Genomic DNA, 72,089 nt, shown 5'->3' on the forward strand with positions numbered 1-72,089 from the left:
CAACATTCTAGAACTCCAAGAATTTTCTGCCCACTACAAAAGTGATATCGTGTTAGTTAATTGAGACCCATCTGCGGCCTTGTGATAATCCCAAGCTAAGAAATTACTCTTCAGTTAGAAATGATAGACCTAATACCAGAGGTGGAGGTACTGCAATCTTTATCAAGAAAAACATACGTTACAATGACATAAAAAAGATTCCTACAACTAATCTGGAAAAAACTGGCATAGAAAATTACGCCATTGATGCAAGCATCTTAAAAATATATTCCGTTTATAACCCTCCAGGCAGAACTCTGCTATCTTCTGATCTTTCTCAGCTGCTTGACACTACGGAAGCAACAATAGTAGCAGGTGATCTAAACTCAAAACATCCCTTATGTAATAGCAGGTGTGCCAATTACAACGAAAAAATCTACACAATTTTGCTAAGCTGAGAAATATTATCATCGCAGGCCCGATGTATTAGATATAGCCATATTCAAAAACACATCTCATCAATTCCAGCTGCAAGTAGTTAACGACCTTAGTTCTGACCACAACCCAGTACTTCTAAAACTGGGAGAGGATCCAGAACTTATTCCCAGTCAGTCATTTACTAATTTAACAAAATTCAAGGCTACAATCAACACTATCATGGATTCAGTGCCGAATATCTCCACCTGTGAAGAAATTGACGCAGCAGTCAACAACCTGGACGGAAAAATTCAAACCAGCTTAACTGCAGCCTCTTCTATTTCCACTCCAGCTCAAATAAACCTAATTCCAGAAGAAATCCTTGCTCTAATCAGAAACAAAAATAAAATCAGACGTCGCTTTCATAACACGCTATCTCCTCAAGATCGTCAAGAGCTGAACAGAGCATCAAACTTACTTCGCTATGCACTAAAAGATCACAGAAATCAACAATGGGAAAGAAAACTTTGTTCCCTGAAAACTGAAGATAACTCCTTGTGGAAGTTGGCAAAGTCTATCCGTACGGACCGTTCCAGTATCCACTCCATTCACGGAGAAAGAGGTATAGTTTATAGGGACGATGAGAAGGCAGAAGCCCTCGCTGAAGCACTTCAGCTTTAGTGCAGTCCTAATTATGCGCATGCGGATTTTGTCTTCATAGAGAAAATTCACCGTCGAGTCCGTAATGCGCTCCAACAGCCTAACAACCGTGAAAATATCTGTCCCACATCGCCTAAAGAGGTCTACTCAATCATTAGGAAGCTTAACAACAAAAACGCCCCTAGCCCAGATGAAATTAACAACAAAACAATCAAGGCCCTTCTGCACAAAGCTTTCATGCATTTGGTAGCAATCATAAATGCAATACTCAGACCAAACTATTTTCCAACCCGATGAAAACAAGCAGATATAATCCTCATTCATAAGCCGGGTAAAGCGCCTCAGTTACCGCAAAGTTACAGACCCATCAGTCTCCTTTCATGCTTGGGAAAAATTGCAGAAAAAATCATCCTCAATCGACTTCAAGATGTGGTGATACAATACCGAAAGAGCAGTTTGGGTTTCGAACCGGGCACAGTACTACACAACAAGTTCACAGACTGGTCGAATTCATCACTACTGGATTCAATTGGCAACAACGTACAGGAGCTGTTTTTCTGGATGTAGCAAAAGTCTTCGATAAGGTTTGGCACAAAGGCCTCATCTATAAATTATTTATGGCCAATGTTCTGCTCTACCTTATCAAACTTATCGACTCCTTTCTAAAAAAACGGAAATTTCAAGTCAAGTTGAGAGGGCGGACTCAAATCCTCTTTGAAAAGAATCACTGCAGGTGTTCGTCAAGGCTCGTTGCTCTCTCTGCTGCTTTTTAACATGTTCGTTGCTGACGCCCCTAACACGACATCAACCACCACAGCTTGCTATGCGGATGACATGGCAATTTTGAGTAGATGTCTCAGGCCGAACTTAGCTACACAGCGTTTACAAACCGCAGCAACAAACCTAGAAAAATGGCTCAGGAAATGAAGAATAGCTGTGAATGCCGACAAAAGTACTGCCGTTCTCTTCACAAGACGGAAGGCTACGGAGAAGTCAAACTTTTCAACACATCTGTTCCATGGAAATCCAGCACCAAATATTTAGGTATTCAACTGGACAACCGCCTCAACTTTAACTCTCACATCGACTATGCCTGCAGCAAGGCAAACTCCGCAATTATGCAACTTTACTCTCTTCTCAACCGAAGAAGCCGTGTCAGCACCGAAAACAAACTACGGATCTACAGAACAATCATTAGACCCACATTAACTTATGGATCACCGGCTTGGGATCACACCTCTCCTGGCAACATCAAAAAAGCTACAGGTCATCCAGAACAAATGTCTCCGTATGATATTCAATATTCCGTGGTTTGTCAGGAATGCTCTCCTCCACCGAGATGCTGACATTCCTGATATTCAAATGTTTCTCCATGATACTGCCACTACGTATTTCACCAAAGCAGCTAGTCATCCCAATCAACTCATTCGAGAATCACCTAGCTACGATGAAAACGATAGATGAAATCTCCACACAAGCGTCCGAAAGCGACTCTGCTCATCGGTTCAGACGCTCCCACACTGCCCTAAAATGGGCGAGCCAGGTGCTCGATAAATTCTCATTAATTTAAGCCATTTTTCATTGAGATGAAGGGATTATAATCCAAGGGATTGAGGTCCATCCAGCCACAAATGTTAAGTGTTAAGAATATATGGTTTCGATCAGAGCAAACTACACAACCTAGTAAGATCTGTTGTTCGGTATTTTAACCAAACATAGATTTAGGTGCCGAAATGCTAAAATCATTGAAATCATGTAGCGGAAATTAAAAGCAGAGTATTAAACTTTCTTGTATAATGAACCTAAAAATTCCTTAGCCCAAGAATTTCCATCAGGTATTGCTGACTTATTGAAATTTCCGATCACATTTGGTTACTTCAAGTAGAAGAGGAATAAACTAAACAGAGCAGTTGAAGAAACTGCGATCAACCCACCACTATCACCCAACTTAGCTAACTTTTTCATAGAACTCCTGAAATAAATAATCTTTCTATCTCTCTCCACTCCAAACTTTCCATTTGGCTACACTAACCAGATAGCGTTTTTGCAACTTTGAATTACAAGCAGAGCAAGAACACCATTCGTTTGTACAAATAATTAAGTTTACATCCTACAATCTAATGTATACTGGAGAAAGAATCGCCAAGAGGAATTTCTTTTCCAGACGTACATATCCATCGGAAACCTGATGAATCACTTTATACTTCAGTCAATTGAAAACCAACTTTTACAGGATGGTAAGACTGAGGACTATCAGAATGAAGTGGGTTCCTTGCAGGAATCTCTTTGTGGAAGATGGCGATGGGCTGGTTTTCCTGAATTCATGGAGCTTGGCGGATAGCGAAGCAGTCAAGATTACTGCAAGGTTGGGGCTTCTTTGGTCATTAGGTGCTGGACTCTTTGATTGCACTGCTTCCGTGTAGGTTTTGATTGGAGATTGGATTCTTTTCAGCGTTATCGGGATTGGATTTCTTTGTTTTGGGAGTTGATTACCCTGGTTACTTCGATTGGCATTGTAGGGAGGGGCTAGTAGTTCTTACCACTCACGTTTTTCGGATGGAGGCTGCAACATTTATAATTGGCGGGATGAGGACCGCCGCAGTTGGCACATCTGGCTAATGTGGTTCTTGGCTAGCGGCAGATGGTTTGATGGTTTTCACCGCATTTTAGGCACCTATGTTCTGCCTTGCATAGCTTTTGGGCATGACCAAATTTTTAGCCTGTATGGCATTGCTCTACTGAAGCTCTTTTTCTGGGTGGTTCTGTGGTGATTCTGAGATCGCAGACTGTGGTTAGCTCGCAAATGTTTTGGGGTGTTGTTAATTTCAATCAGCACTAGTGGCATTGGTTTTTTGTCTGTTCTGTAGATCCTGTTTACCTTGATTGGGATCAGGTCCTGATTGATGAGGTCTGCAGTGATCTCGTTAGATGTGATGCCTCTGCAACTCCTCGGAGCACCACCTTCAGGTTTCTTTCGCTACTTAGAGAGAGAAGATGTGATATTGTAGTATAGAATTATCCATCATTTTGACTATCTGTCTGTAATCAGCAACAGTAACAGTGAGGTGGATTTTTACCCCTGATCTGTATTTTTGAATCAGGAGTAGGCAATATTTTGTTCGTTGAGGATCAGTGAGACCGAGGTCCACTTTTCTTTGTCTCATAGAATTACTGGAGGACCCTTTCCTTGTTGCTTGGAACGTCTCGTACATGTGCTTATATAATATTAGCAAAATTATTTTAATTAAGGAAAATAATTAAAAAAATTAAACTATTCTTTGACTGAATATGTTCTCTCATTCATTAGATATCGCTAATAAGCAGGCTGCTAGTAGACCAACGTCATAATTTTCCTTAAATGTTTCGCCACAAATAGCAAGTACTATTTTTTTTTTTTTTTCATTCAGAAATGAAATTCAACTTAACTGTAATTTTGCGAACAAATCCATTGAATATGAAATCAGAATTTAATGAACATGTAATTTATTGTAGTGGACTTCACTTTAAACTTATTGACCATAATTTCTGTTCATTATTATTATCACGTGACACCTCCAAGAAGTCCAAGAACTCATCACATTTCAGTTTATTTTAATTAAAAATCGGGGGGGGGGAATATTTTGTTTAAAAATAGAAAACAAAATCAAATAAACATGAAAATAAAAAAACTTTCAGTATTTTTTTCATGTTTATTTGATTTAACTATCTTTTTTTTTTCAGTTTCTGTCTCTCCTTTTTTAGCTTGTTTTCAACAGTCTCTTCCGCCCGTTGTAATCTACATCCTCTCTCCCACCTTTGTCGTATAATTGCAACTGTTCAAACAAGACTGCGTAAAACTACGTACGCCCTCGCATTCAGTACTGCGATGTTGATACGGTAACTTTACAAGGTCATCAATGGTAAGTCGTTTTTGTTCCCCATTGTAAAGATGGACTTAAGCCAAGGGTCAATGACTTTAAAAGATTAGTTCACCCTTTGCTGCGTATTAGTGAGGGGAAGTGAAGTAGATTAAATGTTAATTATGAACTTAAAAAAAAAAAAAAAAACAGGCATTGCTAAATAACGTTCTCCACGGCATTTGCCATAGACCAGGGGTGTTCAACCCCTCGATCGCGATCGACCAGTCGATCGCGGAGTGATTTTTGGTCGATCGCTTGTGTATTCCTCCTTACTTAATTATTTTCCTTAAAAAAAAAATTAAAAAAAAAACATTTTCCTTAAAAACTGAAAACATAATATTTCATTTATCATTATTTTGTATTATTTTTAATTCGCTTTAAGTGTATTGCTATTGTTTATTTATTTTTCGTTAAAATTGTCAAATCAGTAATTTTCTTATAAGTCCGAGTAAATGAATTAATTTCGATCAGTGGAAGTCAAACAGCGAGACGAGTGAATACGATTATAAGCAAAGTGGAAAAACTCGACTGTAGCTTAAATATTAAATATTCCAAAGCACATTACATCGATTTTTTACTTAGGTTAAGTCCCATGTGATTATTGTAAAAAAATAAACTTTGTTTGTCTCGGTATAGTTTGTATTAGATGTTTTTGTAAATAACTCTTTTGAAGCTAACTGTATGTATACTGGTTTAATAAGAATATGTTAGAGTGTTAAAAACAAAGGCAATGTTTTTGTCGCCGAAACTGTACATTGCGGCATTAGGAAGATTGTTATTGAAACTTGTATGTATGAGAAAGGCTTGCAGGCTCTAAGTATAAACATCTCCGAAGTCAGTCAGAAAGAGTTCAAACAACTTTCCGATGGCTGGCGACTTACAATCAAAAAAAAGCGGAGGAGAGCAAAAGGCGTGCCGAACTTGAAATTTAAGATGAAAAACTCATACCGATTCTTTGGGGGTTGCCAAACTTCATGCGAGGTCTCAGAGGAGGCCTAATAAAAAGGGACTGAAGCAAGCAGAAGGGATCCTGGTTCCAGAATTGCTGTCAGAGAGGAGGCCGCCCGGTCCAGAGCCTCCGTCAGAGAGACTGCCCGGATCCACGTTGCTTGAGAGAGGAGTTTCCCGCTTCCAGAAAGGAGCTTCTAGGTTCGAGACGTTCGCTAGAGAGAGACTACTTCTAGGCTGCAGACAAGGTTTCAAATTGCCAGGAAGAGTTCCAATTGCTGGAGAAATGTTTCCAGGCCAGGTTAATGTCAAACATTCACCAGTGTGTTGCGTTTTCATTACAATTTGATGAATCAAACGACTTCACTGATATTGCTCAGTTAATGGTATTTATTCGCATGGTATTTCAAGATTATTCAAGTAAAGAAGAACTTTTGAAAATTATACCATTATTGGGAAGGACTAGGGGAGAAGACATCTTTTCGATATTTGATGAATTTGTGAAACAACACAAACTTCCGCTTTTTAAACTTGTGTCTATTACTACTGATGGTGCTCCTGCAATGATAGGTAATAAATCAGGCTTCATTTCATTATGTAAAAACAATGACAAATATCCAGATTTTTTAACGTACCATTGTATTATTCACCAACAAGTACTGTGTAGTAAAAGATTAAACACAAAAGAGGTTTTGGATATTACATTTCAAATTGTAAATTCTGTTCGAGGAAAAGCCCTGCAACGTCGGTTATTTAAATTACAGGCAGATGATGATGATAGGGAACTTCTGTTGTACAATAATGTTCGCTGGCTCAGCAGAAATCAATTTTTAGAAAGATTTCTTGTATTAATTAACGATATTAAAATTGTGGATAAATATCTCCTTTTTTCTTGATGAAAAAGGAGATATTTATCCACAATTGAGTGGTAAAAGATGGTTGTTACACTTATCATTTTTAGTAGATTTCTGTACGAAATTAAGCAATTTAAATTTAGAGTTACAAGATAGAGAAAAATTCAATTGACATGTTAAGTTCAATAAAAACTTTCCAACAATACTTACTTTTATTAAAGAAAAATCTAAATGACCGAGAATTTAGACATCTCCCATATTTATGAAAATGTTTTGAACAAAATCAAGAAATGCTTCGCTATGATTTAAAAGAATTTATTCGTGAAATAGAATTAGTTGAGGAAGAAATGAATTCAAGATTTAAATATTTTAATAAAACTGAAATGATTGTATCTTTTATGAATAATCCATTTCAAGAAAACTTAAACATCACAGAAATTTCAAATAAAATTAGTGGGCTGTTTGATATAAACCAAGCTGAAGTAGAACTTGAGATAATAAACATTCAGAATAGTTTACATTTAAAATCAATAAAAAAAAGTCATTTGGAAGTATGCACATGAAAAATTTTCAGTATTAACTGATATTGCGCAAAAAATTCTGTCGTGTTTCGGATCGACATACTTGTCAGAATCCGCTTTTTCAAATATGACCGTCATAAAAAATCAATTACGAAACGAAATTAGAAATGATCATTTGGATGATTGTCTGCGATTGGCCACTTCTTCATATCAACTAGACTTATTTTTAATCAACCAGCATTTCCTGTAACTTGTGAGTTTGTAATCAATCTGTTGTTTTTTCTAACTTTGGTTTTCCAAAATAGAGAAATAAATATTTTATTCCAATATATATATATATATATATATTTTTGTTGTATTAAATTATTTGTTGTATTAAAATAATTAAAAGTGATAGATAAATTTTTAAATACACAAATGAAGTTTTTAGTTGTGTATTTTTTTCTAGTTGTTTATTTTTATTTTTTTTTTTTTTGTGCGTAATCAAATATCAGACTGGGGGAACGTGATCTATATAAGAGAGTAGATCGCCGAATAACTTTTATATAAGAGAGTAGATCGCCGAATAACTTTTTATAGAAAAGTAGCTCGCGTAATAAAAAAAGGTTGAACACCACTGTCAGACAAACACGGCCATCCGAATTTGAAGAGCTGGTATTGTCAATTACCATTCCACACCGCAACTTTATAAATGTCTACTGCTATATATCATGGTGAGCTCTGCATCATACAAATCGAACCCAAGGATTGTATAAAATGCTATATGGCGTGTGCTAAACCTTTGACTAATCATAGCGCCTATAACACCTCACTAAAAGTCAGTTAACTCTAAATCATTAGTTATATACCTATAATGTATGGAATAAGATATTTTTTGTGTTCATTTATATTTATTTTATATTTATCATATCGCCAGTAACTTTTCGAGTTATGAGTTTTGCAATTTCTAATTTCTCTAACCATTTATTTGCTTTATATCCTACAAGTTTGAAGTTTATATTAATATACAATAATTTAGGATTTCTAAAGCATAAGGTTTGTATCGCTCTTTCTTATAATTGAGGGAAGAAAAAAAAAAGGGGGCGTGACGATGCCTCCTTGATATATACAGCTATCTCAATGACTATTAAATGTTAAAACTTAACTTAGTAAAAAAAAAATAAGTTTTAAAAAATACACAGGGTTTTCTTACAAGAAAAAACAAAAAGATCTAAAGTGACATCATCATGCAGTTCCAACGAAATTGCCAAATGTTCAAGAGCGGCTCAAGCATAGGCACTGCGGAACTGCAGCACCCCCAATTTTTCTCGATATACAAATATATTTATTAATTTCTTTATATTTGCTTGTAATATTTAAGTTTATCATCAACAATCCAATACAATTCTCCTAGTTTGTATAAAAAATAATAAAAATCCATCTTGTAGCACTTAGGAGGACGAAGGATGCTAGCAGCATTGTGTTTACAGTGTCATATTGCTACACGCGCAAACATATGCACGTCATAGTGAGATGCGAGCTATTAGCGTAATGCGGCACTGTCCGTCGCGCAGTTCCACTGTTGTTTATATGCAGTTTGCGCCAGTAGTAGAGTGTTCGTAGTACTTATCGTGTTTACTACGTCTCTTTAAATATTTGGACATTATAATTAAAGGATTTAATTGTAATGTCCAAAAATTGTAAATCCATTCCTTTAATTACAATTAAAGGAATGGATTTTATTTTTAAGTAATTTTGAATTATACTAAACTCTATAATTTTATCGATAATAAACAATATTTTTTCATGTTTAATTTTTTTTGTTAATTTTTATCATATTTTTTGTATTTTATCCGAACACGTATACACTGTATTTACAGTGTGTATGTATATTTCCCAAGTTGAAGCACCCCACGATTTCAAGCCACGAGCCGCCACTGCAAACGTTGCTCCATTTTCGAGACAGCGATGAAAATACAGACACGCAGAAGCTGTATTTGCAGCTAAGCGAGGTAACCAATCAACCTGAAACTCATCACCTGACTGAAAGACGAATATGAGATCACGTGATTCTTCTCAGCTTCGCTCTGTCTTCCACAGTTCGATCGTCGTGGCTACATTCATCGTCATTTTTGATCACTCCTTATATTTTAATTTTGAAAAGATGTATTACTATGAAGACATTTCCGAAAGCATCCCCAAAAACTAAAAAGAAAATAGTTTTGTAAAACTTCAAAATAGGAACACTTTTTTAGACTTGAGTCTGTTGACACATTCACCTGAGAAATCGAAGTTGATTAGAGTTTCTCGTTGTTGTTTTTTTTTTTATTATTAAACCGACTGCAACTGGTTCACTTAGTAACACATTTCCAAGCTAATTGACTTGGTTTCCGATAATCGTTCGCTTGATGCTTACAGGACACGTCAAAACAAATGTTAGAAGCAAGAATTGCAGAGAGAAGTTAGTATGGGTGAATGCAAGTAGATCATTAAAGTTTAAAAAAAAAAAAATTATTAAATGAGACATCTCCGAGGGTGGTCTGAAACGTTCTCGGCCTAACAATGAAAAAACAAATTTATAATTTCAAAATTCTTTTTATTTTTCAACGTGATCTCCCTTAAGACTTACACATTTATTCCAGCGATGCTCCAGCGCCATTATCCCGTTCCTGTAGTGGTTCTCACTAAGATCTTCAAAATACCCCTCTACAGCTGCAATTACCACTTGATTCGAAGAAAAACGCTGACCAGAGAGGAAGAGTTTTAGTTTTGGACAAGAGACAGAAGTCAGAAGGAGCCAAATCTGGGGGATAGGGTGGATATTCCAATAATTCATAGTGCAGATCCCTTAATTTTCCCATTGCCAAAACACCTTTGTGTGCAGGTCCATTGTCCTGATGAAAGATGATTTTTTCTTCTGCAAACCGAGTCGTTTCTCACGACTGTTTTCGTCTAGTCTGATTAAAAGATCAGAATAATATTCATCCCGGTTATTGTTTTACCCTTTTCAAGATAATTAATAAACAAAATGCCTTTAGCATCCCAAAACACCGATGCCATGACATTTCCTGTTGAATGGAACCGACTTTGTTTTCTTTGGCGCTGAACAACCTGCTTCAGTCCACTGTTTTGACTGCTGTTTGGATTCTGGTGTGTAATGGTGAATCCAAGTCTCATCCATAGTAATAAATCGACCTCACAAAATCAGTTTTATTCTTGTTAAAACGCTCCAAGCACTGTTCAGAGATTTTCATACGAGTGCGTTTTTGATCAGCTGTGAGTAAGCGCGACACCCATCTTGCGCAAAGCTTTTTCATTTGCAATTTTTCATGCAAAATATACCCTACACGTTCTTTGAAATGCCTACGGTCTCAGCAATTTCACACACTTTGACTCGCCTGTCATCCAATACCACATCGTGCACTTGATCAATTATTTCTAGTGTTGTTACACTTTTTGGACGTCCTTCACGTGGATCATCATCAATGCTGGTACAGCTACGTTTATACTCGGCAGCCCATTTCTTAATTGTCGGAAACGAAAACAAGAGTGCCCATAAACATTTATGAACATCGAATGAATTTATTTTGGTGTTAAACCTTCTTTTACAAAGAATTTTATAACCGCACGATACTCAATTTTATCTACTTCTTCAGACAGCTCTTTAAAACAAAATATTTGATAAAATGACTTGCTTGCAATTTCACATGGATGCTTATGACAGATGTCCGAACTCGGTAAAAAAAAATCTTACCGATAGTGTTGCCATATATGGTCAAGGCCGAGATCTTTTCAGACCACCCTCGTAATATCAATGTGAGTCTTAATCGCCTTATTGAGTTTATTTGAAGTCATTATAGGACTCCTTCACCACTTTTACGGGCTCATTATCATCTTTGATGTGACAGTTGATTTCAAGACCATCGATGCATAAAAAGCTTTCTGGGGAGAGAGAAAAACTGTAGATAAGTGCTGCCATCTCATGGCCAGAAGTCCTAATGGGTATATATTATGTTTAAAATACTGTATTTTCCATTCACTTTGTTTTCAGTAACACGGTTGTAAACCCAAGTTTCCTGGAGGAGAAACTCTACTTGTCTTACGAAAGATCGACTAACTCAGTTATCGGATTAAAACAATGTCCAGAAAACATTCTATTCGATGACTATAATCGAATCTGTAACTGACTTTCTTCAGGACAATAGCTGGGGATCAAACACAGGAATTACACAAGCACTTTGTTAAAAATAAACCAGTCATTAAAATAATAAATAATAAAATAAACATTAACTAATAACAAACTCAACATTCTGTATTTGAGAAGATGCAGTATTTGATAATCGTTGGATTTATTTTCTGTCACTTTAGATTTAGGAGTCGCTTCTCTATGAATCGCGTGCAAACAGACAGAAGAGCAGACAACTGTCGCATTCAAGCAAATACAGGGATAACGAGAGATTACCGTTTCTCTAATTTCAGATGTGAAGAATATCAGGACAAATCAAATGGAAACACAAAGTCAGTAGACAAAAATGGCCCAACAAAACCTCGTGCCTCCACATGCGAGTCGATAGACAATCAGGTTAAGTATTTGTATTTAGGTAACAGTTGGAATGGAATTTGATATATTCTATAGCATATTCTAGTGTAGAGTATTCACCTGTGCTGCGTTCCGGGACTCCACAGAGACATAACGTAATAACAAAAAAAAAAAAAGGTTAAAGAAGTAGGCGAGGCCATTTTAGCCCTATCTAACTTTGAGACTGAGTGGGCAGTTTAATCTCCACTGGAAACCAATCAGAGAAAGCTTGCCCAAGGCTATCACTAATTAATCAGCCCGCAGTGAAGATACGGCACAAGTGCTGCCATCTCGTGGTCCCTAACCCTAACACAATATATATATATATATATATATATAATGTCTGAAATAGTGTGTGTTTTACGGTCGATTTTCTTGAGTTTACGGGACGAAATACCCGAGTTTCCAAGAGCAAAAACTCGTTTGCCAGAGATTAACTAACTCGGGAACCGGTCGAAAAATGGCTTAGTAAAAGTTCCTCTAATTGGAAGACCAGACGAACTCGAAGTCTATCTTCGGCGGTTAAACGCTGAGGGGTGCAAACACCACTTCCGCTGAGTATATTTTATTAAACCAATAACAAATAAATACATCATAAATAGATACATCATATATTTACATGCGCTTTAAACCTCCTTGAGGGTATTACTATTTGTTACAAGTAATTCATTTTGTGAATTTACTTCTCATAGTCATTAATAGCGAATAATTATGACATTAATTACATTATTCCTTACATTCAGGTTTTAGCTATTAATACCTTTGTTTACTGTTATTAATTAACTATCTAATTGTTAGCTATTTTAACACACCGTTATTTGATTACACATTTTGATTTCTTAAAGTTCACTTAGCATTCCAGTTAATTGATGGTCACTCTCTCTCTCTCTCTCTCTCTCTCTCTCTCTCACACATACACACAAATTATATATAAAGGTGTTCTTTCTGTTCAGCTATCTGAAAAGCAGCGTTGATTAATTCGATGCTAAGTGAATTCTTCAGGCCTGCCATTCCCCATCCTTTTCGAAAGGGTAGAGCTCCTCATGACATCTTGAAAGTATCGATGGAACTTTGTTTGGATATTTTCACCGCCTGTTCTGTCATACATATGGTGACACCTGTATGTCCAAATGGTAAACCTTGTTATAATAATTATGATTGTTTGTACTCTGCTTAACGTTTTCTCGTTTAGCTAAAATATTAGATTTTCATTTATTATTTGATTCTGTGGCATCCATCGTTTCACAAAACTCCAGATTCCTTCTGCTTTTTTCAATAAATCATCCTGTGGTAAAGTGTTTCTGGCTGTTTACAGAATTCAAAGGTTGCAAGACCATCCAACTGTATTCCTTTTGCCACAACCCACATTTTGGTTGGCAAACATACATGATGAACTTTGAAGAAAAATCTTTTATAGAACGGACTTACTGGAAGACAAAAAACGCTGTTTAAAACTAAGCTTATTTTGATTTTTCCTCTTTTTTTGTTCTGCATTGCTGAGGTATTGGGAAAATGGTTTAAGTTAGCGTTTCATATATTGCTTTTGATTTGGTATGTAGTAACTTCTGAATGCCGTAGTTTTCTTCTATAATCCTTCAGCCATTTCAGTGAACATTCCTGTTCACTGAAATGGTAGTCTTTTTTTTCATCGAAAGAAGAGAGTTGATGACTGTCAAGAAAACACTTTTGTCGAAAAGCATTGCGTATCCGTGGTATGATTTATTATGTGCTTTTCCTACGGTTATGGCTCTGATTATTAATGTTTTTATGTGTATATTAACTACACCGAGACCTCCAGCTTCTGTTTCGTGGAAGAGTGTTGTAGACGCATTGGTTCGTATTGTGAACCCCACATGTATGTCGCAAAGAGCCTATGAATTTTATCTGTCCATTGTCCGTGGTATGGAATGTTATGTATTTTGTACCACAATCGAGATGCTAAGTACATATTGCAAATCCTAGCTTTGTCTCTCATAAAAAGATGTCTATTTCGCATATTCTTTTTTTTTTTTTTTAATATGGCTTCATGCAACTCTTTCCATTGAATCTGCACATGTGTCTGGGCTTCCCATTTTTATTCCTAATGCTGACAAACGGTTTTTTTTTTCAACATTCCTGCCGGTATTTTAGGTTCCTTTTTCCAGTCGCCGACCACCAATCAGCAAGACTTTGCCACGTTCACCCTTAGAGCTAAGGCCATTGCAAAGGAGCCCAATATTCCTGTTGTTTTCTCCGTGGATTTTTCATTTCCTAGAGTGAGTGTTATGTCATCGGCATAAGCTAACAATTTTACTTCGCTTTCTCGAAAAATATTTGTTCCTTGAATTTGTTTATTTGTGTTTATTGTTCTAAATAGTGGTTCAAGTGCTTATACAAAGAGGGTCATGGAGAGAGACAGAGAGAAAGGGGGGGGTCACCTTGTCGTACGGAACAATTGATTTGAACAGGTGCGAAAAGTGTTTTATTTATGATTATACGACTTTCTGCATTTTCATAAAATATTTTTAACCAGTTCTTGAAGTTTGCTCAAAATCCTATTTCTTTTATTACTGCAAAGATGTATTCATGGTTCACTGCAGTGTCAAAAGCTCTTTCGTTGTCTAGACTTAGTAATATGCATGGTCTGTTGGTCAATTGATAGTATTCGTAGATACATCAAAGATGTCTTATGGTATCTGTTATATTTATTCCTTTAACTAGGCATGCTTGATTAGACGATATAAATTTCTGTAGAAATCTCTGCATTCTGTTTGTGAGAATTTTTGAAATTATTTTATAATCTGTATTTGACAATGTTATACCTCTCCACATTTTTATATCCTTCAGTTTTTCTGGATCGGAAATTTTTGGTATTAAGGTGATGTATCTCGTGTTCAAGTTTTCTGGTTTTGCCTGTGTTTCTAACATTTGTTTATTCATCCTCATGAACAAGTTTTCAAACTTTTGAAAATACCTTTTTTAGAATTCACCAGTTAAACCATCTGCTCCGGGAAATTTTCCTTTTGGGAGATGCTTTATTTTTTGCATTTTCATTTGATTCTTGCATTTCGATATTGTAATGGGGAAATCAATCTCTTCAACTTCCATTCGAGTTATCTTGAATAAAAATGACACGAATTTATTTCGTTCAATGGTATCACTCTGCTTTCCTGTGAATAGAGCGGTAAAGTGTTTGTAGGAAGCCCTCAGTAAGTCTGCATCTTCTTACAATGTTTCCCTTTCATAATGCAGAGCCTTTATCCTTCTTCTTTCACTGCTGTTTCTTTCGAACAGCCAGGCAGTGGATGTTTTGCCTTCATCATTTTTTACAGATTATAAACCTGCCCGTAGCCATGCACGTTCTTTCCTTGTAGTTATTTTATTTTATTTTTAATCGATTTATTTCTGCTTTGACTTGTCTGTTTGTTCTGTCCGAGTAGTATAGGCTAGATAACTTTTTAAGCTCTTCTTCCTGTTCTCTCTTTTGCTGAATCTTTATTCTACTTCCTATTCGAATAGCTGCCCTTATGATATTTAATTTAAATATTTCCCACGCACTGATGGCATTTTCATGTTTTTCTGCTTCTGCTATTATTTAAATTAAGGGATATTACATCCCATATTGTTTCTTAGCCGATTAAGAAACTCAAAGAGTTTCATGCCGAATAGAGAAACTATATAAAGTTCGGCGAGTCCAAGCGTAAGCAAATACCTGGATAGTGCAGCACCTGACACTTGAGGTAGTGCAAGCTGAGGCAACTCATATAAAGGGTGGAGCAAGCTCCGATCACTATTCTTGATATTTACCCATTATGTGAACTCAACTCCTAGGAGCTGTATTATTGTTCGACATTATGAGAGACGGTCACTACCCAGACCGGTTTCGACCTTTTTTGAGGTCTCATCACTGAGTAGATAGACCTAGTTAAAGTTAATACCAATTTTGTAGCGAACGGAACTTACATCCCTTCTATGAGAATTGCCAAGAGGTGTTCTATTAAATTACTAATAATAATGAAGAGCCAAAGGCTTCAATGTGGAAACTGGTCTGGGTAGTGACCTTCTCTCATAATGTTGAACAATAATACAGCTCCTAGGGTTAAGTTCACATTATGGGTAAATATCAAGAATAGTGGTCGGAGCTTGCTCCACCTTTGACATGAGTTGCCTCAGCTTGCGCTACCTTTAGGGTCAGGTGCTGCACTATCCAGGTATTTGCTTACGCTTGGAATCGCCGAACTTTATATAGTTTCTATATTCGGCATGAAACTCTTTGAGTTTCTTATTCGGCTAAGAAACAACATGGGATGTAATATCCCTTAACTTAAATAAGTTCATGCCGCCGAATTGAAGCCTTGGACTCTTCATTATTATTATTAATTCTGCTATTATATTTTCTACTTCCATATTAAATTCACTTTCCTTTGTTAGCTTTCAGTTGAATTTCCTTAAGAAAAGTTCTGATTAATAAATCGTTTTTGTTTTTCTTTTTGGGAATACTGAAGTTTAGCCTCTACCATGTGGTGATCACTGAATACCACTGGAGTATGTTTAACGCTCTTTACAGTTATTCCTCGGTGGAAATGCATCAATTCTAGATGCATTGCCTGGAGCGAAGTGGGTGAATTCTTTTTCATCGGATTTTTCATCGGATATAAAAACTTGAAACAATCAGTAAGTCCACGATCTTTAACACGTTCATTGCCAATCACGCGATATCTCGCGATGCGAGTTCTTACCAAACGGCCGATCACGCGTTATCGCGTTGACGTCGCTAACTAAATAAAAAAATTAAAAAAATTTGGCCACCACACCAAATTCCAATTTTCAGCTTGGCAATGAACGTGTTAAAGATGTTAGTGTATTCCTTTTGTGGTACTTCAGTTATTTTCTCTTAGTCTTTTAGCTTATTTCCTATAAAATTAATGTCTTCTGCTACTATGGCAATTGATGATGCTTTTTTTTTTTTTTTTTTTTGCAATAGATGATGTTTCATTTGTTTCCAAAATATTTTTTTCTGCAGGTTTTGTTGGTCCATATACATTAATAAATGTGCATACTTTGTTTTCTACTACTATATCGGTTTCTAAAACTTTATGCCTTATGGGTACCTCATGATAAAGTAACTGATTGGCTGGGTTACATTTTATTAATATTATTAATCCACCACCATTACTTTTATTTGCAAATTCGTGGATTAAGATATAATGCGGAGATATTCTTTTTCCAAATTTTGAATGGGTTCGATAGAGCAAATGTTTGCTTCTTGTAACATTATAATATCTGGAAAAGATTTAAATATTTGGTTTATTAGTAAATTTTGAGTATCCACATGATTTAGTCCATTACAATTACAATTTTGACTCTTAACTTATGCTGTCTGCTCGTATATTATTATTTGTACAGTTTTATTTTTTCACTGCTTTTTTTTATATTCCTTACTCTTGTGATCTTTGAAAAAACAGACGAATTAAAACACAAAACTGAAAAAGCATAAACACACTGAAAACAGAATCTGGGTAAGAACAGGGAACAGAAGCAATTCAAATTGAGAAAAATGAAGAAACACGGGGTGTTCCTGAAACCACAGGTAACGTTAAAATGCAACGAGGAATAAAGTATATATCACCGGTATAACGAGTAGCTTTTGTAACCCAAAACAGAGAAAGATGAAAATAAAAGTAAAATTCACCACTTCCACTGAGCTACACAAGCTGTACGTAATAACAATTGAACACTTTATTTTTGAAGTGATTGATTATTGTCTTGGGTACACTAAGGGTGAGATAATCTGGAATCTCAACGCAGAAAACCAAACATGAAACCTGCTTCAACCCATTTCATGCGTTTTCGATAAACCAGATTAAGAAAAACAAAGTACGTCTTAATTTTTTCGCTTTACAATCTTTTACACGGGATCACTTAGTGATGTGCAACTAAAACTCGAGTCGGTCAGTTCCATAAAACCCTGAACAACACGGAACTGTCCAAAAATATCAACATAACTTTGCATGTCGATTTTTCTGAACTCTACTAGCTGTACTGACCCAAACGAAGAGAAGTCGTATAGCGTAACACTAACATCACGACGCTTAACAGCTGAGAGGAATGCTATTTAGTAAATAACATTCTCCTGAGATCGGCAATATACAAACAAACCTGTGATTTTAAAATTATTATTATTATTACATACCACCTCCAGGGAGTCCAAAAACTCATCGAGGGAGGACACCTACTCTACAACTCTCCACCAATTACAGCGAACCACATCATCTGCACCAACGCCATCTACCGCCTATCACGCCACTAGTATTTCCACAGATAATCCAACATTTATGCCTAGGCGGGATTCGAACCCGCAGCCTTTTGACTGGATAGCGGATACGCTAACCACTCGGCCAACAAGGCCGGCTTTTTATTATATTTTATTTCATTGCACATAACTATCATTGAAAATATATAAGGGAAAAAATTTGCATAAAGTATCATTTACAACAGCTCATGAAAAGCTTTTCAGAACACTGAATGAAATATTCACATCATAGGGAAACGTTTTCTTTCATGATTTTTAAAAGTTCTGTCTATTTCATTTATACAATACACTAATCCTTTCGTTTCATTCATAGTCTTCCTCTGACTTTGCAGTTAACATGTTCTTCCAATATTTATTGACCTCAGTTATCCTTGAAGAGGCCTGTTTAGAGTGCGAAAACACTACTGGTTCCATGATGCTAGACCGTCAGAAGAAAGGCTCTCATAAGTTCGATTCTAAAATAAATAAATAAATAAACGAAGAAACCCTTTAGCTCAGTGGAAGAGGCGTTTACACTCCTCAGCGCTAAACCACTCGAAGAAAGAGCGTTATCAGTTCGATTCTAGTCGCCGACTACGCGAACTTTTTCTAAGCCTTTTTCCTACCTGTTCCCGAGTTAGTCGATCTCTGGCACAGGCAAGCAGTGTTTTTTCTCTCAGAAACTGAAGAAAATCGACTGTAGAGTCCAGACTATTTTTAGACATTAAAAATATTGTGGTAAGGTTAGGTATCACGAGATGGCGGCAATTGTTAGCTGTCTCTTCACTGCGTGCCACTTAATTAGTGATAACAGTGAGATTGAACTGCCCACTCAGTCTCCAAAAGTTAGATAGGGCTAAAACGGCCTCGCCTACTCCCTATATAGGAATAAAAAGGCGTTAGCTGATTTTTTATTTTATTTTTTTATTTTAGAAATTTTACTATGTTTTTTTTTCATCCAATTTCAGAGCAGAAATGTGGTTTTTTCCCCCTTCCTGTAAACATGGCTTATTAATCCCGCAACTGAAGAAAACAGACAGCAGAGATTGCCAACAATTAACTGTGTTAGAGTTTAGAACTCAGATAGCAACACTTGTTTGCCGTGCTCTCTCCGAGAGATTCTTACAATCGCCAATAGTACTGAACTCGGCTATTGTTGATGATTTATATTGGTCGGCTAGTTGCAACCGTTAAAAAATAATAATAACAATAAGTTAGGACTAAAAAGAGTTCTACCCATATTCATTCGGGAGAAGAATTTTAAATGGATTTTTAGCAATTGTATTTTTTTTTAGTTTAATTTTAAATTTTTCTTGAATTTTAATCTTGAATTTTATTATTTGTCTTCTCTATTAAGTCATTATTCATGGATAATTTATATAAATTCATCCTTCATTATGAACTATAAACGAAAGAAAACAAAAACTGAGTTGTGAGGAACTGTGTTGTGGTGTGCATTTTAAGGACACATGAAATGAAAGCCTATTTCTGTATATTTACGTATAATGAATAGTGACAATTAAAGAATGTATTATTTTGTTTTATCAACATAACATTTAATTTTTTGTTTGTTTTTATTTATTTTTTACATCACCTGTAACATATTTATATAAAGTAAGCCAATACCTTCGATGAGCAAACTTTTTTTTTTCTGGCTAGTAGGTTTAAGCTGTCTTTCTGGAGTCCTGTAAATATCAACACCTATTTAATTATTTCATATTATATGTTTGCGTTCATATTGTTTTTACTGTTTTTCTTTCTTTCTAGGGATGGAGCTCGTATTGCACTTTCTTATAATCTGGATGTTTAAATCTGACAAGCTCTTGGAATTGTAAGATGTACCGACATAATCAGCAAAATATGACTTTTTTGTCTCTCTGAAGAAAATATTAAGAAAATTACTTACTATAAATAGTAGAAGTATATAAAATAGATTTATCTTAAAGCACGACTATTTTTTATTTAAAATATTTTTTAAATTATTTTTCGTGTCGTTTTTGGTATCTTTATGGAAAAACAACCGTATCGTTATTATATGATGGCTAATTTTTTTCGAAAAATTCAATACGAAGCTGATATTCTTCCTCGATTTGCTTCAGCTTTCACTAAATGATAGTAAGTTCAAATAAACTGATTATGATGACTTTATTGTGTTTCTATCCCATCTTATTACATAAACAAACACAATTACACACGATTTTTTTTTAATTCAACCCCTACATTTTTAGATCAGCCGTCTTTAGAAGAAATTCACAAAAATTTCATCCATTTCACCTTTTCCAAAAAAAGAAAAAAAAAAGAAAGAAAAAAAAAAGAAAGAAAAAAAAAGTGAGAAAGAAAAAGAATACTTTTAAAAATTATTATACAGTAAAATATTTCCACATTCTAAACTGAATACAGGGTCATCACGATACAAATGATAAACCATAGTATTTATCTCTGAATATTTTTATTTTTGAATATTGAAAGAGAAAATCTTTCATTTTATTCAGTTTAATCTTTCAAAGTGAAAAAACACTGTTTTTTTTTAATTAGAAATTATAAATTACAAACAACAGTTACTAGTACAGTGCAGTTATTTATTTATACTTATAGTAGTCATAGTTATTAATACTTATTTGCGCGATTTTGAAATAACTCGTCTTACAATACAAATAAGAAAAAGAAATAAATCTTATTATACGAAAGAAAGGAAAAAAAATTCTTTGAAATAACCCACTACATATTCACGTATTATTAACATTCCCAGTAGATGGCAGTAATGTCCACTAAACACTAAATGATTACCCAGTATTGTTTTGACATTGCTGCTAAACGATCACAAGTGCTAGTGCAAATAATGCTTCAAGAAATCAAGTTTGTTTGTTTTTTTTTTTTTTAAGTTCTCAAATAATGGCTGTGTCCTGTATGACCGTTTTCTATACATGACTGACTGTCCCAACCCACTAAGCAACAAAGGCAGTGCCTGGAAGCGGCAAGCTTGAAGGGAGGCAAAAAAACGTCAGAATTGTAGTTCAACCGTAAAAACACCGTTTTATTACTGTTATTATTATTCTTTAATTTTACATTTTTTCTAGAATATACGGGCGACAAACTGTACCTTTATACGTGGTTGAAAAAAAGGAACGTGGTATATCGAAATCAATGCACATACTCAGGTCCCATGAGGATTCTTTTATCTAAATTTCTGTCTATCTCTATTTTATGGGTAGTAAACAATCACTGTTTACACAAGAATAAGGAACCAACTTTTTATTCCCAATGTTGCAAACTGGAAGTGCAACCGAAGTCACATGACGGTTTCTATTCAAGCTCTTGCTAAATCGTACGAAGAATTTCTTCATTCACTCATGTGATCGCTTATCTGATGTACTCTCGTTCGTCGAATGACAGTTCTGAATTATAAACACGTTCGCTACGGTCGAAACGAGTCGGTAGCGAATAATTCTAATATTTCCAAAAGATGACAATTGAATTCACACGAGTATGCAGCGCCATCCGGCGACTTGAAGGAGAATTATGCTTCTTGCTGTTTCGTATTTTTCCTCTATCTTGTGTGATATATCTGATTTGTCACATTACAGATAATAGAGAACGGATTCTTAGTTTTTGATCCCCAAGTATATATAAAAAAATAGCACTTCTCCTTGTATTTTGTACTTTTTTTAGTTCAAAATTTAAAAACATCAAAATAGAAAATGTCTATTTCACAAAATAAAATGTGTGTGTGTGTGTGTGTGTGTGTGTGTGTGTGTGTGTGTGTGTGTGTGTGTGTGTGTGTGTGTGTGTGTGTGTGTGTGTGTGTGTGTGTGTGTGTGTGTGTGTGTGTGTGTGTTTCGTATTTTTCCTCTATCTTGTGTGATATATCTGATTTGTCACATTACAGATAATAGAGAACGGATTCTTAGTTTTTGATCCCCAAGTATATATAAAAAAATAGCACTTCTCCTTGTATTTTGTACTTTTTTTAGTTCAAAATTTAAAAACATCAAAATAGAAAATGTCTATTTCACAAAATAAAATGTGTGTGTGTGTGTGTGTGTGTGTGTGTGTGTGTGTGTGTGTGTGTGTGTGTGTGTGTGTGTGTGTGTGTGTGTGTGTGTGTGTGTGTGTGTGTGTGTGTGTGTGTGTGTGTGTGTGTGTGTGTGTGTGTGTGTGTGTGTGTGTGTGTGTGTGAGCGAACAGTTCCTTATGAAATGCTTTGTATAAAAGAAAGAAAAAATCACATAATAAAAAAAAATGATTAATTGTGAGTGAAAAGAAACATGGGAAATCAAAATATACAAACCAGAGAGCGGCAGCATTTGCGAAAATAGGAAAATTTGACATATCTTATTGCTACAGATTATATAAACAAATATAAATAAAAAAATTAACTATTTTCAGAAATAAAAATAAGAATATAAGAAAAACAAAAAAAAAAAAAAAAATCAGCTAACGCCTTTTTATTCCCGTATATACGGGAGTAGGCGAGGCCATTTAGCCCTATCTAACTTTTTGGAGACTGAGTGGGCAGTTCAATCTCCACTGGTACCCAATCAGAGACAGATGGCCCAAGGCTATCACTAATTAAGCGGTACGCAGTGAAGAGAGGCGGCTCAAATGTGCCGCCATCTCGTGGTCTCTAACCCTAACACAATATATTTAATGTCTGAAATAATGTGGGTTCTACGGTCGATTTTCTTGAATTTACAGGACGAAAAACCCGAGTTTCCGGGAGGAAAAACCTGCTTGCCCGTGCCAGAGATCGACTAACTCGGGAACCGGTCGAAAAAAGGCTTAGAAAAATTTCCTCTAGTCGCCGACTAGACTCGAAACCAAGACTTCCTTCGTGCGGCCTAGCGCGATGGTGTGCAAACGCCACATCCACTGAGCTACACAGGCTCTATAAGAAAAACATAAGTGTTAAAAACAAGAATATTGTTTTTGGAAAGCAAAACAACAGAAATGGCATTTTATTTTGTCCCGTTAAGATTGCGAGCCCTAATTGATGTGGTCGTTTTGGAATTCATGACAGAAGCAAGTTTATTTTATTCGTGTGGGATTCCCTCCGTTCCTCGACTTCCCCTTAGGACTGGGTGAACCTTTCTAGTGAGGGTTTAATATGTATTTTATTATTGTAGATTAACTTATGTTAATTATGCTCGAATAGATGAGTGCTAGTTTTAGTTGTTCATCAAACTGTTTTACTGTAATTCTTTTGGTTTCTTGCTTCTCATCATTTTTGTTATGTAATTGGATTATAATTGAATTGGTGTCTATTTTCCTATTGGGGGTTGTGTGAACATTCACGATGTCCTCTTTCACAACTCCTAAGCAGGTTCACTAACTTTTCAGTTACGATATGCAGATTTTCATTTCGTACTTCGAATAAACTGTTTATTTATTAGAGCACTGCTGGATTTCATTCACTTTTCATTTCAATTCGTTAACTTCAGTAATTTATGTTCAGTTTTTTGACCATTGACGTTACTGACAGGATGGGTGAAGCACAAGTGCTTTTCATATTCCCCTTTATCTGTAATGAGAGTTATTTGGGAATGGGAGATTTGTGAGCAATGAAGCTCGCCCTCTGAGGGCAGTAGTGTTAGCTATGATCGGTTGAGAGAAGAATAGCCTTCGGTCTTTTGTGTTTGTAGTAATCAGTCTCATTGTAATTGACAGCTTGCACGATTAGCGGGTTTGATTGTGAACTTGACTTCACGAAGAATTTTTCTGCAAGATCACGAAGAAGGGAGGAGATGTATGGAGTTCCGGTTTCTCGGTGAATTTGTGAAATTCTGATGAACCACGGTGCATCCAGGATCATCCTAAGGCATTTGTTTTAGATTCTCTGTAATTTTGATCTTGAAGTGTGACTCCATGCTGGTGAGACGTAGGTAATGACTGGACGTATTACCATCAGGTAAAGAAGCAATTTATTATGTAGGTTCAATTTGCTCTTGCGGTTGATCAATGGGTAGAGCTGAGCTATGACTTTGGAAGATTTGGAGCAAATGAGATTGATGTGTTTGTTGAAAAGGAGTTTCTTATCCATCAATACCCCAAGATATTTGGTCTCTGAATGCCATGGGATCTTTTGACCAGAGAGCAGGATGTCTTCTTTGTTGCAGATCTTTCTTCTTGAAAACATCATGGCTGAGCTTTTGAGGGGGTTTACTTGAATTCTCCAGTTGGTGAACCAGTTTGCTAGCTCATTGATACTTCCTTGGAGTCTAGTGATTGCTAAGTGAGGGCTGAGAGATCTAGCTTGAATAGCGGTGTCGTCGGCATAAAGAGCCGTAGTAGTTGTTTTTGGGTTGAGAGGAATATCTGCCATGTAAGTTGTGAAAAGTATTGGGGCCAGAAGAGAACCTCGAGGTACTAGCACCAGGATTTTGCGCTTTGAAGAAACAATTCCGTTGAGTTTTACTTGCATGTATCTTTCACTGATATATGAATATATGAGTTTCACTAGTTTAATTGGGATATTGTTTTCAATTAGTTTGAAGATAAGGCCTTGATGCCAGACCTTATCAAAGGCCTTGGCAACATCCAAAAATACAGCAGCAGTATGAAGATGCCAGTTAAAGCCATGAGTGATATGTTCTGTTAGTCGGTGAATTTGTTGCACCATGTTGTGAGCTTTGCAAAACCCAAATTGCTCATTTGGGATTATTTTCTGTTGGTCCACTGCTGATTGTAGTCTTGATAGGATGACCTTTTCTGTTACTTTGCCAAGACAGGAAAGAAGACTGATGGGTCTGTAGCTTTGGGGAAGTTGTGGGTTATTACCAGGTTTTTTCAGAGGTATAATGTCTGCGATTTTCCAATCAGAGGGAAAGTATTGGAATCTTAAAATGGAATTGGTAATGTTAACTAGATGAATTATGGCTTTCCATGGGAGTAGCTTTATTATTCTATTGGTAATGCCGTCAGGATTGATATTTAAGTTTGCATAAGATGGGCTGCACTGATTTTCCAGATTGTCAATTAGGGCATCTACTTTTTCTTGATCTGTGTGTGCAACTCCAAGATTGGTCTTTAAAGGGGGAAGTGGTTGTCTTTTGGTATGAAGAGATTTTACAGACTTCCACATGGAGTTATCTTCTGGGTTGATTTCCTTCAGTTTGGTTTCCCATTTGGAGTTCCTTTGGACCTGGAGGGCTTCTCGAACCTGTCTGTTCAAAGTGTTTAAGGTTGCTTTGTCCTGCAGGGCTCTGGTGTTGTGATATCGCTTTCTGGCCTTGTTTTTGGTTCTAATCAGGTCCATTATCTCTTCTGTGATCCAGTTAGGAGCGTGAAAGGCAGTGGTTTGAGTGACTGATGCTATTGCTGTGTTGATTTGCCTAGTTAAATTGTTTACAGCTTGATATATTTCTTCTTTTTTACGAATGACAGGGGGAGGACCGATGTGGATTGGAAGAACCTTAGAGAGCTTGTCCCATGGTATGAAAGAATGATGGGGAGAGAGCTGGTCTTAAAGTCCTAACCTGAGTAGGATGGGATTATGATCTGAGTTAAGCTCTTCTACTGTCTCCAGCTGGTATTGATATTTGATGTTTCTGAGGATAACTATGTCTAATACATCAGAACTTCCTGATGGGCTGTAGTGGGTGGGCTCAGTGGGTCCAGCTACTATTGATGAGTTGAGTAATGTGTAGTTGTATAAGGTACGGCCTTTGGTGTTGATTGACGAACTGAACCAGGCCGTATGTTTGGAGTTAAGGTCTCCAGCTATAATTATGGAATCCGTGGAGCCGAGGATGGAGTCTAAGTCTGCTATCAATAGTGGAATACTGGGAGGATTGTACACTGCGTAGATTTTGAGTTTGCCAGCGTTACTAGTGTGCACTTCCACACCCGTCATCTCAAGGTTTAGAGTTTGGGGGTTGGTCAGCGAGTTGTGGCTTAAATAACTTTTGATAAAAATAGCTGTTCCGCCTCCACTAGAGTTAAGTCTGTCTGTCCCGTATAAAATATAACCTCTTAGTTTTGTGTTGTTTGATGGTCTGAGGTGGGATTTACTGATCAAGATTATGTCTGGATTGTATCTTTTTGCAAATTCTTGCAGCTCGGGAATTTTGTTTGTTAAGCCATTGGCATTCCATGCTGTTATCATGAGAGAATTTGGTTTAAATTTTTTAAACATTATAGAGAGCTATTAATATGGATTGGGTTTCTAGGTAGAATCTTTTTCTGGAGGATGGTGAGGTGCTTGCTTTGCTGAATTCATGCAGCATTGTTGCAAGTGACGAGGTTAAAGCTGATGTGAGATTAGAGCTTGTTTGTTCTTGTGATGAAGAAGTCTGGGTTCTTACCGCTTCTGCATATGATTTGGACATAGTTGAGGGTCGAGTGCCTTCCTGTGTTGTCGAATGTGAGGTAATATGATCTGGAGGGCGAACTGCTTGCATGTGCATTGTGTCATTTCTTGGAGGAGCGTGGTTACTTCTTAATGATCCACGGATTTTTGGATGGAAAAGGCAATCCTTGTAATTAGAGGGGTGTGGTCCTCTACAGTTGGCACAACAGGCAGGTGTCGACTTGGGTTTGGTGCAGGAGTTGGTTTGATGACCCTCACTGCATTTTAGGCATCTATATGCAGCTCTGCACAGTTTTTGGGCATGCCCGAACCTCTGCATCTGTGGCACTGCCCTGCCGATGCCTTCTTCCTTAGAGGTTCGGTTGTGATTTTAAGCTTACAGATGTCTGTTACTTCATAGATGCTTTTTTGTGTGTTGGAGATTTCGACCAACACCAGTGGCAATGGTGTTTTATCTGATCTCAACATTCTACTGACTTTGGTTGGAGTCAGTCCTTGATTGATGAGGTCAGCTGTGATCTCATCAGTTGTGATGCCTTCAGCCACTCCTCTTAGAACTACCTTTAAGTTCTTCTCGCTTGCTAGCGGAAAGGTGTGGAAGGGTAGTTTTGAGTTGTCAAACATTTTCGTCATCAAGCGATAATCAGTGACAGTGGTAGGGTGGATCTTTACACCCTCTTCAGTATTTCTTGCCCAGGAAAAATTGATATTATGTTCTCCTAGGGATCTTGAGACTGAGGTCCATTTGTCTTTATCTCGAAGGATAACTGGAGGGACCTTTTCTTTTCTGTCTTGGGAGATCTGATTTTGTTGAGTTGTTACATTATCTTCCAATTTACCTCCCGATGTTCTTCGTCTTTTATTAGATTGTTCCTCATGAGAACAATCGAACTGTCGGGGAATCTTTGTAGTTAGAACAGGTGTAATGTCCTCTTCTATGTCCAAATCATCATCTTCAGTGTCATTTACTTGAGTGAAGAGATTCAAGCAACCAGGATAGTCTGTATCAAATTTCTTAAGGATGAATTTGAGAATGTCAAGAGACATATCTTTGTTTAGCTGTTGAATGGCGTCCTTGATATCATTTACATTCTCCATTCTTGTGTACGAAATGTTAAGATATATTTCGGATAGGTATGATGGCGAATAAAATGGGCTAGGGCCAGAAAATTGTATCAAAAGTTAAATTCTTACCTTCTATTCCGCAAACAAAGCAGATTCACAATATCTAAAACTCACTAATCACCACTGAAATAATAATAATAATAATAATAATAATAATAATAATAATAATAATAATAATAATAATAATAATAATAAAATAAAAAAATAAAAAAAAAACATTATTCGCAACAACAACCATCATGCGAGACTACTATGCGAGCCGCCATCTTTTCAATCGATTCGAATTCATTTTTTAGCTCTGTGTTTTTAAGTCATATCCTTGATTATTTTTGAAGGTTTTAAATTAGATCTTCAAATCCTGAATGTATCCAAAGCTGTATTTATGTGATGACTTCAAATAATCGTTTATTTCAACTTTAAATCGTTCTTTCATTTCCCCTCTTCTTCCAGAGCTATTTCATTCAATTTCTACTTTAATGTAGCCTCTTCTAATATCTTATTCCTGAAATCTCGCGTCTGCGTCCACTTCATTGTCATTTCTATTTAACGCTTCCGTTATATTCGCTGCTCTTGGTCTTTCGAAACTTTTAGCGTCATTTATGAAACGCATATTATTGTCGGTACATTTATGACATTTTCAATTTATTTTCCTATCCTTCGGGGTAGTAAGATTATATAATGATAATATACAGGGACGATAATATTCACGGTATTCCAAGGAACAGTGCAGTAAGTGACTTTATGTAAATCCTATTTTTTGCTGCTTATATAGTGTACAGCGAACATGACCTTCACTGTGACCTTGAAGAGGTCACAGATCATGCTGAGCAGGTATTGAAAGAATTACTAGGCAGATACGATTCAATAAATTTGGCTGTCGTCATCCACAAGGACATTTTATTCGCATTAACCCTTATGACGAGAATATTAATTGTCACATCCAGGAATTCCTGATTTATAATATGACTAAGATTAAAAATAAATACTGAATATTGGATAATAATAAATACCCTAGTCTTCTCACTCAATACCCTTCATTTTCTCGGTTTCGATTTCCAGTTTCGCCAACTCCCTTGAGGAAGTGAGAAGCCAATAAAGGATTGTTTTTTTTTGTTAGGAAAGAAGTGTCTTTGAACTTTGCTCAGAGCCGCTATTAAATCTGATCTGCTCGTTGGAGTATCACAGACGCTTTTGCCTACCGAAGAAAGCCTATATCATCTTTTCCTTTGATAACTGATCACGAGGGGGAGGCAATTTTTTTTTTTTTTTGGTGGGGAGGGTCGAAATTGCGATTTTTTTTTCTATTGTATTTTTTGTAAAATTACAATTTGATTATAAAATTTGTAATTTTTTCGATGTAATTTCGATTTTGCGAAATGTAAATTTGCAAAAATGCATTTAATAATTAAAAATGCTTCACGTGTTTGTAATTTATTATAACGCAAAAATTAATAAATAAATAAATAATAAATACTTTTATAATTATTCGTTTTTGAATAAAATATTTTCGTTTCTCCCAGATTGCCTTTGCCTGAAAGGGATACGCCGATTTACTAAAATTTTAAATCATGTTTTCAATGAGAACCAGAGATGTTGTTTAGGATTTGTGAATTAGGAAAACATTTCTTAATGAGTCATTGAAGCACTTGTATAAGTGGAGAGATGACAGAAACATAAATAAACATTGCAAGAGAATTCAGCAAATGCATTTCAAATCTCACTTATGGCAATATTGACACCAACAATGATGTTGATAACTGTAATGAAGCCCGTACAACAGCTGAAAATTGTAAGCCCTGCAAAAAATGCATATCACGCTATTATTCTTCTTATTATTATTATATAAGGTACCTCCATGGAGTCAAAAGACTCATCGCGGGAGACCCAATGACATACTAACCGTTATTCACACAATACCTGTCATACTTCCCCTTAAACTCATTCACAGACGAAGCATTCACAATTGTCAGGTTTTAACTAAATTTAATTTACACACTTTACATACAAAGCTCATTTTCAAAAGGCTTAATAAAATAAATAACAAGAGTGTTCTTAATGAGTTAATTTCAAAGAAAAAAAAATTCAAAAAATAAATTGTAATATATATTTATAATATGTATTAATATCGTAAAATAATCTATAAATAGCTTTATAAATAGGTGTAAATATTCGTTGGTCTGGTTAGTCAAATAACGTATCCTGTCTGCAAGTAGCATGATGCCGTTTCGAATCCCACTTGAAACACGTGATTGCTTTTAAGTGGGAGATGAATTTGATATCCTGGTGTGAGACCTTTCCTCTTACTAGAGGCCTGAATTCGCTTGAAACAGTTTCATGTTTGGTCTCTCTCTCTCTCTCTCTCTCTCTCTCTCTATATATATATATATATATAATAAAATATAAAAAAATACAAATACAAAAGGATATGAAATTAACAAAAAAATCCCTTCCCTCCCAACTGGCTTCTAACCCTGTCGTCCGTTGGAGTCATTAAGAATAATGAATGTCATCCATTCAGCCATTTCTCATCTGTCAAGACGGATTGAATCCAAAATTATTAGGGGCATTAGGGAGGTTTGCAGCCATCTTGTCACATATTATTATTATTATTATTATTATCTGAGACTTCCAGGGGAGTCAAGGACTCATCGAGAGAGGCTATAAATCACCCAAACCAGCTATCATACCTTCCCTTAAATTCATTTACACTAGATGCACTCACTACTCCTAAGGGCAAATTATTCCACTCGCTCACTGCTCTCTGGGAGAAAAGCCTAGCTCTTACCTTTTTCTTGACTGTGAACAACTTTAACTTCCATGGATGCCCCCGTGTTCTCTCCCCGCCTTCCATATAACGAAAAATTTCGATCAATTGAAATGCTATAACACCCATGCAAAATATTATAGACCTCTATCATATCACCTCTCTTTCTCCTGTTTATATCCGAGAACTCATACTCGCAATCTGTCCTCATGATCTAAATCCCATAATCCGGATATAATCTTTGTAACTCTTCTTTGCACCCTTTCCACAGCTTCTTTATCCCCTAGGAACCCAGGAGACCAAATCTGCGCACAATAATCCAGGTGTGGTCTTATCAAAGCCTTATAAAGAGACCAAAAAAAAAAAAAATTTTCCTTATTCTAACATGTCAAGGTTCGCTTCAGCATAGAAATTACCCTCTGAGTTGTATTTGCAATTTTTGCTATGTGACCTTTGAACTTTAAATTCTTATCCACCAATATACACCAAGCTCCCTTGTCTCTTCAGTTTTTTGTGGCATAACCCCACTAATACAATATGCCGCTGGAATTCTAATCACGCCAAAGTGCATAACTTTATACTTACTAACATTAAATTGACACGCTGCTATTGAAAATGTTCCTTTTTCATTTCTCAGTTTCAAAATATGGATAATTGTTCTACTTTTTTAAATATTCGCACCTTCTCAGAGAAAATGTTGGCACTGACAAATATGGTTTGTAAAAGTGACAGCACATGAAGGCTGCTCCACATTTGTTTTAGATACTGTCCTATTTAAAACGTGATCTGAATCCTGAATTTTTGGTTTGCAGTGATCTTATATTTGACGAATTACACCTACTTGAAACTCCTTTATTCACTTCGAACATGTTCTTTAATGATCTCCTACTCATTCCATTCTGTCGGAGGAGCGAAATGGTGAAAATCCTAGAATTCTATTAGTTATATAATAATAATAATAATAATAATACTTGCGCTACCATCATTTGAAATCATAAGTTATCAATAGATTCTGATTGTATTTATTCCAATTAGTTTAAGGATTAAAAAGACAGAAATGTTTCAAATCGTCAAATCAAAAAAGGGTGCTTCTAATACCAAAAAGTTTTTGGTATTAGAAGCACCCTTCTAAAATTTATGTAAGAAAAGTTGACTCTTTTTGCTACCTCGTATTCGAAACAGTATACTTACGCTTTCCCAGTCATCCCACCAAGATTGGGACATCGTTAGGAGATTATTACTAAGTGTGGATATGGTCTATTGGTGCATTAGTGACATTAAAATGAGGACGCAACAGAATCCATTATACCAGCATGTAATCAGTGTTTGTCATGGCTTTAAATTCAACACGAGCGAGTTCCAATTAAAATTTTATTATACTGCAGATACAAATCCCAACTCAATATCACAGATAAATGCAAAAATCTTCATATCACAGATGCATGTCATAAATAAAAACAGTGTTAACTGTTTGAGAGGATGAATTCTATACAACAAATTGTATAGAAAATTAGCATAAACTGATTAATAACGCTACGCTATCAAAACAAGAAATAGCGTCACCTGTCGGTATAAATACAAAATTTTGAGGTACGTCAAAATTGCATTATTTAATTTTGTTTATTAATCACACCAGCGGCTGAAAATGAAACGTAACACTATGACATAGCGTCGTATTTCAAGAATCTAGTAAAAATGCGGTTATATAATACAACCTATTATCTATAATAATAATAATAATAATAATAATAATAATAATAATAATAATAATAATAATAATAATAATAATAATAATAATAATAATAATAATAATAATAATAATAATAATAATAATAATAATAGCTGGGAATTGGAACTAGCCTCAGTCCCTAATACATATTTCTGCATATTACGTTTTATGTGATCAAATTACAAAGGTTTCCACTCTACTCACTGAAGCTCTAGTTGGTATAGAAAAAAAAGTTTTCGGTAACATTTTGATTTTTTTTAATAGAAAACCGACAGAAGGAAGTACTTTATATTTTCTCCTTGTATAAAAAATAAACTATGTATGTAGCATTTGTTTCCATAACGCTAGACCGCCAGAAGAAAGACCATTAGGTTCGCCCACTAGATATTTGTTTTAGTCTTTATGAGTAGATTCTCTAGTTAGTCCACCTTTGGTACAGACAAATAGGTTTCTTTTCCCTCTCTGAAACTCGTGGGGAGGTGTTAGACTGATTTTCTTTTAACTCAAGAAAATCAGTCTAACACCTCACTGTTTCAGACCTGTTAAGATTTAATACCTAGAGATGGTGGAACGGCAGTTGACTTCCTTAATCTCCTCCCTGGTTCCCTTTGAAATCAATAACCTCAGGCTCGGCTATCAGTGATGACTAAAGATGATTGCTTTTTATTCTTTCAAAAAAGTTTATCAGGACTAAAAGAGCCTTTGCCTTTGGGAATAAAAACACTATATTATTTTTTTTTATTATTATTAAACTCCGGATTTAACAGCTGTAAAAACATTATTTTTTACGTGGTTGTGTTTCCGATATTCAATGAAAGATAAAATAGGTGATAATTTAGTTTGTAAAATTACGTTTCGGAGAAAAATGAGATGATATTTGTAATCGAAAGCAGATAAATAATGCTAATTTTGTTTCATACCGACAGTTGCTTGTTCATGCAGATGCTCGAAAGACAACAAATGTGGAAATGGCATTTTAAGCTCTGCACACAATATGAGTCTAGTTCAAATATTGGTGCTGTAGGACTAGTACGAATACAAATTCTTAGTCTGTTTTCCTCTTAATAGCTTTTCATTAGTAAAACAAGTGTCTGCAAAAAAACAAACAAAAAAAACGTAGATTGTTGGAATGAGCCTCAAGCTATACCAAACTCTTTTCATATAAAAAAGTCATTTGTTCCTAATCTTTTCCCTTTAAAATGTTCCCCACTTTACTTCCACTAGGAGTTTTACGATCTGAAGCATCCTTTCCTGAGGTGGAAGAAGCACCTTTGATAGATTCAGCAACTTCGTGTTCTGGTGTCAGAGTGGCATGTCTTCCTTTCCTTGTCGGGGCGGCAGCATATTCTTGGGCATCCTTCTGGACGATTAACGGGGTTCCTTCAAAATCGCTTGAGTCACGATGAAGAGGTAACACCAAAGGACGCTCTTTGCGTTCGGTTTTGGTTGGTCCGTTGTCCTGATTAGTGCAGCACAGATTATCGCTGGTTATGAGACCTTTAAATACACTGTTACCCATCGTATCACAAAAATAACTTTCTTCTCTAAGATGACAACCTTCTATCACGGACATTTCACTGTTAAGACTCCACTTTTGTTCTTAACGTGCTAGTGGAATAAAATATAGAACGAAAATTAAAAAAATATACATCATTCACATATACTATAGATTATTAAGATGATACGTAAATAATATTTATTATTATCTATAGATAATTAATTAAATTTATCCCAGACAGAGTAACAGCCAATAACTGAACAGGCTTGAACTTTATTTCACAAATAAAACCTGCAAGAAAACTGAACTGGATTTTTACAAGGCGTTCAAGAAAATCGACTGTAGAACTTGCACTGCTTCAGACAATATACATAGTGTTAGGGACAACGAGATGGCGGCAACTGTCTGCCATACTTCCCCACTTCAAAGCCTATTAAAATTATTGATAGCATTGCGTCAGTTATGTGTGATTAGCTAAGGATGAAGAATGACTACCTACTTTCAAGTTAGGACTAAATGGCTTCGCCTACTCCCTTTGAAGGAATAAAAGGTGTTAGCGGATTTTTTTTTTTTAATTCGCTGTACTAAACATTTTCACAATGGCTGATAAATACGTCTCAACAATTCGACAAAGAATTGACATTATCAAGTAATATAATATTTGTAAATGCAATGTAGGTTACATGCAAGCAGTCAGAAAATACTTAACTGCAAACCATTTCAAGGGCAAGAATTTTGGCTTTATCCTGGAAGTTGAATGTAATTGGAAAGAGTTCATGATATGAAATGAGCAATATAAGCAGACTGTCAATGAAATATAAATGGCAAAGTGAGCTAATTTTAAATGCTCAAAAAAAAAAAAAAAAAAAAGAAGAAGAAGAAAAAGAAAAAAAAAAGAAAATAGAAATTGCTGTCGAGACCCAATCGAGTGGCTCTACCCAACTGGACTCCTTATGGCTTTCTTATGAGATATGATAACAAACATCTACCCCTGAAGACCAATAAAATATCGAGGATCTAAAAACATGAATTTCGCTTTATGCTCCTTGATCTACTGATAACAACCCAACTTACATCGATCAAGACATTGAGCAGTTGAAGGGCAGAGTTTTCTGCTGTTTTCTTCTAAATATACTTTCAAAATATGAAAAATCCCAGTTCCATTAAGCATTCCCTTCTATTCAATTTCAAACTTGCTTGGTTATGAATTGGTAAATTACTACAATTTAAATGTTATTGTATGTAATTATATTTATGTCCACGCGGTTAGCCTAGTGGCTGTGCGCTTCGCAACCATATGCCTGGGGAAGGAGTGTCCTAGGTTCGATTCCTCGCCGACGTGAGGAGCTTAAGGATCTTCCTCAGCCATAGCCAAGTTTGCCGGTCTTGGACGTAGACAGTAGGGTTTTCCCCAGTTTATCTGGGGTTTATCATCCCGCAAGCAGGCAAACTGGCCTTGAGAACTCAACACTACAGGCCATAGGATACACCGGGGCATAAGGCTGACCACCTTATCCTGTGAACGATTTGAGGTCCGACGATTAACTAACCCTCGACACCGCAAGGTAAAAGAGGGTAAAAGGAAGATGATGATGTAATTATATTTAATACGTGGATATGTAATTAAAATAATTTTAGAAATAAACTTCCCAGCGATTTTTTTTTTTTTTACAGTGAATATCGAGAGTGAGTGAAAATAGATTGCATATCGTTTCTCGGTCACAACGTCCCTGAGAATGTCGTCTCATAGCTACTGACCTGCTTACGGAATGGGCAGTGGTGTTATTTAAATGTAACCTCCATAAGGAGACAGTCTGGCGTTTTACTAGGTCAAAGCATTATACAGCGCGCCATACTGAACTACAGAAAATCATTTAGAAGTAATTGCCAAATCACAATATCTCTTAAAAGCTGTTTTCCTTAATTTAAAGCGTTAAAGCACGATTTTGTGTTCCTTTTTTTTTTTTTTTAATATGACAAACTTAACTTTTAGCAGTTCACAAGTGTCAGACGCTACTGCATTATTTGCAAAATACCAGTGATGGCCAGCGAGCCAAATCAGGCTAAGCGATGTTATTTTAATAGGTTCTCAGAAAAAAAAAATTGTGTAATTACTTTTTTTTTTACTTTGTTTCTGTATTTCCTTATTTTTTTCCTTTGCTTCTTATTCAATAATTAGAGCATCCATAGGAAGAACGGGACAATGCACACTTTCAGTGGAAAAGACTCGAGTTCGATTAGGCAACAGCTAACGTTACTCTTGTCCTCTTTAAGAGGTCTGTAAACGATAACTGTTTTAACTCATACCAAGCTAGCCGTTTTCCCTTTCTGCAAGAAGGTTGTGCAACCCTCTTACGGCTTTGAAGTCAGACCATATGCAGTCTATTCCTTAAAAAAAAAGGAAAAAAAAAGGGGGGGAGAGAAAAATCTTTACTGTCAAATTACCTTTCAAATGCTCTAGTTTCTAGTATATAGGGGGGGGGAGAGTTCTTTGTTTGCTCATCTTTAAGTATGACATGCAAAATTAAGAAACTCCAGCAGTTGGATGAATATATCAGAAGTCTATATCAACAACTTGTTTCAATGCAGTCAGTTTTGCCTTTTTTTGCACTGCTTTGTAAGTTCATTCAGAAGTAGTAGGTTAATCAATTGAACTCTATTATATAAACGCATTTTCTGCCATATTTTCATGCTCAACATTTATCAGAATTGATATTCCCTACCTGTTACACATAATCATGTTAACAATACAGTCTTCTGAATGTAGATAGTAACACATTCAGTAAATTTTGTTTGGAAGCTTGTGTGACTGCATGCCCAAGTGTATAAAGTTCAGTAAATCAAGAATAACTGCCATTAAACCAGTAAAACACATGTCCATACGAAATTGTACAAGGAAGTTATAATAAGGAAGTTAAACTTTGAGAATATAGGCTGTTTAGCGCATTTGAAGAATGATAAGAATATCACAGCCGGTTTTATTGTTGCCAGACGAGTTACTTGAATAAAAGATACAGAAGAAAGAAAGTTTTTCCAATACCTGCCATGCTTTGGTTTTAAAAAAGAAAAAACATTTACAGGCAAAAACTAATTCCTTGCTACAAAAATGATGCCAGACGAATATCACTCTTTGCAAAGAAAGAAGCAAGGAATGCAAAAAAACATATTAAATCAATATTTTTTTTAAAAAACAGTCAGATATCACTTGCTTTTTGTTTTACTATTCTTATCAATGTTTTACGTAAAAGATAATATTGATTTTTATATATTTTGTAATTTATTTTTGCATTTTATATTTGTAACACTCTTGAGCCTTGCCCGCCTCGGAAAAAGTATAAGTACTACCCTGGTATTAATCCACTACACGTTTATAATCTTTCGTAGTGTTCATTAGTACCGTAGGCAGACTAAGGGAAAAAAAAAAAACTGACTTTCACAGTTTATGTGACTATCACATAAATGAAAGTCTTATAAATAGACAATTCATACATTTTCTTATAGTGTGATAAATTACGAATACACGAAAATTAGCTGACCGGTAAACGAAGTAATTACTCTCATAATAAACACACTATCAAATTGAAAATCGTGAATATGTCTGCCATAAGTTTCTCAACTATTTCCCCTATTTGTTCAATCAAGTATGAAAACGATTTATATATTACATGGAAAACAGAAAAGTCAAAACCAGGATAACAGAAAATATGAATAAAACTTCGACGAACAAACGCAGCTATAAAAGGTTGGATTAAAAAGGAAGAAAACTGTTGCATATTAATTTAGGCCATTCGTCCCAAATTAGGTTCGAATAACTGAGAAGGAAATTCAAAATTCAGGGAAAAGATAGGAATGTAATTTCTCGGAACGAGAGAGAGAATGGGGAGGAGAACATTGATGTATCAGATGGCCTGTTACATCCATGAAATATTACTGGAAAGAACGTACACCAAAATAGCTTTGCTTTTTTTTTTTTAGTTTAAAGTCAAGTATATTATGTTGAAAACAGGATGCGACATCTTATGATCTTGTTTTTCTCTACTGATTAAATACTTAGATACTACATAGGAATGAACGCAATCTACTTGTATTGTGTTTCTCTTCACAACAAAGTATGCTGAGCATGTGGATTTAGAAAGAAACAAAAATATGGAGAATTGGAAACTGTAATTATAATACTCCAACATCTTTTATTCTCCAAAGGGGAATTATAATACTCAAATGTAATTATAATACTCGAACATCTTTTATTCTCCAAAAGGGATAGGTAATCTTATTTAGTCCAAAATATTGGAAGGGGAGGCTGTTTTTTTTTTTTTTTTAATTTTGAAATGGTATAGACAAGCATAACTTTTGGTAAAATAACTTTAGTACACTTCATAATAAAGTTATTTTACCTTGTATTAATCTAAATCCACGATTTAATTTGAAACTACACAAATGAAAGAGGAACCTTACCTATGGCTGTGGTTTTTGTTGAAGTACTTGTTGCAGGGACCACTGTTGGTTGTTAGTGGGGAAAACAAATTTCAAAAAAAAAAAAAGCCATTTCGTCCGAACCCCTTGCAGATCCCCGAGTATGTAACTTAATCCCCCCACCCCCGTTGACACGCCTAGTTGGAATATGCTAAGGAAAGGTCAAGTGCACACACTTGAAATAACTACTGTATATGTATACATTGTACATACTTGCCAAAATATACTTTGCTATTTTGGCAAGTACGTACACCAAAATAGCTTTGCTTTTTTTTTTTTTTTTAGCTTAAGGTCAAGTATATTATGTTGAAAACAGCATGCGACTTCTTATGATCCTGTCTTTCTCTGACTTAAGTTCACCCTTCTTTTTCCCCACTACCAATGGCGCCAATATTAACAAAACTATAATTTTCTTCATCAACAGAGAACAAACTCATAAGTGATGGAATATTAATTTAGTTACTTGGAAATTAAACCTTGAAAGACTTCTCCAAATTAAGATAGCTTTACTACTATAAATAACTAAATATGAAATTAGGAAAGCGAGATTTCAAAATCAACATTGTTATGGAAACCGAACGTTAGCACACTGAACTGCTAATGTCTTGCACAAGCGTCAGTTGTTTACTCAATTCGCCACTCCCTCAGTTTCTTAGAACTTCAAAATAAAAACATTTCTTTATATTGCATAATAGTCGTTTTGGCATCCTATGAAGATCGGAATACAATAGATAATGCGTGTTACCTGCAAAAGTTTTATATATATACAGAGTTTACACGTACAGTATATATCGGCATATAAGATGATATTTGAAGTTAAAAAAAAATGTTGAATCTTTGTGGCTATGGAATAACCGTTAACATGGTGAAAAAGATTGGAAACTTTTAATTATCAACGTGTAAAGCTGTTCTCAATTTCACTTTGAAAAAACTTTCTATATGCCACAAATAAACTTTTTTCTTTTTTGTTAACTAAGTATGGGACACGTGGCACTGTTTGACGCCCACCTCTAAACAAAATCGTGCAAAACGTTATACACCAATATCAATAATCGCAAAGAACGTGGAGATTCACAAAAATCACTTTGATAGGAAAGCAATGATTATAATAATGATAAAAAAAAAATGTATTTGAAATTCTGAGAAGAATTTAAAATGGCAATAAAAGATTTACTAAAAAATAATCAAATGACTTTTAATTAGAATAAAGTATGTAAATAATTAATAATACCAACAATTATCTAAAATAATTGAAAGCATCAGTCATTCAAGATATTTTTCACTCACAGAATCTTTTTAAAAAGAATTTCTCATTGCTTTTTTGACGCAATCATATTTGTTCTATAACTTCCAAAGCTTTATTATTTTTCAGCATAAGAAGGTTGTTCATTTCATTTCATGTCGTATGGTGACTCAACGGCCGTGGGCCCCTTTTACGTGGAGGTACGGCACCACCTCAGTCCCCCCTATTTTTATCCGGGCTCTGGACCGACCGGCATAGCTGACAATTCAGACCTATGGCTGGAGGGACTGTCTCAAGCATTCTGACTGTATCCGTGTGTGTTCACGGGGCCGGTTTGCCTACTTGCGGGATGAAAAACCCAAGATAAAGTGGGGGGAAAAGCCCTGCTGTCGACGCCCAACAGCGGGTAACTTGGCTATGGCTGAGGAAGATCCTTAAGCTCCTCACGTCGTCGACGGGAATCGAACCTAGGACACTCCTTCCCCAGGCATATGGCTGTGAAGCGCATAGGCTAACTGTGCGGACAGGAGGTTGTGATTACGTGCATTGACAAGTCCATCTCAAATGGGAGGAGATGACGGTGCGTTACGTAGATTTTGGCGGTTGAGAAAATTGTCAATTAAACTGTTCTGAAAATTAGCAATAGTTGGGATGGAATCAAACTCGAGCGTAACCGTTCTGTAAAATTTCTGTTCCTTTTGATATGGTTCGGATCATTATCTTCTATCCTTTCTTTTTAGTGTGCGACAAATGCAATTAAATTAGTTGCTTTAAAAATGATTGCTATGTGCTCGTAATCACAAGCACATAAGAATAAAAGTAAATAAAAAAATTTCATTGTACGCTGAACTTTTTATAAGCCTTTTTTGCCCAATTCCAGAGTTAGTTAATCTTTGGAACGGACAATTAGTTTATTATTATTATTATCCCGGAAACTCGGGTCTTCGTCGCGTAAACTCAAGAAAATCGATCATATAACTCACTCCTTTAGACAATGATACATAGTGTTATGGTTAGAGACCACGAGATTGTCGCCATACTCTTCTCCACGGACAACAGTTACAATCGCTAACAGTTTGAGGCCAGCTTCCTGTGATGCAGATGGCCGCCCACTATCTTCCAAAAGTTAGAGCTAAACGGCCACTGCTATCCCCTCTGGGAAATAAAAAAAAGGGTTAGTGGATTTATTAATTTATAAGCGAATCAGAGCAAGCCGTCGGCCTTAAAGCCCTGTAAGTATCGAGAATTATTATTAAGCAAACATTCACTGTCCTCTTGGCATTCAACGATCCACAGACTCCAAACATCGAGGGAAAAAAAGGATCTGAAATCCGATATCCGTAAGACACAAACTCCATTCAAATTACAATTATTACAATGCTGACTTCACTTCACTTGGATTTTGATTTAAGTTGGAATAGCCACTTTAACAAAAACAAACTTGGGATGGCAAGAAACGAGCTATACAGATTAGAAGATACACCTCAGACAAACGTAAAATTTTCATTAATCTATTTTTTGTCACAATCGCTGTAAAATATAAAATGACAAAACACATTTTCTGGAAATCAAAGAGAAGTTGCCATTCTTAGACGTGCTGCATTGAGAGCACAAATTCAAGACAAAATACTTATACCACTACACACTTACGTTAAAATACTACCTCACTAACACGGAATATCTATAACACATAAATACGAGGATTTCAATCAACAAAACACTTCACATACAAAAATAACAATCACTAAGGAAAGGCTACCTTGAACTTTCGTATAATCAACACGCCATTCGATAAGAGAAACTTTGGACCTATAGAGGGCTGAAAAGGAGATATCATGGAGATCATCAAGAAGGGAGAGGAATTAGTACCACATGAACCCAAAGAAATATTCGAACGTCACCACAAAGATAAATCAGGGGCAACATGCCATCAGTCCAATCAATGTGTGTGTGTGTGTGTGTGTGTGTGTGCTATCGCGCATAGCTCGATAGGAAATGGGTAAGACCGGTGTGTTCGTTCTTTTAAGCTGAGCTAGGAGGATATAACATGCGGCCAAACTGATGGCTGATGTATGTTGTCGATGCTAAATTGGAATCATTAATCATCAATTAAGTTTAATATAAGATTCAAGGATGGCACTAGAACATAAAATGGAACGAGTATAGTATGAAAAATAATTAATAAAATATAATAAATATAGGGTTCGACCATTTCTCTTAATTATTTGAATAAATAAAATTATAATAGACTCGCGTTTTCTATTGCATGTACTTATTGTATTTCATATTAAACATCATGGCTGTATAAAGAAATTCATTTCAGAAAGGAGAGTTACGTGCATATGTATTACTAAGTTGCTGAATTATAGGTCAGGGATGTTAATAATTCAATTCAATAAGGATAATGAATAGAAAAAGTATTATGTAATATGTTCGCAATTATAATAATTAACAATCAAATCATTTTGCTGATCTGATGGTCGTCACGTGATACATCGAAGAATTCATCGTGGGAGGACGCTTATCACCGGACAACTCGTGTCTGCACCACTCAACCCTCCGTCTACAGCCCGCTAATGATTTTTTTTTTGTTTTTTTTGTTCGTTAACTGCGTGTATGCAAGATTAGCACCTCCGAGTTTGAGGAAATAAAAACATGCTGTCTTCGTATGAATCAGCTAATTCACTTTCATTTCAAATGAAAGAACAAAAAAAAAACCTTCTTCTTATCATGACAAAATTCGAATTCAATAAAGGGCACAGTGTATATCCTCGTTCTTCCAACAAGGCTACGGAGAAATTCCAAGAATGTTTAAATAGTCATCCATTGAACATAATATTCCGAAAAGAGATATAAACTCGAAGTACACATTTCTGCAGTATGTAGGCAGACGATCAAGAAGAAATACGGAACGTGTTAATGTAAGATTGCACTCTATAGATAAAAATGTGCAGTGAAGGCTGTTCCAAACCACGGAGATTGATAGAATGAACGAGGAAGACAAGAAGTTGGGTATATGTTTGAAACTAGGCGGCAAACAGATCCTGACCAGCAGTTGCTCATGTGTTAATGGAGATAGTGGAGGAGAAAGGGATCACCAATTAATTGGATCGCCATCTTCTGAAGATCAAGCATTTTTAGAGGTTTTGGTGAACCACTCCATATGTGAAAACAATATTCTAATACAGGTTTATACAGTGTTAGGAGTTGCTCAGGTGATAATATCTTGAGGGGAAAAATATCTTTTTTTTTTCCAATTCGGAGAAGACTATGGGTGTAATGTGCTAACGCCTGGAGAGGCTAGAAATTGCAAATCATTTTAAGAAATCAGATTTCCCATGGAGATCTCAGTATTACCAAAGAGGGGGGGGTAGAAAGTAAGTATAATCTTTCTTCCATGAAATAAGACAGAAGCAACGGTTCATCGAAATTAATTAAGCTCATTCTGCAATGCTATTCTATATTTTCATTTCCCTCTAGAACAATAATTGGATTGCATTACTTGATCGTAGGGTGAAAAGTATGGACTTTATACCTGGGAATGCAACCGGATACATTATAAGAACAACTGCTTTAAGTAGTACAAACGCAGCAAAATATAATTATTATTGTTTCATCTGCTTCTTGAATATCGAGGGTATTCTATATCTTGTTTCTTGCAAACATATTTTATTTCGTTTGAATTTAAAAGTTATTATTGGAATGTATATTAATTCCATTTGTTGTTCATATAGATGGCGTATTGCAGACGATGGATCAAACAATGCGCAGTGGCTTTCCGAGAGGAATGATGAGAATACATAAATGTTTCATGTATTTATAATATTTGTATAATATATAACCAAATAATCAATTTAATAAATATCCGTTTTAATTTGTCAATCAGACAAGAATTTAAAAGCTTACACTTAAAATATTACAAAATTCAACAAGAGTGAAATTAAACTTTAAATGCAAATAAAAAAGAAAGAAAGAAAGAAAAGAAAAGTAAAGTAAAGAAACTAAAAATAATGCTGGAATTAGGGGGGGAAAAGTCAGAAAATACATTCTTTTAATCCCTCCTTACTTTTTGACTATACTAAAATCTTCCGCTCTCTCAAAGAATATTACGTAATTTATTAACGAGTTCTTATTACTACACCACTTCAAAGATTTCACAGGATAAACAGCTCGCAAAAAGGCAACTGCAAGAGGCGCAAGATTTGAAGATCCTTAAAAAATTGACCACACATATGCAGGACAAAACGTTTACATTTTTTTTTATGTCATTGTAATGATATGGCAATTTTCGTGTGTATTCTTATTTGTAACAAGAAAAACTTCCCACGTAACTACTGATTTATTTACATATTTTAAGGTAAAATTTCATTACTGAGAAAACTATTTAATTTTTACTTGAATGAAAAGTATTTCATTACCTCTATCATGCTTTTTAAACAAGTATGATAGATTATATTAGCATTTCCAGAGAAAAAATTATGAACAGAAGTATGACTTTTCCTATTTGTAGATTAAAATTATTTAAGCAAATTCCAGTCATTTATTAAAAGTTAACTTAGCTTATGAAGATCATTTTAAACTCACCAACACTTGCAGCAAGAGAACTTTTCACTTTCATAAACTCAAGCACGCGCAACGCAAGTCAAAACACTGAATAACCAAACGACAGAGAAACCAGAAACTTTATGAGACTAGCAGCTGTTTACGTTTATAGGGAGCTCCCTGACGTCATACCTGGACTGCGTCACATGTGGCAATATCAGGTGATGCACGTGACAGAAGGTATATTCCATTTTGGATTGAGATTTCGTTTATGAATCAGAGCGATGTCATTGCGAAAATAAAACACGTAAACAAATACGATTATATCATGTGCCAAGAACGACAAAATGATTCACATTCATAAAGTTATTATTAGTCTTAAACGTTGCTATTCATAACTGTCGGTATTAGCCAATCAAAGATGCACATGCATCAATGTTTAGAATTGAATTATAGTTTAGATTATTTTTTTCGCTGATGTATGATGTATAATCCAGATATAACCATACGTGATGGTTATTTCATCCAAGAAATAATTATTTTGGATGCTTCTTTGAGAGCGCAATTCGATAACCACAATTTCTGAAACAAATGAGTTCAATTTTGATTGATTTAGCAGTTCAGGAACTACAAAACAAACAAAATAATTAATTAAAACGCAGTCATCTCTAAATAATGTCTTACGTTTGGGGATCTTCGAAAATGTGATGAGAGAAGAGAGGAGTAATATATTGGAAATAATATACTGACCCGAACAACTTTCGAAAAATTTTGAAAATTGATTTTTTCAGATTACAAATCTAGTAGCAAAGGAACATATTTTTAAAATCTTACAGTTCATTAAAACATAAGATTTAAAACAAAAAAACAAAAAGCAATTGAATACAAACAAAATGCGGTTATTGACATATTTTATGAAAAATAAAGTAGCATGAACATTATTACATGAAACCAATGAGAGAAGGCAGAGCCGCCTCATCCATTAAGCACTTTAGGCAAAGTGTGATTAACATGGGTGTTAGGACTAGATTTTTTGCTTGGATAGTTGTGAATAGGTGGAATGCGTTGCCAGAAATGGTTGTGAATGCTTCGTCTATGAATGAATATAAGAAGTTTGACAGGTATTGTGTGAATAATGGTTAGTATGGCAATGTTGGGTCTCCAACGATGAGTCTTTTGACTCCATGGAGGCACCTTATAATAATAATAATAATAATAATTTTGACTGAGGTAATCCAGATCGCAAATGATTTAATGTTGGAAATGCTCGTTCATGTTCTGCATTCGTCCCCAAAATTGATAAGTAAACTCGAATTGCAACATTTCTATTCGAGAAGCTTGTCATCACCAGATTTCGTTCAATTTGTGCTGTCAATAATTCTGGTTCTGTTTTGCACTTCGGAAATAATTTTGAAAATAATAAAAATTCGCCCACAAAATAATCTTCTAAATCTTGATTACATATATGTGTGAACTGGACTAGACTCTGGTCTACACATATACGTATGGAAAAGAGTCTTTGCTTTGGAAACAATTTCGCTTTCTCACATTGATTTATCAATAAGAAAGTCAAATCTGACATACCCGTAAAGAGAATTATAGGGTAGCTAGTCTTCTATCGAGTTCCTTTGTTAATCTATCTATAATTAGATAAAACACTTGAATTTGAATTTTATCTCAAATTTATCTCAAAGGGATTAAGATTTGTGATTTGGTCATTTTCACTATTTATTTCATAATGAAATATTTTTCGCTTCCGCTCTCTTTGGAAAATTTTAAATTCCCATTTTGGTGCAAGTTCTTTGCCAGAATTTTAGAATTAAAAAAAAAAAAAATACACACACATATATATATATATATATGTGTGTGTGTGTGTGTATGTATTTATATATATATATATATATATATATATATATATATATGTATGTATTTTTATATATATATATATATATATATATATATAAAAATACATACATATATATATATATATATATATATATATATATATATATATATATATATATATATATATATATATGTATGTATGTATGTATTTATATATATATATATATATATATATGTATTTTTATATATATATATAGAAAGTTTTTTACCTTGGGTATAATATACGTTATACGTTAAAGATACCAAGCTATTTTAAATATATATATATAAATAAACTTGGTTTAATCCATTTCTCAAGTAAGCAAACAGACAATTAAGTCAAGTTTGCGCTGCAAGTCTGGGTGACCCGCACGTCACCCAGGCTTGCACTAGTGCAAGTAGTGTAAGTCTCAAGCAACTCGTGGTAAAGGTGGAATAAGCTCTGATCACTATTCTTAGTATTTACCCTTAATGCAAAGCACATCTCCTTGAGGAGATGTATGATAATTATACCCAAGGTAAAAAACATCTATGTTTCTACATCTATCTATCTCTCATCTTGGGAATTTTATTTAATAAGGTTAAAGCACCTTATGGTAACTTGTTTTGGTAAACAAAAATATTTATAAGCTCTGTATTCCTTAAACCTTGGTATTTCTAAGACTGGCTCCCACTGATGAGACCTCAATAAAGGTCGAAACCGGTCTGGGTAGGGGCCCCTTGCCTTTAATGCATAGCATCATACATCTCCTCAAGGAGATGTGCTTTGTATTAAGGGTAAATACTAAGATTAGTGATCAGAGCTTATTCCACCTTTACGACGAGTTGCCTAAGACAGGCACTACGTGTGGGTCACCAAGACTTGCACTACTTTCACGCGCAAACTTGACTTACTTGTCTGTTTGCTTACTTGGGAAATGGATTGAAACCAATCCATTTCCAAACCAATATATATATATATATATATATCAAATAAGATGAAAGATTAAATAAGATCATAGAGATTTATAACAGTGCATAATTCAATGCCGGGATGCTGTAAAGCTGTATATTTATAATATTGATATTTTGAAGAATGTCTTTCCAAATAACACACATTAGAGATGTTTTCAAAATGTTCAGATTTTTTAAAAAGAGCGTTTACTTCGTGTTTAGCACGAAGTAAACGTCATAGTTATACTTACAATCAGGCGGGAAGTTGAATACAAGAGTGCCTAGAGCAGTGGCGTAGCTAGGGGAGTGCGGCGGTGGCGATCCGCCACGGGCGGCACTTTGAACTTTTGCGTATAATTCTAAAATACATTCTCGAGAACTCAGTTTCAAATATTGTAATACCACTGCAAAATTTCCTCACAATTTCTGTAAGTGTTACTAGTTGTGAGAGGAATTTCTCTAAATAAAATTTATTAAGAATTACCTACATTACAATGAAATAGACTTCGTCCGCGCGGTTAGCCTATTGGCTTTGCGCTTCGCAACATATGCCTGGGTAAGGAGTGTCCCAGGTTCGATTCCCGTCGAAGACGTGAGGAACTTGAGGATCCTCCTCAGCCATAGCCAAGTCAGCCGGTCTTGGGTGCGGGCAGCAAGTTTTTTCCGCCAGTTTATCTAGCGTTTTTCATCCCGCAAGCAGGCAAACCGGCCCCGTTTACTTCATATCCAAACACAAGTAGTACAGTAGTAAGTAAGTGGTACAACATGATTTACAACAAATTAGGATATATTATAATGAGATCAGCTTAGATTTGATAGGTGAATTATACAGGGAAATAATAATTAAATATGAAAAAAGCAAACTATACATAACTTATATACAATAAACATGGTCAGATGTTCCTGAAGTATCTTGCACAATCAACTGCTCTTTCTGTGTCAACTGCTCTTTATAAGGTCCTCTTTTGCACAAGGCGATGGAAGAAAGGGACAAAAAAGAAGGTGTTCCGTGGATTGGGTTGTCCCACACTCACAATTGTCTGGGCCAGTGAGGCAACCCCATTTAATGAGGTTTTGTTTGCAGCTTCCTGTCGTCTGGAGTCTGTTTAGGCTTTTCCAAGTGTTCCAGTCCAAGTGGGCACCACGTTGGAATACCAGTATTCTTTTCAGGATATAATGCAAGCCATTGTTGAAGTTTTGTCTCTGGGAGGTTTTTAGGTGGTTCAACAGTTGCCAGGAAGCTATATTGGGATCTTAGTCTTTGGGGCACTGCCGTCTGACAGAACAGTGGGTGGCGTTCATCATTCATTTGTCTGCTTCTTTCGTCAGCTGAGAATGCAGATCTTCGATTGAAGGGGGGGGGGGGTGCAGTACCAGCCAAAGTGTACAGGTCTTTTAGTAGTGTTGGTTTCAGGCATCCTGTAATTAAGCGGCAGCCTTCATTCAATGCTGGATCAAGTTTTTCAGCATGGCAGGATCTGGACTATACTGGGCAGGCATATTCAGCAGAAGAATAGCAAAAGGCCAAGGCAGACGATCTCAGTGTGCTAGGGTTTGCACCCCATTTGGAGGAGGTAAGATTTCTTAGTATGTTGTTTCTTGCATTCACTTTTGCCTTCGTTTTTTCTATGTGGGTTTTATATGAGAGGGTGCGATCGAGAGTCACACCGAGGTAGATTGGTTTTCAGGAATGTTCTATATTAGAGCCTTCCCAAGAAATCTGTAGCTTCCTGTTGGCTTCCTTATTGTTAAGATGGAAAAGGCCAGTCTGGGTTTTCAAGGGTTTTGGTTTTAGTTGATTGCTGGTATAATATGTGGTTAGACTATTTAAGGCAAGTGATAGAGTAGTTTCAATGGACTTGAAATTTTTTGACTGAGTAGCTATGGCAAGGTCATCAGCATAGATAAAATTTCTAGTTCCTGGAAAGATGGGGAGATCATTGACGTAGATGTTGAAAAGTAATGGTGATAACACACTTCCCTGGGGGAGGCCATTTTTTTGGTGGTGCCAGCGGATCTTCCTGCCCCAAGGTCCACGTAAAAGCGTCTGTTTTCCAAGAGTGATTGGATCAGGAGGACAGGGCAATAGTCTCTAGTTATTCTGTATATTTATTTCTGAGTGTGAGACGGTTTATGGTATCATATGCTGCAGTTAGGTCTACAAAGACCACTCCTGTGGCTAGTTTTTGCTCATAACCATTTTCTATATACTGAGTGAGGTTGAGAATTTGTGATGTGCAGGATTTACCTAGTCTAAAGCCAGCCTGCACAGCAATAAGATGGGGTTCGATTAGGGGTTGTAGCCTATTCAAAATTAATCGTTCATAGAGTTTAAAGAGGTTGCTGAGTAGTGATATAGGTCTATAATTTTTTGCTTCGGTTGGGATTTTCCCTGGTTTCAGAAAGGCCATCACTTTGGCATGCCTCCAGATAGTTGGTATCCTTAGGGTTCTGAGACAAGTGTTCTATAGGTTTAATACCCACTCTTTAGTCCTGGTTCCAAAATGTTTAATCTGTTCATTACAGACATCATCAAGGCCTGCAGATTTTCTAGGTTTTAATAGGTTTATGGCAGCGTTGAGTTCAGTGATGGTGAAATCTGAGTTAATCATATTTTGTTCCTCACTTGGGGTTCTAAGTATCTTATTTTTTTGTGTGTTTTTTAGTGAATTTTCCATTCAGCAGTAGCTGGTGAGCAATTTGATTGGCTGTTACTGGCGGATGCTCATATGGCTTAGTGAAATCCTTCCTAATTCTGTTGATAAAGTTCCATGCCTTTCTACTACTATGGGTCATATCAAGGGCTTGTATTTCTTTTTTCCATGAGGAACGACTTTCCTGTGCCATCTTGGAGCATAATTTTTCTCCTGCTTGGATAGTCTCTTCTGAGAAGGGGTTGGTGTTTTAAAGTTTACTTACATATTCTAACAAATATGTAAGTAATCGGCATCCTGGGCTTGTGTCACTGGAAAGGCCTGGAATTTAGTTTGTGCGGCATCCTCGTGGGATGTGCTTGGTGGAGATTTTCCTCAGTATTTTTATGAATTCTGGATACTCTTGAGGCTTTGGAGGGACTTCTTTTATGGAGCGGTCAAGATCTTCCATGAAACCCTTCCAATTAGCTTTTTGGAAATCAAATCGTCGTTTATAAGGGACGGTGTTAGGCATAATTGAATGGAAGCATTATAGGGCTATGTTGAGTATGTGGAATCGAATTTAAAACCTTTTTAACACAGATATTGAATATTTTTGAGCTAACAAATATGAGGCCAGGGTTATAGCCTCGCTTCCATCTGCCACTGTTGAAAGATGCAGGGAGTTTTGGATTATGTATCAGGCTTAGAAAAAGGTTTTCAGCCCATTTTTCAACAAGTTCTCCATCTTCGTTGGACTTTGTGTAACCCCAGTTAACACTATGGCTGTTAAAATCACCTAATACAACATTAGTCAAGTATGCATTATTATTGAGGAGGATGTCATGAAAGGAGAAAGCTTCTTCTGGTGGTTTATAGACTGAGGTGACTGAGATATTTTTAAATGTGATCGTAATAATCTCAATGTTTCTGTTGTTCGTTGAGTCAATGGACGATGGGATCAAGTTCTCTTTTGTAAATATTGCACTGCCATATTTATCGTGGGATATTTCTTTGATGAGTTTCATGCCATAGATGTAAGGTCTTGCAGCACCTTCTCCTCTGTGAGTTTCTTGCTGGCAGAGCACATCGCAGTCATTATCTCTGCAAATATTTGCAATGAGATCTTGCTTGACACTGGAGAAACCTTCAATGTTAAATGACATTATTTTTAGGCTTGGCCCTAGGTAGGATCCTTTAGGGCAGAAATTTGGGAGCATCTTAGTTCGATCACTTGCGTTTGGTTGATAGCAGCTTCAGCTTCCCCTAATGGGTATTAACAGGGTGCAGGAACGAGAACCTAGCTGCTGCGCACCGGCCCCGTGAACATACGCTACTACAGTCAAAAATATCCCCCCCCCCAGCGGCAGGCTAGGCGGTCGGTTGGGAGTGGTACTAACACGCGGACCCTGCATAGGAAGCGGGAATAACGCGTAGTGAAAGAAGACTATGAAATAGACTTCGCCAATGTCATCGACGATTTTGATGACAGAAAAGCAAGAAAAATTACATTTTAGAATGTTGAAATTAAAATTTTACTTCAAAAATAAACATAGCGTTTTAATTTATTTTCCTATACGTCGTTTTGATTTTTTGTAGTAATTTTGGTGTGCATTGAGAGGGGCGGCAAGCTCAGGGAATGCCCCGGGGCGACAAAAGCTGTAGCTACGCTACTGGCCTAAGGCCTAAGAAAACCTTAGTGTAGCCCTGGGGGAGGGAGCTTTTTCGATCACTTCGTGGCTCTTAAAAATATACAGCACATTAGAAAGAAAAAAGGGCCCTGACTTATTGTAACAAGGAAGATGATGTGTTTATATATACAGTATATTATTAACTGCTTCAACAGAGAACTTTGTATTTGGAAAATATCCATACATTCTGTTTCATTTCCACATTATGTACAAAATGTTTAGTGTAAATCATCATAAATGTATACTAAAGTAATTCTATAAAACTGTAAAAGTAAGTATTTTATTAAACAAATATAATTAGGTGTTACTGCTTGATAATGATGTATGAATTATATTAAAACATTTGAATCCTAAAGATTATGTTTCAAACTGAAATCATTTGCTAGAAAAAATTTCAGTTCGGGAAGAAATCTTTTCTTTGCTTAGTTTTTAATTTTAAAATAAAAATAAAAATAAAAATTCAGTGTTGTTGTTGTTAAGTGTGACATCTCTCAGGAGCCTATAGGATTTTATTTGGTTCGATTTTATTGGCTCACGAGTTAATGAGAACAAACTCTGCCAAACAAGCCCTAAGTTTAAGCATAGCACTTGGCGTAGCTGTAGAAAGGATAGGGAAGCTGTATACTTCCTGTTATTCCTTTATTTGTAGCCTGAATTTGTTTTATTTCGTGAAATTTGAAGATGGGATGCATACAAATACTATAATGAAAAATATCTACGACTGCAATACGTGCACAACACGTCTGTTGCAACTTTTGTTGTGGTTGTTTGTTTGTTTGTCACTTGTTCCTTGCCTCTCCTCAAGACTTGCCCACATTGCGTGTCCTTCGGTTACAACACCATGTCCAGCCTGCAACTTGTGGGACAAATGTTTCCAATTAACGATTTTAACCCTGCTTGGGAGAAAGGGTTTAAAAACGTTTGTTATTATTACTATTAGTAATAGTAGTAGTCCTACATGATACCTTCGTGAAGTCCCGAGACTCATCGTGGGGTGGGGGCTACTTTACATATATACAAAAGCACAATGACTTCTATTTAACTGTAATCCTTAACGACGAGTATTAAATATTAAACTTGAAGATCCGTCTACTGCCGAATTGTTTTATTAGTTTAGCTTATTTAATTCTCACGTCTGTTGCAGCGTTGATACATATTAAGGTCAAAGCACCGTATGGTAACTTGTTTTGGTTAAATACTTATAAGCTCTGTACTACTTAACCTTAGTATTTCTAAGCTTGGCTCCCACTGATGAGACCTCAATAAAGGTCGAAACCGGTCTGGGTAGTGGCCCCCTTGCCTTTAATACATAGAGAATTATACATCTGCTAAAGCTTTGCATTAAGGGTAAATATTAAGAATAGTGATCAGAGCTTATTCCACCTTTACCACGAGTTGCCTAGACTTGTACTACTTTACGAGTCACTTAGACTTGCATTACGTGCATTATATATATATATATATATATAGTATAAAATAAATATAGACTGTGAGTTGTGTTGCATAGTGCCCTCCGACCAGGGCCATCGTAATCCACTAAACAGCAGAAGTCTGGAAGGCAACAATAATAATAATAATAAATAAATAAAATAAAATAACGACAAATTTGTATCTCACCCATAAAAATACCGTTTATATTCTCTTTTCTCTTGAATTTAGGGGCGGCAAAATAGTGCTAGCATAGAGGCAGCATATATATTAACAGCGGTCCTGTCTCTAGAGCTGAATCCTTGGACTCCATGGAGGTGTCACGTCATAATAAATCCAAAAAAAAAAAAAAAAAATCAGCTAACGCATTTTTGTTCCCGTATATAGGGAGTAGGCGAGGCCGTTTAGCACTATCTAACTTCTATTTGGTTGGACGTCATAAGTCATAATAATAATAATAATAATAATAATATGAACATTGTAATAAATAAATTGTTAAGTTCAGCAATTTCTTAACATCTAAGGTAACTTCAAAATTGAAACGTTAAAGAAATTAATTTAAATATTAAGAAACAGTGATGACACAATTGTCCACAAGACTGGGAAATTCTTCATATATATATATAATAAGGAAATGCTGGGAGACAATAATAGCTAGTACGGAAATGACTCCTGCGAATAATCGTAACAAGCAAGGAGAGATGATTGCAGACAATCCTAACACGGTACGTTTCGCAATAGCATTCTTGTGTAACAAACACCATTCACTATTTCGTTTGAATCTAAAGCAGTTTATGGTTGTACTGTAGACGTAATTCTGTTTTGGATAATTTGTCATTAAAATTGTCCGATTCAAATAACACAAGCTTCTCTAATGCTGCTAAATACCAAGAATCATTAATCATACTAAGAATCATGAATCATATTAAGTTAGGAAGGCATCATTTTAAATGGACTAATGAAAACAATTTAATTATAACGAAGAAATTAATAATATTATTATTATTATTACTGAAACTTCTGTGCTAATAAAAAATAAGTACAATGAAAAACAAGAATCGTTCATCGACTAGTCATGAACCTAAAGCTGCTCCTAAAGCGAAAAGTGCTTATTGCAGTTTAATCCATTTGGGTAAATACACATCGTACTATCTCGCTAGTACGATGCTTTTGTTACTTTGGTCATAAATCAAAAGAACGAACCAACTCTCAATTTTTTTTTTTTTTTTTTTTTTTTTTTGTTTAATAGTAACAATAACATGAATATAAACCGACGGACTGACAGGTATTGAAGCATTTTGCGAAATACATCTAGAGGGGAAAAAATTAATTTTTTGCCTAAAGGTATTGAAGCATTTTGCGAAATACATCTAGAGGGGAAAAAATTAATTTTTTGCCTAAATGCCAGAAGAATAATCGACTTATATAGTATGGTATAGTGTGTCTTTGACTATACCATACCATATTATACTATCAAATTCTTAAGCGGTTTAAGAACTGAAAAAGCTAAGCGATAATAGTCACACATTAAGAGTTCTACTATTATCGCTTAGCTGGTTTGTCGGAGAGAGATGAACTTACTCTAACAGCAAGACCAACTTGGTCGAGAACATTCCAAAATCGAACCTAATAGAGTAACATGGAGGGAGGGAGGGAGGCTTTTGCCCAGCAGTGAGATTATACAGGCTGAAAACAAACTGTACTGTTGTCAGTGATAGACATTTTGCCAATTTTTCTAAATGCAAAAGTTTACCCTGCAGTCAAAAGGGTTCGAACACTTTTACAAATTTTATTTCTGTCTACAGTAAGCTTGTCATTTTCCGGTTAGTGTTAAGGAACATTTCAACCTTCATATGAGATCGGCCAGACCATCACTTGCACCAAGCCACTCTACTCCAGCCTGCTGTGCAAACTGCAGAGGACCTCACCCCGCCAACTACAAGGGATGCCTTTCCAATCCAAAAAATCGAGGATCAGCAAAAGATTTTCAATTGAAAAGTCCTTATAAATGTTCCTCGTATTCTACTTTGGATTTGAATCCCACGTCTTGCCGAAAAAAAAGGTATTGTCGCTACTGGCTGAACTACAGAAGCGCTTAACAGTACTATGGAATATAGATTAATAAATAATAATAATAATAATAATAATACATAAGACTAGAATTACCAATGTGGAAATCTCTTCAGATGATGTCACGCTATTATGTCATACGTAACAGCTTGACATTACTGACGTCATGCATCTACTAACTAATGTAAACAAATTAGCAAGGACTTTTTACTTTACAACCTTGTGAAAATTGTACACTTTTCATTTAGCGAAAGCGGCAGTGAAGGGGAGGGATATATAGAATAAGTAAATTTATGTAATTTTAGTATTCTACCGAACCCACTACACTGGTTTCCAGTTTACAGCAATATCGTTCCACCACATCTACTCTGGAAGCAATTCCTTCAAAGAGAACATGTACATAAATCATAAACAATCCACAAAGCCCGATCCACAACGATCTAGAAGCGGCAGACTTAGATCTCGTCATCCTATCTTGACAACTGCAGAATAGCTGATTGGCGAGGGATTTAATATTCCTCGATGCTTGGAAAGAAGAGTGGAACAATATGAAGTCGCTCTTTGCCAAAGAAGTTGTAAAGGATTCATGCAGTCGACCATCTGGTTTTGATCTCCTTTGTTGCTCTTGGTGAACATTTAACTGTCTTCGAACGGAACAAGGTAGAGTTCGGAATACTTGCACTCCTGGGGCATCATTCCGACTCTGCTTGTAACTGCGGAGCATCAGTTCAGACAATGACTCATATTATGTATGAATGCAGCTTATTGGACCTATTTGAGTGAATTTGAATATAAATTTATGGTATACAAATGACGACTCACATTGTGTAATGGTTTACTCTTATATTTTATATATTTCTGTTCGTTAAGATTGCTTTTAATTTTAATTCAATCTGCTCTGTACCGATACGATAAATAAATAAATATTCTCCAGAAATCATTCCATTTTTGAAACCATTCATGTTTTATATATTATTATTCATTTTGTTCTCTGATTATGTTATGTTATTACTCTTCCAAGTAGAAATAACCAATCGGCAAGGATTTTCGCTTTAAAAGTTATTAAAAGTACTCCTATAAGGTTTCCGGAACAATCTAAAACTTCGTCAGAAGCCTCGACAACAGAAATGTCGAAATCAACGTTTGACGTTTATTGACTTTCATATTAAAAATTTAGCCGAAAACTTTGTAAAAATCAAAATGAAATCAGAAATTAACATTCAGAGGTATGTATCTGAATGATAAAAGGTTTAATGACAAATTTATTACCGATAATTAATTCTTATTAATTTATTTGTAAAAATTTTATGTCTATGCATTTTATTCATTTATCTATAAATAAAGTCTATATTACGAATATAAAAGAAACGGATACCTAAAAAGTTCTAGAACATAAAGCAGTTTTTTTCTCTTTTTTTTTTAAGTAAAAAGTGAAGGTAAATGATTCTGATAAATACGTGGTGGTACGAAGGCCTAAGAGTAGCCAGATGGGAATGTAAAATAATTTCAGAACAAATCGAATATTTTTTTTTCCTTTATAGCCAGGAAGTAAGCCTTTGTTTTTCAGAAAAATTTAAAAAAAATGAATGTCACGTAAAACCAAATCCTACTAACGTTTCTCTATAACATTATAAATAGGAAGCAATTTTCCGATAAAGAATTTTCGGGTTTTTATGTTATAAATAGCTTATATATTTATTAGCTTATATAATCGATCACGAAATAAAGCTCAAAAAAAAACTATAATCTAAAACTTAAAAAAAATCTAAAACTTGACCTTTTGTAAACACAATCCCAGCTCATTATATGTATTCATGGTAATTGCATCATTTCATCTATTATATTTTTAATGACAATTAGATGGCGTAACACAGTGAAACCACGAAATGTGTTAGGAAAATCAGGAGGTGGACGAGCCCATTCTCGGTAGTAAGTCTGAGGATATTTCCTGCAAAAACGAATAATAAAAAAGATATTAATTGAATCCCACCCACGAAAAATTACAAACTATTATTACGCGACACATCCAAGGAGTCCTAGGACTCATCTTGAGAAAGCACTTCATTACACGACCCATTTTCTCTCTTACTTAATCCTCCATCTGCACAATACGCCCTCTACCGCGCCTACTAATAATAAAATTTGTATGTAAATTGCGTGTGCGTGTTCTAGTGGTCAATTTGCCTGTATAGGAGAAAATATCCTGCTAATTTCGTATGAGGTTGGCTTACTGATGTTCAACTGAAGAAGAAAAAAAAAACATATAAAAATCCTCTCATCTAAACGATAATCAAACTCGGGTCTTTTCCAATCGAAGGGCGCATTATTTTTTCAGTCGAGCTGTCAGCGCTGGTGTACATTACATAATCCGAGGGGCCAAAGGTTAAATAATTCGGAAACACTGCCCTAGTGACCAAACACGGAACTTTTTTCACTGCGGACGATGAAATTCATCTACTACGAATATTATTCCAGTAGTAGGACTCGAACCCACAGTCTATTGATTGGACAGCAGATACACTTATTTACGACAACCAAACCGGTACTGTAATATGTAAAGTTCAAAATAATTTCATGTAGTTGAACACTCAATATATTGGAATCCAAATGAAGATTTATAATTGAAATTTCGAAACTAAAACTGTTGTATCATAAATAAACGATAACATTTAATATCGATATCGCATTGCATTTGGTGTTGTTATTTCCGTTTGATGCATGTTTGGGTTTAGAATAATCACAAAACTTTTGTTTTTAATTTCTAAAAATCGTGGATCAACAACTCATGTCTCTCCCACTACATAGTTCTTACTCTTAATAATAACAACGCCTATAGCAAAAAAATATATTAATTCTGATTTGTCGGAAGTAATAAAACACGTAATAAAATTAACAGTAAATAATAGAAAACAGAAAATTTAAAAAAAATGTGCTTATTATTTCAAGATGCATTTTATTTAAGGCATTTGGTCACAAAGGGATCTGAACTGCTAGAGTTGCTAGTAAAAAAAAAAAAAAAAAAAATGCACCAAAACTGGATAACCATCTTTTTCAGGAAGTTTCCCACTGTTTATTTATTTATAAAAATTCATAAAAATAGAAAATATTCTTAGCACACCCACACTAATATGCTTTGGATTTACTACCTTTCGTGAGTGAGAGCGACATACGTAATAAATAAATAAATAAATCGTTCGACGAATGAAAAATGTCTTAACAGATTTACAGGTGATGCGAAAAAACAAGCTAGGATTTCCTCTTTATGTTTATTCTAACATAAAAAATAAAATAAAGATTACAAAAGGATTTTGATTATTCCATATCACCAAATATGAATGTCTTCCGATCGTGATTAATGTGTTTCTTGTTGAATCATAAATGCGAATAATGTTTCCGTTGAACAGCATTTTTAGATCAGGTTGCCTAATAATGCATGTCATCTTTTAAATGAACAATGTCGAAATTCGTGATAGTATTAAAATATCACTAGATGTACAATACAATAATATGCTTTCTTTGCAAAGTACTCAATGCTTACTAAAAGTTCATTTGTCATTTCAGTAAACCTGAAGTTTGTCTGATCGTCCATTTAGGTCAAAGTAATCTAGATTATGTAATGATATCCACTTGACCCAAAACCAGAACATCAAGAATAGACAAGGATCTTTATTTCGTTAACATCAGTATAACATGTGACGCGTGAGATTAACTGTTTCATTTAGACAGTAAATCACTTAAAAACACAAGTAGTAAAGTAGTAGTATGGTTGTTAGCCTTCATAAACGTTCTTATTTCGATCACATTTATTATTTCAGTAACAATATCCATATTTCCTATGAGCTTTTATTCGGTTTGTTAAAACAGCCTGCGCAGCGTTGTAAATACAATCCTTCCTCAAGGGTATCGAATTCTACAAAATATTGGAGGGAGAATGCAAAATCAAAGAGGCATAAAAAAAAGTCTTGTTATTTCTATTTCCGAAAATAATGAAATAAACCTACGATCACAGAACAAAAATTGATAAACAAGCAAGCAAATGTTAGCTATGAGGATATGCAGTTTTTCAGACAGAAGGCAAAGGGATGTTACTATTCACTGTTGAGAGGTATTTACCGGACGGATATAAAAGAAAGACAGTTCATATATTGGAACTAAAGGAAAGGGTAAGACCTAGAGACCATCCTTGGAAATTGTTCAAAGAATCGGTGAATAACAGGGAGAAGAGTATTTTTTAAGTACAGAATAGTGAGTGAGTGGGATGTATAGCCTGCATATGTTGTGTTCACAAGAACGGGTTTAAGCTTCAGTATGACAGATATATGTTGGAAAGATTTTTCCTAATACGTCTGTGAACTTTATTATGAATATATGTAAAATTATGTACTTTAATATGTTGATATATCGAATAGAGTATTGTATTGGCATATTCTACAAGAAAAGATAATATTGCAATGATAATACTGTAATTAAATTGGAACGAATTGGGCTGAACAGTAGATTAGTTCGCTGGATTGGAGATTGGCTGTCTGATAGGTATCAGCGAGTTGTCTATGGAGGAGCGATATCCCAGAAGAGGAAAATTACTAGTGCTGTACCCCAAGGGTCTCTTTTGGGTCTATTGCTGTTTAATTTGCATGTAATTTATATTTGTAGAGGTCTGAATGGTGATATGCAGTTGTTTGCAGATGATGCAAAGTTTGGGAGAGCTATTAGGAGTAGAGCGGATGCTGTAGCTTTGCAAGAGGACTTGAATACACTGGCTGAATGGGTAAATGGATGGGGATGTCAATTCAGTGTTGCAAAGTGTAAGGTTTTGAAATTTAGGAAGCAGAAATGGGATGTGGAGTACACAATTGGTGGAAATATCCTGGAAGTGGTAGAGGAGATGAGAGATTTGGGAGTGATTGTAGACAAGGACCTAAAATTTCGGGGACATGTTACTAAAATTGTGAGGACAACAGCAGATAATGGGAATGATGCGGAGGGCACTGACTTGTAGAAGTAAGGATGTTATGGTTCATTTATACAAGGCTTTGATCAGGCCACATATGGATTACTGTGCACAGATTTGGTCACCTGGTTTTCAAAAAGATGAAGATGTGTTGGAAAGTTCAGAGACGATTGACTAAGGTGGTTTCTGGTCTGTGGAATGTTGAGTATGAAGACAGATTGATAAGATGCAATTTGCATACATTGGTGGATAGAAGGAGAAGAGGGGATATGATCGAGACATATAAGTTATTAAGAGGTTATTACCAGATTAATGTCGGGGAGGTTTTGCACATAATGGGTGAAGACAGGAAGAGAAAGAGATCATCCCTGGAAACTGTATAAGGAGGGGTGAGCAAGGGAGTGAGGAGAAGGTTTTTTGCATGGAGCGTGATGAGTGATTGGAATGCATTGCCCGAGAGTGTGGTGAGGGCAGAGACAGTAAATATATTTAAGGCGCGGTATGATAAATTCTGTGTATAACAGTGGACCTCCCACGATGAGTCTTTGACTCCATGCAGGTTTTTATAATAATAATAATAATAATAATAATAATAATAAAGAACATTAGCATGTACTGATAAGAAAGTCATTTTGCTTCTTTACAACGCTTGAATATGACCCTATCTGGACTTTCGCGTACAGATCTCGTCTTCTGGTTTCCGAGCCGATGCAGATACTATGCAAAGGGTGTAAAGGAAAATTTAAAGATAATATTGGGACTGTGGAATGTAGATTATGAGGAGAGATTGAGAATTTATGGACTGCAGAAGCTACAGATAAGAGAAAGAAGAGTTATGTGATAGAGAACTTAAACACTTCTGAAACGGGGCATCCATAGATGAAAATTTTCATTTCATCGAGAGCAGGAAGAGAGAGCATTCCTGGAAGTTGAGGATGAATGCAGGCAAGAAAAGGGTCATAGCTATATTTTTCTCTCATAGCGCCTTGCGGATTCGAATGGATTGCCTTCGGAAGTGGTGAGCGCAGATAATGTGAATGAATTCAACAGAGAGTATGAAATAGATGTGAGTGATATGCGGCATCTCTCGATGAATTCCTGACTCCCTGGAAGCCTTCTATAATAATAATAATAATATGTATTTCTTACTAATATATATGGTTATTAATGACATAAATCTCGACGAGTCTTTGCCTCCAGGAGAATTAATGTAATAATAATAAATAAATAAATAAATTGCCCATGAATTTTTATTCTGCAAATGTATTAGCTAGTACCCTCCAGTTTAACCTTCTGGAAATCAGTTGATAGCCGGTCTACCGTCAACCCCGAAAGATTCTTGTGATCTCTAAGTATATGGAAGACAAATGGCAACATGTCGAGTTCCTTATTCTAACTAGTTTCGTTGTATACAATTGTGGGAGCTCTACGTCCATTTTTTTATTTTTATTTTTTTTAATTTTTTTTTTTTAATTTTATTAGTTGAGAGAGTTAATCATCCAATTTTCGGAAGAAAAAGCCCAACTCACTAGCAACAAACATCGACTAACTGGAGAAATAGCCTGAAAGAAAGTCTAGGATGTCAAATTCTACAAAATATTGAAGGGAGAATGCAAAATCAAAGACCGCATAAAAAAATCTTGTTAATGATAACTAAGTAAACAAATGTTAGCTATGAGGATAGATTGACTTCATGCAATCTTCAGTTTGTCAGAGTTAAGGTTACACACTCTGGTAAGAGATGTCCACCGGCCATCCGCCACACCCTCTACTGAGCAGATGGCGATCATCTGCTCAATAGAATGTAGCGTGAATAGTCTCTCCATAACACAACTTTTCAAGCTTCCGAGTCCCACTATATACGCTCTTTGCACCACTGAAGAAGTTACATTTCTGTGTGAGTAATGTGGGGCTTACATATTGCAGTCCTATCGTGGAAAAACCCATATTGTGAACCTCGGTTCTGAATGTTTTTCTGCAGATTCGTGTTCCAGTCAATACCCGAAACTCCGCATTCAACCTGTGGCAGACGAATTGCTTTACATATTATCAGAAGTAGCACCCTACTGTCAAGTTTGATGACTCATCGAACCTGGGGTCATCGACGACTCACCACACTCATCGACGATGAATGTGGTGAGTCGTCCATTGCGGGTTGAACTTGCACTTGACTGCTACATGCCATCTCAGTATAATGTCACTGATTGTTGATCTCAGATGGCCCAATTTGTCAACAATTTCCCGAATAGATAGGCCAGACAGATATGGCATCCTATCACAATGCCTCTTTCAAACTCCATCAGTTTTCTTTTCATCGCCATTTCATCTAGATACCTGCACTGGCTTGGGAGCATCATATTTCTTCAATTTATACCGGCTATAAACACATGTCGCGAGCGCCTTGCCCATGGGATGTCGCGTTGACTTCCAAAATACGATACCAACCAACCGAAACAAGCGCACGCGCGCGTGCACACACACACACACACACACACACACACACACACACACACACACACACACACACACACACACAACATGACGTAAACGTGACATCAGCAGTAGGAAGAGTATGAACGCACATTTCCTGAAATCTGTAGAATTTATCTGTAAATATATGACGCGAATGAGCGCTTCCGAAAGAACCTTTCCTATTGCAATATGCATGCTGTGAATATTCAAACCCCTCAAACTCACAAATCGACAAGAATGCATAGCAACACTTTGTCTTCACTAAGAATAAAATTCAGTCCTAATGAATCAAAATAATACTTAAGGAAAATTTTCGACTTTTAACAAGTGTAAAGGGAAAAAAAAAAGCTTCCCCGCGCACAGAACTTTGAAATGAACTTTTGACGGGAAAATGAAATTGTAAGAAAATGTCATGTCTTCTATAGCAGATAATCAAGAAAAATCCTGTAAAATGAAATCGGACTAACTGTATTTCTAAAAGACTCCTTTATTGCTTTCGAGGCTCTCTGACCTTGTGATAAAGCAGGTCTTTCAAAAGTATTCAGAAAATTCTGGTACCACTTAAATTCAATATAGCAAATAAAATGAATAAATTGAATCAATGATAAATGGATATAAGCCTCACTATTATACTGGACACATCAAGGTCACGCTGCTTAGCACGACATTGTTCGAGAGATGTTACTACATCTCTTGAACTTTTTTTTACTTGTTCTGGTTTTTTCTTCAGTTTGAGAGGGAAACTAATACGTCTTCCAAAAAAAAAAAGTTTAATAAATTGACGAACGAATAAACTGAATATGAATAATTAGTGTAAAAGTATATAAAAATTTAACATGAATGTCAAATTTTTATTACATATTATATGTACGTAACTGTATTCAAACTTCTGACTAGCATATCAACACGCTGATCGTAATATTCGTATATTCAGTTCGATAAGAGTAGTTAGCATTGCCGAAATCGAAACAAATTCCGTGCCATTCTATCTTCTCCATAATAAATAAAATGATTACGTCCATGTACATTAATGTGCACAACCAGTCTGCAAAAATTTGTAAATTTTAAATAACTGTGATATTTGTTCGTTAATTGTATGTGTTCTCTAAATAATTGATCTTTGACACAGGCTAGTGAGGCTTTTCTCCAGAAACTCAGGTTTAGCATCTCGCATCTCAAAAACGACCGTAGAACTCACACTATTACAAACAATAATAGCGGCAGTTTTCTATCCTACTCATTATCTTGAATTTCCCCTTGGTATAGATAGTGATAGCTTAAAATCAGCATCAGTGAAGTCTGAAGGACAGAGAGTTGTCCAACCTATCTTTAAAAAAAATATTTATGGTTAAAGGAGTTCTACCTACTCCTTTTGGGAAATAAAACGTCGGAGGATTTGTTAGCTTATTTTTTTTAATGATCTAATCGACTGGCCCACTGCTAGAAATAAATCCCTTTATTATAGTTATTAATGGATTGAAACTCGCACTATATTGTACACATGCATGTAAAAACATAAATCTTCAGCTAATATCGAAAGTTTCTTTATAAATGCAATGCTAAATGCATCGTTCATTTTTGGTTTTCGATTAACAAAAATATCGCGGTGACATCATTTGTTAAAACAGCAATTAAACTCAGCGCATATGCAGCGTACATTCAGTTCATCTACTGATGTATAACACTTCACTTGCTATAATTTCGAATTGTTTTGCTTAATTTTGTGAGTAAAGTGGTTCTGATTTGAAATAAAGTTGAGATTACTTGAAAAAGTTTGATAAAAATTGTTAGAAACGTATAAAAAAAATCGACAGATAGAAGGACATTGAAATTAAATTCCTATTGCGAAACGCACCTAAAACAAACAAAACAAAATGAAGATTTTATTGAAAAACTGAAAACAGCAAGATACTTATCAAACTTTATCAAAGCTTCGATATCATTGGTAATTGAAAAATTATCTATTAAAGCACCTTAGGTAATTCTGTGCACTCGAAAAAAAAAGTTCTGTATAAGGGCATAAGGACGAAGCCAGTAATATTCGTGTGATCAATGTTTGTATATTTATTTATTTATCCCACACAAGAGAAGTACAAGAACCTATAGAACATCATTGCCGTGTGTAAGGTGTAGATAAGGGTTCAAAAAGAAGAAATATGTTAACATTGTTCTTTCTTGAAGAGCTGTAGGTTGAAATTATTTAATTACTGTAAAGGGATGTTGGATGGCTGCTATTCTTGTTTTAACAGGCCTAAACAGCAAGTAGAGGAATGATGTTTGCCAGTTCACTGGAGCAGTGACCATGGAAGTACTGTAGAAGAGACTTAGAGCTGAAACACTGCGTCTGTGAGATAGAGGTTGAAGTGAGCCTGGGAAGGAAGGGTCATCTATGAGGCGAACTGCTCTCCTCTGGACGGCATCAAGAATTTTTAAGGATGTTTTAGGTCCACCACTACTCCAAATGGGTGTACATATTCTAAAGATGCACAGATTTGGGATTTACATACGAATAGTAACTGGGTGGATGTAAAATAGCTTCTTTGAGTGGAAAAGAATGCCTAGTTTTTTAGAAGTTGAGAAAGCAACCGATGTGAAGTTTTTGTGCCAAGAGAGGTTGAAGGTAACTGTCAGTTCAAGAAGAGAGCAAGAGAGATCATCCTGTCTGATGATGTGTGCATTACTGAGGATGAGGGAAGGTAAGCTGAGATCCCTTTTGCGAGAGAAAAGGCAGCACTCCATTTTGGTCACGTTGAAGGTGACTTGAAGGTCATCCTTTTCCCCCACTGTAGAATAGTATGGAGATTAGTGTTCAAGGCATTGGTTATAGATGATCTTGATGTAAGGGGAGTCTGGGAAGTAAATGATTTGTCAAAGGAGTAGGATGGATGAAGAGTGCTATCTTTGGCAAAACTATAGATAGGATTTGTAGTGACTGAGAGTAGGTCATTTATGTATGGGAAAAAGCGAGTAGGTGAGAGAACGGAGCCCCGAGGTACTCCTGCATTGGTGGCATAAAGAGAGGGTGTCGTCCACTATGACACGCAGCACTGAACGAGTAGAGAAGCTGGCGACAGGTAGACCGAAAGAAGGTAGTTTCCAAAGCAGGCCTTAATGCCTAACACTATCGAAAGCCATGGAAATGTCAAGGGTGTTAGCGCCGAACGTTTCTCCGAATCTTTCAATGGCACGTGTCCGGTGGTGAGTTATGTAGTATCTGGATTGGAGGAATCGATACTGGTGGTCGCTGATAACTGGTGAATTTCTAAATAGTGAAGAAGTTGACCATTGAGAATTTAATCCATTATTTTGGAGAGAACTAAGGTGATAGCAATTGGTTGGTGGTTGGATGGTATGCTTTTTTGGGAATGGGTTGGATATATGTTAGTTTCCATGAGATGGGATGGATGTCAGCTGAATATAGGAGATTGAAGAGACGATAAAGGACAGGTGTTGGCTCTGGGGAACAACGTTCGAGTACAACAGGAGAGATGCCATCGGGACCAGACGAATCCGTAGTGTACAGATTGTCTAATATTCTTCTTATGTCTCTGAAGGATGGTATGAAGGCATACGGTGCTCAGTTACTGGTATCGAAGATGGTCCATTTGCCTTCGTTGTCTATGCAAGAGTTAGAGTGAAAATAGTGATGCTAGGAGATCGGCTTTCTTTTTGGTTGCTGTAACAGTGGTGAATGGGTAAGAGGTGGAAGCGCAGTGAGCAGAAGTTACACCCGATAGCCTTTGCAAGGAACCAGAAGGCACGGCCACCATTTAGACAAGAGAAGAGTTTTCTGCTATTGGCCTTTATGAAGTTGGATTTGGATTTGTTGACAGTTGATTACATACATTTATTGCGTGCTTCTGCATAGACTTAGTATTAAGCTTGGGTTCTTGATGCACGTCATCTGAGGTAAGCTGAGTTTTTTTTTTTCCTTCGACTGCTTTCATACATCTTCTGATGAAACAGAACGTGGAAAGTGGACAAGAATTTTAGATGGAATGAGAGATTAATGCCCTCATACTACTGCGGATGATTTCTGTGAGTCGCTCAGTGCAGGTGTCTGGATCAGAAGAGCGAATGTAATAGTCATGCCATGAGAAAGAAGAGTAGAAGTTCCGGAGATCATTTCACTTTGTACTTTTGTAGCGACAGAGGACACAAGGTTGGGTGTGATCGGAGGATGGACGTTCTGTGAGTCTAGAAACTTCCATAAAATTGTGGTCTGAATTCCGAATTTGATTAAAACGATCAAGAAGTATTGGGAAAGTGAAGGGGATTATCTGGAATTCGTAAACAATAATCGAACAGCAAAAACTTCTGTATCATGTCAAGTTTGATTGGTAATGTAGGAAAAGGGGAGCCAGTTGGGGTTGTGAACATTCAGGTCACCTGGGACGATGATTTCGCTGTTTGGATACTGGCTTGTAGAAGGTCAAGTTTCAGGGAGAAGAAGGTAAAGAGGTCTTCGTAGTTTTCAGTTTAAAGACTGATTAATGAAGCAGATGAATGTTACTAAGTGGGACAAAAGATCTTCAAGCAGAAGAAGAGGCCAAAACCAGAGGATTCTAAATTTGGCGTTCTCTGGCAAGCAATGTCCGAACGCACAAAGGCACAGATGCCACCTATGTATCGAAATGAATTGAGAAAAGGATAATTTGGGCATTGGAGGTGAACTGTCGTTGAGGTAGCTGTAACTTGGGTTTCTCCTAAGGGAAGGTTTAGTTTGGATGTCTGTAAGTAGTGATGAACTTCGTTTATGTGGGAATTTATGCGCGGATATTTGGAAAGTGGATGTAGAAATTATTTTATCTTATTTTTATTTTATTTTATTTTTGGTAGAGATCTTGGTAAGTTTGGAATATTGTGTTTGGTTTGATTTGTTTGAATGAACTAGTCGTTGAGGCTGAGGGGAGGTTATTTTGTTCTGAATGTTGCGTCATCGTTTGTCTGTTTCATTTTTCATTTTTGGTTTATTATTAGAAACCAAAATTATTTTGGTTTATTATTAGATGAAAGGAAAGAATGGGGACATGCGGTGGGGAAGATAGACTCGTGAACTACGAGAAGGATCAGTGCCCAGGCCGGTTTCGACCTTTACTGATACGTCATCAGTGGCAGCTAATAACCGAATATAAACGAAGATAGCGAATTAACTGTTAACTTTCACGAGTTATGTATTGAATCTCATACTCTATATCTTTTTATCTTCATCTGTGTTGATAATGATGAGAGGAGTGGGGATTTAGTGATAACTTGGCGCTCTTTGCGAGCTTATAGAAGTGAATGGTGTTGGATCTAAGAGGACATAATTGGATCTACTTGGCTTAGGTCTTTTGGCGGAATAGCTGATTCTGATGAACATCAGCAATTGTTATTTTGTATGTTTTTTCGCTATGTGAATTAATGAGAAAAATAATCATGAAATGATAACGTTTTTAATAAAGATCTTAACGATCATTTTCTGATCTTGACGAATCCATTAGTTCTCTTGAAGCTGATATGGATTTAGATGAAAAGATAGATAAAGGTGTAATAGGTAGAGTTACTAAAAATATTGCAAAAGCAGAATACTAACACAGCACAGATTTAGATAAGATATCAGCATGTGTGTGTTAAAGTAATGTGTTAGAGAATTAGTTAAACCCTTTCTAATTTTGTTGTTTAACATGGGTCTCTCAACACGTACACAACCCTTGAGTAGAAGAAATGCAAGATAATCCCATTATTCAAGGGTGGAACTAGAATGGTTCAACCAGTTATAGACTACTGTGTATATATAGAATAGTTATTAAAGTATATAGCCTGTGAAGCTCAGTGGGTGTGGCGTTTGCATACCACGGTGCTTGACCGCACGAAGGAAGACTTCTCGGTTTCGAATCTAGTCGGCGACTAGAGGAAATTTTTCTAAGCCTTTTTTCGACACGTTCCGGAGTTAGTCGATCTCTAGCACGGGCAAACAGGTTTGTTCTTCCTGAAACTCGGATTTTTCGTCCCGTAAACTCAAGGAAATAGACCGCAGAACCCACACTATTTCAGACATTAAATGTATTGTGTTAAGGTTAGGGACTACTAGATGGTGGCACATGTTGAGCCGTTATATATACAGGGTGTTCGGGATAAATTTGACATATTTATAATTAATTATATTTTTCCGTAAGTTACATGTATTAACACACACTTCTCTTCATTTAAAAGTTTGGACCCTTCTTCATTCATATACAAGATGTCAGAAAGGATGGATAGCTGGAACCCACCTGAATCATGGAAGAGAATAACTTGTATCATGATGATTCGTGCCCGCCATCAAAATAAGGATATTACGACTGCTGCCCAATGCTCCCTGAATACAGTAAAAACAATCAGGCATGAACTAGAGACTTGCAATGGTGACTACGAGGATGTAGCAAGAAGAAAGATCCCTAGCAGACGATCTGATTGCGTTCGTACAGCAGAATTCCTCGCAAATCTGCAGGAACAGGTGTTGAAGAACCCTGGCATTGGAATTCGGGCTTTGTTCGTGGAGTTGCTAACTGTAGTCAAGCCCTGGATAACAAGGGTAGCCAATGGTAGGCCGTATGTATGGCAGCAGGATTCGGCCCCTTGCCACACCTCTGGGAAAAGTCAAAAATGGTTGTCTGAAAATTTCTACGACTTCACCAGTCCAAATGTTTGGCCTCCAAACTCCCCAGACCTTAACCCCATGGATTATTTTGTATGCGGCGCAGTTGAAAAAGACACCAATCGCACTTCCAGTAATACAAAAGCCCAGTTAATGGATAAAATTAAAACAGTTTTTGCGGCCCTTCCCAGGGAGACTGTAGCATCAGGTTGTTCGAGGTTCCGAAGCAGAATTGAAGCTGTGATCGATGCTAATGGTGGTTATTTTGAGTAAATCTTGTTGATAGTATTGTAATTAACTCTGCCTGTAATGTTTTTTTGTCAATTCATTAAATTTAATAGATACAAAGAAGATTTTCTTTTTCCTTACGAAACTGTCAAATTTATCCCGAACACCCTGTATATATATATATATATATATATATATATATATATATATATATATATATATATATATATATATATATATATATTATTATATATATATATATATATATATATATATATTATATATATATATATATATATATATATATATATATATATATATATATATATATATATATATATATATATATATATATATATATATATATATATATATATATATATATATATATATATATATATATATATATATATATTATATATATTATACTTTGCAACAATGTATATATATATATATATTTTTTTGCAAACATTGCAAACAAACTTTGCAACAATATATATATATATTGTTGCAAAGTTTGTTTGCAATGTTTGCAAAAAAATATATATATATATATACATTGTTGCAAAGTATAATATATATATATATATATATATATTATATATATTATACTTTGCAACAATGTATATATATATATATATATTTTTGCAAACATTGCAAACAAACTTTGCAACAATATATATATATATTGTTGCAAAGTTAAAAGAAACATATTATTTAACATATTAAAAGAAAGACAAATACCAAATAATATCCTAAAAGCTGTCACAAGTATATATGAAAATAATCAAATACAAATAATATTAAATCATGAGGTATCATATACAAGAGAGATAAACCAAGGAGTCCGACAGGGATGTCCCCTCTCAGCAACTCTTTATAATATCTACTTAAATGAAATAATAATAAAATGGAGTAAAAATTTACATCAAGGAATTAAACTTTCACCTACAGTTAACTTAAACACTCTCCTCTTTGCAGACGACCAAATAATAATTACAAATTCTGAAGATAACTTACAGAAAGCTATTTTAAATCTAAATGAGATATCCAAAGATTATGGTATGATAATATCAACTGAAAAATCAAAAACTATGGTCTTTAAAGGACAAGATCCAGCAAGAACTAAAATAGTATTAGATAACAAGATCTTAGAACAGGTGAATTCATTTAACTACGTAGAATGTATGATCACTTATGAAAATGAAAAAGATATAAACATAAAAATTGCAAAATATTGAAAAATAACAGGAGTAATTAACTTTATATTTAAACCAAACCTAGTTCAAAAACAAACCAGGCTAAAAGTATACAATACATTAGCCTTACCGGTCTTAATGTATGGAAGCGAAATCTGGACAATAAAACAAAAAAGACAAACAAAGATTAACAACAGCAGAAAGGAAGTTTATGAGAAAAACTGCGAAGTATACCCTATTGGATCACAAAAGAAACGAAGATATTATGAAAGAATTAAACCAAGAACCAGTAATTGAAAAAATTAAAAAATATAAACATAGATGGATGGAACACGTTCAAAGAATGAAAACAGAAAGATTACGAAAACAAGCCTTAAAGTACAAGCCATTAGGAAAAAGAAAACCAGGACGTCCTCTTAAACGATTCAACGATGACTTCTAATGCCGGAACAGGCCATACTAGGCCTAAATCCTTGATACGTATGATGATGATATATTGTTGCAATTAGGGAATTTATTAGGGGATGTTGTAATTAGGGAATGTATACATCCCGAGTATTGACTCGGGATGCATACATCTATAAAATTAAAATTTAACTGACTAGAGCCCGAGAAAGTATAACAAAAAACTTTAATAAATTACAAATAGGAACATAGATGTCACGTTTATGTTCCTCAAGACGAAGTGAAATAGATTTATCTGTCTGGCCAAAATATCACTTCGTCCTGAGGAACATAGACGTGACATCTCCTACAGTAGAACACAAGCGAGTGCCCTTTCCAGTCATGTTCTCTTCTCCGCAAACTCTAACCTCGAAGAACGGCCATAACTAGTTGATTGGGACCGCACAACCAATTTATATATATGCAAGGATGAATTTGAAAGACGAATTATAGAATCCAAAGAAATAGTTCTGGACCCTTCACACTTGAACAACAATCTAAGCTACAATTTGTCTGATTCCCATAGCGCAGTAATCCAATATTTGCGCTCTAAAATTAGCCGTCACATACATTCAACTCATGCCAACAGTAGCACGAGGTCACCTATTCAAATATTACTGTTACTATTCTGCTTATTTTTATTAAGCTGGAAAGTCCATGTTTTTTACCTTGTTATTTTTATAAGTCTTATGTTATTTCTTACTCACCTGAAGAAGTCAGAACACCGATGAAACTAGTCGTGATTTATTAAAGTTGTTTGTTATACTTTCTCGGGTGCTAGTCAGTTAAATTTTAATTTTATGAATGTATGCATCCCGAGTCAATCCTAATTACAACAATATATATCTACCTTCTGACGAGGTTAATGTACATCATATCAAGGATTATGAAAAAACTCTGGTAAAAATTGGACTTTTCATTAACAGGTTAGTTTTTCTGAAAAGATGCAAATTTCACTCTGTCATCCCAAAGTTTTTAGAGTTCAAAGAATCGATTCGCACTAAACGTGCTTATAATATCTACCTCAAGGATAAACTTGATTTATTAAATAAAAGAATCGTAGATACCAAGCCACGTTAGCTTCTTTGTTCTGTAAAAGAGATTCTTTTGAAAATAACTTAAGTTCATCTTTAGATAGCAGGTCCTGGATTGATATTAAAAACATGAGCTCTCTCCGTGCTTCTAGATCGCAACACTCCAACAAATTAATTCTTATCAGAAAATTCAACCAACTCAAACAAGAGCAAACTCGCAAACTCAAACAAGAGTAAACTCGCCAACCCCCATATCAATTCACAAACTTTTAAAAATGTTGTGATTAACAAATCCTCACACACAAATCCATACTAAGTTCTCCTGCAGAACTAAGTGTGCTCTCAAAAGGTCTTAACTTCGTTCCTTCTCCGATCTCCATTCCTAAAGAACTCTTCTTTAGAAAAGTTGAAAAGGCAGCTGCGCAGTTACCAAAACAAACTGCGAATCTACTTAGGATCGATGCCATCTTTACTATAAACAACAGTCGTCGTCCTACAGATAATCTATCTGCGACAGAAAGAAAAGCAATCCACCAGCTTCATAACAACAGTGACATTATTATCTTACCTGCTGATAAAGGGAATGCAACTGTAATCTTAGACAAATCTGACTATCGTTCAAAGATTAACAACTTATTAAGTTCTGATACCTATTCTATTCTAGAAAGTGATCCCAAAAGAGAACTTCATAACCGTACAATCTTCTGAAATCTACTT

At 35.5% G+C, this 72,089-nt stretch overlaps 1 protein-coding gene and 1 long non-coding RNA gene across 2 annotated transcripts; one reads left to right on the forward strand and one right to left on the reverse strand.

Annotated features, from left to right (window-relative positions):
- The first annotated feature begins 4,922 nt into the window (after positions 1-4,922).
- On the forward strand, positions 4,923-20,250 carry LOC150103845 (uncharacterized). The gene is made up of 3 exons (XR_016548727.1): positions 4,923-4,955; positions 11,626-11,839; positions 19,875-20,250. It is a non-coding gene; the product is annotated as an uncharacterized LOC150103845 (long non-coding RNA).
- An 11,402-nt stretch (positions 20,251-31,652) lies between these two features.
- On the reverse strand, positions 31,653-43,963 carry LOC150103846 (uncharacterized). The gene is made up of 2 exons (XM_090396554.1): positions 43,829-43,963; positions 31,653-33,638 (listed from the first exon to the last, which is right to left on the reverse strand). Exon 2 carries the CDS (start codon positions 33,601-33,603, stop codon positions 33,211-33,213), a length of 393 nt encoding a protein of 130 aa, XP_090252680.1. The 5' UTR covers positions 33,604-33,638; positions 43,829-43,963; the 3' UTR covers positions 31,653-33,210.
- Between the last annotated feature and the right edge of the window lie 28,126 nt (positions 43,964-72,089).

This window comes from Typopeltis vanoorti, chromosome 8 (assembly GCF_054136105.1).
Source record: "Typopeltis vanoorti isolate ZY-2024b chromosome 8, IOZ_Tvanoo_1.0, whole genome shotgun sequence".
Lineage (NCBI taxonomy): Eukaryota > Metazoa > Arthropoda > Arachnida > Uropygi > Thelyphonidae > Typopeltis > Typopeltis vanoorti.

Bases quoted from the DNA above. Each gene is read 5' to 3' on its own strand.
- LOC150103846 (XM_090396554.1), bottom strand. From the start codon at position 33,603: ATGTCCGTGATAGAAGGTTGTCATCTTAGAGAAGAAAGTTATTTTTGT.